Below are 72,089 nucleotides of genomic sequence, written 5' to 3'. Positions count from 1 at the left end.
CTTCAGACATTACATTTCACAAAGCCGCACAACAATTCAACCAAACCAACATCCATAGTCATTCGAATCAATCAAATAATACATAAGACAGATACAATCACTAAATACACAATATCTCGCACCAGTATCCATATGTAATAATTCCAATACATAAAGCATAGTTTTTGGAAAGCGCCCCTACCTCAAAACGCAATTCCATAATCCAAACGCGTCACAGGAACCTCCTCTCTTAAACCGAGATCACCAACAACGCAACCTTGGCTCCAAGCCACTCCCGCGGTAACCACAGCAACACTAATCGCGACACATAACAATAGAAACTCAGTCTCATAGCAATTGATGCCGCAAAGCCTTAGTGTATGAAGCCAGAATAGTAACTAGAGAGCTTTCAAATCGAAAACGCTTACCGAATGAAGAAGGAACAGCTGAACCGGAATAGTGGCGGTCTCTGAACCGGTTCAACGGCAGCCCGGCAGCCACCTAAGCGGCAGCGACGACAATTTCCGATCGCGCCAATTGAAACCAACACGCAGTGACTACGGTATTCTCGGAATTCAAAAAGGACAGAAACCTCAAATAAAAACCCTTACCGGAAGAGCGTTCTTCGGCGGCAGAGTCTCGGCCGCAGAGCCCATGGTTCAGCAGCAGCAATACTCTCCTAGTGGCCCCATTGCGCAGCAACTCTAAATCGACAGCAACAGCCCTAGCGGATAGAACGGCGCCAAGGATAACCATTAAACAGTGGCAAAATAAAGCAGAACGGAGCAAGAGCAGCAGCTGTTGCAGGTCCTTACCAGGCACAATGGCGCTAGTCCTAGCCTCATCCTCATTTTGCAGCAAGCTCCAACACGGCTCCAGAAGTTCTAACAGGGCACGCGGCGGCGCTTTCCTTCCGACGCAGCTTGACGGCGGCAAGAATGGTGGCGGTAGAAGTGCAACAGCAACGGAGGTCAAGCGCGGCGGCGGCTCCACACGCGACGGTGACAGCAGCGGCTTCACTTTCCTGCGCGCTCTTTCTTCTCCGTTGGTGGCTGTGGGTCGCGCTCCCTTCATTCCACAGTTCTGTCTCCGACGCGGCGCAAGGATGATCAGGGACGACGGCCAGATCTCCAACGACGGCACGAGGATGCACAGCGGTGGCTTCTGCAGCAGCTCCTCGCAAGCGCTCTCCCCCTTCTCCTCCATCGATGGTGACAATGGCGGCACTGGCGGCGAGGCGCGGCGGGGCACGCTCTCTTCTCTCTTCATTCGGTGCGCCATGGCGGCGGCAAGGCGGCATCTGGACGAGGCGACGGCGGCCGACGGCGACGCCCCTCCTTCCCCTCTTCTTTGACGTTGGTGGCGAACGGCGAGCAGCTCGGTGGTGACGGCGAGGCCCACCGGTGCTAGCTCGCTCCTCCCTCTTCTCCGTTTCCTGCTTCTGCTTCTTTCGTTTCATGGAAAAGGAAAAAGGAAACCGTGTGTGCTATACTGCTTTGGGGGGAGAAAGGAAATTTTGGCTGCAGCTGGGTGAGAGGGAAAAGGGAACCGGGTCGAGTAACGGGTTGCTGGGTTAGGGTTTCATTTTCAAAAGTTAGGGTTAGGGGCATTATGGTAATTTCTGGTAAAATTGTGGACAATATAGTAATTGAAACCCACATTAAATCCAACACTAATTGCATATAGAAAATACTATTTGCTCACCAATTTTACAAATTATTTTCCATAAAATGCCCAAATCAAAATAATTAGAAATAATATAATTAAACCCTTTATTTTCCAAAGTAGCAGTATTAATATTTAAAATATTAATTATTTAATCTAAATTATATAGAAATCCTTATTATTTCACAACTACCAACTTTATAATTTGAATATAGAAAATAATTCAATAATTATAAAACTGGATAATAATCATAACTCATCTCAAATTCAATAAATCAAAACTTGCCTTAATTATCTTTAATAAAATAATCTCTGAAATTAAGGCTATAAATAATTATATGATTTGAGACTTGATCATAATAAGACTTTTCAAAGTTCTGGGTCTTACATTCTACCCACCTTATAAAAATTTTCGTCCTCGAAAATTGATACAAAACGAAAGAAATTTCATAACAGTTCACCTTTGAACACATTTAAGAAAGAAGCAAAAATATCTCAACATATAAACATATATACGATTTTCAAATACTTGGATGGTTGTATGCATAAAGATACAAAGGCAGGAGTGTGATTGTAAAGCAAACGTTATAAGATAGGCTCAATGTACAAGGTCATATGACCTCAATGTCTCACAAAACTTGAGGTGCCAAAATAGGGTGCCAAATAAGATAGGCGTTCACAAAGCAAAGATGACATGGTTCAAACATGTGATAGTAAAGCAAGGCATCGAAGGCTATAAAACATGATGGGGTTAAAACGACGTGCTCAACATCCGCACACTAATCTCATATCAACCTCAAGGCTTCAACTTTCCAACTCCGTCAAGCACTTTTCAACCTCATAGCCAAACATAAGCCTAACACCCGCAAGCTCGTTTGCAAGGGATAAAACATCCACAACTCATAACATGGTACACCTACCGTTTCACCTTCCATATACACATATCACGTCTTAAGGAACTAACGCATCGTTACTATGTCTACAAATCGCACGTGATATCAAAACAGTTCTCGAGTCTACTCAGAAGGATACAAGATTTAAAAAGGAGAGTCAAATGTCAAGGATAATACTCAAAGATTTGGGAGAATGTATCTAGGTCCAGATAAACAAGGACTCTCAAGCAATGAAGTTTGCTAGACTCAACTCAATTGGCAACTTCAAAGATGATCCTTGTATCGAAGAAGTTCAATAGGATCAATAAGAAGAAAATCATTGCATCAGTTTGAACAAATTCAAGCTGAGTCGAAGAAGTATGAGGTTCACAAAAGAGAATATCTCAAATCCAAGGCAAAGCTCACAGAACTCGAGCACGATTAAAGGTACTTCCGAATACATTGTTCATAAAGGAACCAAAACTTGCGGAAAAACCACTTCGCAGTCTAAAAGAAAGGTTAAGTAACAACATCCTTCAAGAGAGTAACAAAAGCATAATCGTGGCTTTACCTCAATACAATTTCATGTTGAAGTAAATCATGTAGAGTTTTAAAAACAAAATGCACACAAGTTTCGCTAAGAGCTAAAATATTCCCTCAAATATTTTAGAAAGATAATTAGGTGCACAACTTAACCAAAAGTAATTAATAAAACTCGGAAGAGAAATCAAATGCTTGTTCAAAAATTCCCAAAATTCATATTCAAACAAGCGTGTATAACATTTATAGCAAGGACGAAAGAGGAAGTTAAACTCTTTTTAGAAAAGAAATTCTGAGGTAAAAATTTACTTACAATCTGGTAAGGAAATAAGTGGTGCATTACAAACAAACCGGTTTCCACTAAACAAGGAAGCTTTTCAAAACTTCATTTAAAATAGCGCATGCCAACTTTAAATTAATTTCGTCAAAATCGAACAATGATTTCAATCTCAATCAAGCAACAGAAAATAAATTCCGTTTAGAATTTCTTCAAAGAGAATTCAAAACTTCTTTAAAAGTTTAAAACAAGACTCCAAAAGTATACTTGAAATCACCATTTCAAAAGGATATTCAAGAATATTAGGATGTACTTAAGAAGGAGTCAAGCCATACAAGAAAGAGTCTTAAACCAAAGTAGTTCAAACAAGATTCACTAGGCATGAGTCATCAAACAAGCCTTCAATTGATTCAAAAGAATACAAAAGTCATAGGAAAAGACAACTCAATCATTATTAACTTCTCAAGGATAAATCTTTGACTAAAAACTCTGGTAGAGGCAATGAGAAGATAAACAATGCACGAAATTGAAACAAATCAAGCTGACTCGCATAAGAGTGAGATTCACAAGAGAGGAAAACCAAGATCAATGATAATGTTCACAAGATGTAAAAGATCAGTTAAAAACAAGGTCAAGCATGACATTCATGGAGATGGAAGGCTTAAGGAAGACTTTAGTCCGTTTGTAAGAAGAAAGCTGAGTCCAACATTTTCAAAAGAACAACAATGGCATAAACCATGTAGTATGCTAAATCAAACTCAATTCAAAATAAGTTAAGTAAAGCTTATCAAACAAAACTCAACCGAGACAAAAGTGGTAAATCCTTTCTTTTCAAAATTTTGAAAAATATTCCAAATACATAATCAAATGAAGATGTGCATTGGAACTATAGTAAAATTACTAGAAAGTCAATTTGTATTTAAAGAAAGTGCAGTTCCACAAATCAGTAAAGGTACAAGCGAGGTATTAGAAATAAATAGTTGTTAAACGGTTTAAGTAATCTCGAAGTTTCATATATAGATAAGAATATACCTAATCAACAGCAATTTATAAAATCTCAAAAATTGGCTGTGATCACTATCAAGTAAGAGAAAAACTGAATCAACAATTTCTCAAAGAATGGACTCAGAACCCAGAGTTAAAAGACTCAGCGCGTTAAGACAAGTTCAAAGCTATATCAAAGAATACTTGAATCAGGAAGAACTCTAATAGAGAAAGACAGATGTAACAAGGATTCCAAACAAGCATATGCAATTAAGATCAAACAAGAATGCATATGAATAGAGGAATAGAGTTGAAAAATCAAACTACTTTTCAAAAGGATTAGCAAACAAGAACTTCAAATTAGGATATGAAAGAACAGGTCGACTTGAACAGAAATCAAGACAGACAACTGAATAGCCTCGAGAAATAGTTTCCAACGTTCCACCAAAACCCGCGATTCACTTTACTCAAAACTCGTATTTCATCTATGACAACCCATCGGTGCTTCCATATACATAATTCACTAGTATTAAGCCGGCCAAACTTAATATCAGGAATTATGCAATGCAAGACTAACAGCGTTAATCAATAGACCGTCATGTGCATAAAGCTCTAATTCTCGTCATTTGACAAGACCTAATACATGACAAACGCTCAGAGCATGCAATTGAAGCATAGTCAGTCCATTCCTCAGGCTCTACAGGAAGAACTGCTCTGATACCATAATGTAACACCCTAACTACCAAAGCTCACACTTCCGGCTGCGCGACTCTGATAGTTCGGACATTACGACGACTTTATATTATTTAATACTAAAATATGAGCCTGTTTAAAACTTTAAACCGCAATACCGCTCCCAAAGATACTTTCGTTCGATAACGTACATCCATAAATACCATTCAACTTACAACAACTCATAAAGAGTACATCCATATATATATACATAAATATATATAAATAATATTACAAACATAATCCAATACAATTCCTATCCCTCTTACAGAATATATCAAGATAAAGGCGAGGGTACAGTAAACCATAACTAAAACAATACAGAGCATCACAACAACAATTAAATAAGCTCTTCGTAGCTTCTGCGCCCATATCCTGAAAGGGGAAAAATGTAGGGGGGTGAGAACATCATCCTCGAAAGGGTTCTCAGTAGAGGGTTTTTAGGAATTACTGTAATAGGATACATGAAGATAATCGCACCAGCGATTCATAACCGTCTTATGCCTCTTTTCAAAAACAACGGTTTACAATGAAAGTAAAGTCGGAAATCTTTCAGAAAGAAGAACCGTTCAATTTTCAAAAACTCAAAAGCCTTTCAAAACGGTTTATCTAAGCGAAACCAAAATAGCCTTTCATATTTTATTCCAAACCATAAACACAAGACCGAAATCAACCATCAGTTCATCTCATTCCAACCACGGCCCTAGGCCCAAGCAATCCAACCAACAACCAATCACCACAATCCAACAGAGTCCCAGATGCAAACACAGATAGGAAGTTCAAGCACAAACAAACAGTTATTACAAGTAGAACAGTTAGCAATTAATCACATAGGCAAACCAAGTATAATATGCACACCCAACCAATGTCACACAAATGCATATGATGCATGCCTGTCCCTAGTGGCTGATGATATCATCTGTCGGTTATAGAGCCAACCCGACAAGTCCTGGTAGCTAACCATTGGACTGTCCCTCTGTCGTGCATCCCCAACTCGAGTTATACTCATCATAAACTTGATCATAATCATGATCCATATCCATCACCCTCACTGGTGAATATTTATCCATCACCATCACTGGTGAATATTTATCCATCACCATCACTGGTGAATATTTATGGGGGCGAGCTCATCCGGGCCTTTCACAGTGCCCGGCCACACTTACGACATTGGGTTAACAGAGCTTCGAGTCTCAACCTGGAGCACATGGTGGCTAGCCATTGCTACTACCTAGGGAAACCCTCATCTCCAATAGTGGAAGTGCCAAAAATCACAATTATCAATAATTCAGCATATACATGCATTCATTCTCATCCATGGATCAACATCCATCTTAGCCATCCGGCTTACGATTCAGTCCAGAACAAGCCAATATTCATAATCATACATAGCCATTCCGGCTCATAATAAAACAGCACTTCCACATTCAAAATAATCAAATTCATGAAATCGGCATTTAAGCCATAAATCATTTTCTCAATTCATTTCACTTTGAAATCGAGTTTCAACTCTTTTCAGCCTTGGCTTTAAAGACCTCATTTCTCAAATTATCTCAGGCTCATAAGCCAGTTTTACTCAAAGTAAATTCCCTTTTTAAAACAAAGCCGCTCTCGGCATCCTCTTTCCAAGACTTCCAAAACCATGGAAAGTTAAAGATTCAATTTGGGAACAATCAGAATCGCCCATTCCACAATGGGATTTTATAACAAAGTTTCTCGGCAGAGTCCCAAGTCTTTAGGGAAGGCCATCTTACCTCAATTCTTTAAAATTCATTGAAACTCTTAAAATCATAGATTCTCGGTTCAAGTAAATAAAACTGAATTTATTATGAAACCGACCATACAAAATCACAAGTTCCAACCCGGTCCAAAAATCAACTCATTTGAAATGGAACCGGTTCATTTGAATCAAACCGTTTTCAGTTTTCTTTTTGGAACCCATTTTTCCAACTCTTCCAAAATGCCTCAAACTTGATTAATCAATCAAAAGTCTAGGTTCCTTTAAAAATCACTAAAAACTCCTTTTTATATTGAAATCAATATTAGAGCATCATTATTTCCTTCAGTGATTCAAACGGTAAAAATAGTTCAGTTCTAAATAAGCCGAACTCAACGTATAAGGTTCATCAAATAAATTAAGCTGGAAAGCATAAATACCCTCTTAATAAATCGAATAATACAATTTCTCAAATCCAAACCTTTTAAATAACCTTTCAAATAAGACTAAGATTTTATAGAAATTTCGGCAGCACCTCCCCTAAAACTTGGACTTTTGCCACCCGGTTCGGGTCCCAACTAAACCGTTCCTCATTCCTTTTCAACAACACAAAATCAGAAATCAATTCAAATCAAGCTAAATCCAACAATCGCCTCAGTGGCGTATCTCAAGGATACTATTTCAAAATCAACTCAATATCAATCGATTTAACTCATTTCCAAAGCTTTAAAGAATCGATTCAGCAATAAATCATTTGTCCGAAACCAAGTCAATTAAAGTAAACCAGGCTGAACTCAAAAGTGTTCTATCTTTCACATCATCCAAATAATTGAATCGGTTCAAACCAATCCTCAACGGATTAAACTCATATCTCAAATCTTTAAAGAATCAACTTCAGACATTACATTTCACAAAGCCGCACAACAATTCAATCAAACCAACATCCATAGTCATTCGAATCAATCAAATAATACATAAGACAGATACAATCACTAAATACACAATATCTCGCACCAGTATCCATATGTAATAATTCCAATACATAAAGCATAGTTTTTGGAAAGCGCCCCTACCTCAAAACGCAATTCCATAATCCAAACGCGTCACAGGAACCTCCTCTCTTAAACCGAGATCACCAACAACGCAACCTTGGCTCCAAGCCACTCCCGCGGTAACCACAGCAACACTAATCGCGACACATAACAATAGAAACTCAGTCTCATAGCAATTGATGCCGCAAAGCCTTAGTGTATGAAGCCAGAATAGTAACTAGAGAGCTTTCAAATCGAAAACGCTTACCGAATGAAGAAGGAACAGCTGAACCGGAATAGTGGCGGTCTCTGAACCGGTTCAACGGCAGCCCGGCAGCCACCTAAGCGGCAGCGACGACAATTTCCGATCGCGCCAATTGAAACCAACACGCAGTGACTACGGTATTCTCGGAATTCAAAAAGGACAGAAACCTCAAATAAAAACCCTTACCGGAAGAGCGTTCTTCGGCGGCAGAGTCTCGGCCACAGAGCCCATGGTTCAGCAGCAGCAATACTCTCCTAGTGGCCCCATTGCGCAGCAACTCTAAATCGACAGCAACAGCCCTAGCGGACAGAACGGCGCCAAGGATAACCATTAAACAGTGGCAAAATAAAGCAGAACGGAGCAAGAGCAGCAGCTGTTGCAGGTCCTTACCAGGCACAATGGCGCTAGTCCTAGCCTCATCCTCATTTTGCAGCAAGCTCCAACACGGCTCCAGAAATTCTAACAGGGCACGCGGCGGCGCTTTCCTTCTGACACAGCTTGACGGCGGCAAGAATGGTGGCGGTCAAAGTGCAACAGCAACGGAGGTCAAGCGCGGCGGCGGCTCCACACGTGACGGTGACAGCAGCGGCTTCACTTTCCTGCGCACTCTTTCTTCTCCGTTGGTGGCTGTGGGTCGCGCTCCCTTCATTCCACAGTTCTGTCTCCGACGCGGCGCAAGGATGATCAGGGACGACGGCCAGATCTCCAGCGACGGCACGAGGATGCACAGCGGTGGCTTCTGCAGCAGCTCCTCGCAAGCGCTCTCCCCCTTCTCCTCCATCGATGGTGACAATGGCGGCACTGGCGGCGAGGCGCGGCGGGGCACGCTCTCTTCTCTCTTCATTCGGTGCGCCATGGCGGCGGCAAGGCGGCATCTGGACGAGGCGACGGCGGCCGACGGCGACGCCCCTCCTTCCCCTCTTCTTTGACGTTGGTGGCGAACGGCGAGCAGCTCGGTGGTGACGGCGAGGCCCACCGGTGCTAGCTCGCTCCTCCCTCTTCTCCGTTTCCTGCTTCTGCTTCTTTCGTTTCATGGAAAAGGAAAAAGGAAACCGTGTGTGCTATACTGCTTTGGGGGGAGAAAGGAAATTTTGGCTGCAGCTGGGTGAGGGGGAAAAGGGAACCGGGTCGAGTAACGGGTTGCTGGGTTAGGGTTTCATTTTCAAAAGTTAGGGTTAGGGGCATTATGGTAATTTCTGGTAAAATTGTGGACAATATAGTACTTGAAACCCACATTAAATCCAACACTAATTGCATATAGAAAATACTATTTGCTCACCAATTTTACAAATTATTTTCCATAAAATGCCCAAATCAAAATAATTAGAAATAATATAATTAAACCCTTTATTTTCCAAAGTAGCAGTATTAATATTTAAAATATTAATTATTTAATCTAAATTATATAGAAATCCTTATTATTTCACAACTACCAACTTTATAATTTGAATATAGAAAATAATTCAATAATTATAAAACTGGATAATAATCATAACTCATCTCAAATTCAATAAATCAAAACTTGCCTTAATTATCTTTAATAAAATAATCTCTGAAATTAAGGCTATAAATAATTATATGATTTGAGACTTGATCATAATAAGACTTTTCAAAGTTCTGGGTCTTACAGTATGAGATATGAATAATAATGATGATAATGATGAATTGTGATGGTATGAGATACGAATAAGGGTGATGATGATATTAATGAATTATGATTGAAAGATCCATACGGCATACGAGTTTTCTTGGGTAGATGCAGTGGTTTGCCCCCACTTGATCCAGGTTGAGACTCGATACTCTATTAACCTTCCGTGGCAAGGTGTGACCAGGAACTTTAACTCTTCGGAATCCCCCAATGAGATGATAAATGAATGATTATATATATGCATAGACTCTTGGGGATGCATGCACACAGGGATTGTCCAGGGTTCGCTACCAGACATGTCAGGTTTGGATGTATAACTAACAGATGAGTGATGTAAGGATTAATACCGGTCTAGAATTTCTCAATAAAAGAATTTCATTGCAAGCATAGTCTAAACCGACGAGTAACCATCAATCAAAGTTTAAAAGGTTGTCACAATACAAACCAAAATAACCGGGAGTAGAATCTCGGGTCGTTCTCTTTAGGAATTGCAATCAAGTGCTCAATTTATTGGCTATGAAAAATAGGAGTTTTGGATCACAATAAACAAGAAAATTGAATGACAAGAAAGTAAAGAAGCATGCAAGGAATTAAACTCAAAGCAAGTAATCAATGAAAGGGGAATTCAAATGGTTAAAAGGGACCTCTTGACAAGGGTTGAGATTCAAGGAGTCCTATCCTAGTCATTGACCATAAACATAGAAATTGCACTACAAGAAAAACACCCATTCAGATACACTTGAAAATTGTAGCCAAAAGTGAAAAAAAATGATACCTTAGGCTAAGGCTATGCTTTTCGGGCTACGGAGACACTTTAGTGGGAGATGCCTATTCGGCCGTTGCCTATTCTCAAAGGCTACGCTTTTCTACACCAAGGGTAGGCTTTTGGCATTTGGGAATAGGGTGGGATTTTCAGGTGATGCTGTCTAGGACCAAAGGCTACGCTTTTCAGCTTCCATTTTACTAAAATAGGCTACGCTTTTCAATGCTACTGTATCACTTTTGAAACGTAGCCACATTATATACCATAGCTACCGTTTATAAGTGTAGCCTTAGGTTCCTCTTTTTTTTTTTTGGTATTCTATAGCTACTGTATATAAGTGTAGCCTTAGGTCCTTTATTGTCTTTTTTATTTTCTGTATATATATATATATATATAATAATTACTATTCTAATAATTATTAATACAACATAATATTTAGTAATATGATTACATGTATAATAATTCTGTATTTTTAATTAAACTAGTGTATGTTCTTGTGTCCTGCACGGGATAATACATAAAATTATATAAATTTTTTTATTAAAATTTAAATAAAAAATATCTATAGTAATTATTATTATAAATATTTTATAACTTAAAAATATTAAAAATAATTAATATTTATTTTAATAAATTTAGATTGGTTGAATGGTCAACTCATTTGTCCGTTTAAGCAAGTATTTGGAGTTCAAATCTCGTCTTGTGTGTATAACAGTCCATTAGTTAGCGACAGACCCTTAATAAATAGAGTATCAATATGTGGTGGATTAGTCATCGACTAGTCGAGTTAGGAAATCCGTAGAAAAAAATTGTATTTGTCTTTAAAATAAATTAATTTTTCATTAATAGCAATACTCATGTACTTTTGTCTTTGTTGAAATTTACTTGGGACAATTTTATTTGTTGGTATCGTATTCATTCTTGAAAGTTGAATATGCAGGTAAAAAATATGCAGGTAAAAAATAAATTATAACTTGCAAAAATTATCTCTAGAATTTATTATAATAAATAATAAAACTGTAAAAATTATGTATATATATAAATTAAATTATATTAAATTATAAGATATCTAGATATTTAATCAACCTAATTAATTAGTTTGTAACTGATTTAATTTAATAATTTACAAAAATTGAATAAGCCTTTTTAGAAATATACCAGTCTAAATAATATACATTGAAGATAAGAAATAATATAACTTTCTATTCCTAAAAATTTATTTTATAGCAGATCTGATACCAAAATATTAATCATTATCTTTGGTATAATCTAATTTCACAATTATTTAAACGTTATTTTTATGAAAAAATCACATTATTTATTTTGAAAAAAATATTTACTACTAACTATTATAATTTAAATAGAATATAAAATAGATATTAAACCAATTTCTTTTAATAATTACTCAGTCACAAATATCCATCAAGGACATGAGATTTAAGAGCATACAAAGTAAATATAATATCTATAACTTTTACACTACTACGATAAAATGATTATCATAAGTCTTTTTAGTATAAATTAAACAGAACAACATATAATAATAAAGAAATGATCAAATCTAAAAAAGTTATAGAACACCTATCATACACTACGATTGTTAGTATTGAGAAAATTTTAACCATTTATTCTTTTATTAGCTGTCTTTTTATCTACTCTGCACTTTATCTACGAATATATTAAGAACTAAACCTATACTTCAATCTTTCAAAATCTCATATATTCTTGCCAAATACAATATTATTATGTCTTTTTTCTTTATAGAAACCATTGAATAAAAGAACCGTTAGTAAAAAGATAAGGTTCTCTTATAATATATATAACTTTTATGATAATAAAATAAAAATGAAAAGCATGAAATAATATTGTGTATATTTAAGTTAATTTTAATCTTTTTTAATAACCAGATTTGCCATAATGTAATTGATAAACAATGACAGTTAATACGGATTGGATATGTTTTGAGTATGCTATACATTTTATAATTTTGTATAAAACAATATTAGTTTTAATTTTTATATTTATTATTGGGTATTAAAAATAAAAAGTATTTGTATTGTTAGCATTTTTCAAACCTTCCTCAACTCTTACCGTGATTGGGCCTAAAAGATCACCTACCTCATTGGAAATAAATGTAATCCAATCAGTTTTCATCTGATAGTGCTATACACTCGCATAATCATAGGTGAATTAACTTTAGCTAAATAACAATATGGTATTTAGTTACTACATAAATATTTTTATATATAGAATTATCAATCAATTATGTATAGCTTCTCATGAAAATAATACAACATGGGTATTGTTTGTTAGGTAAAAGATAACAAATTGACAAAGAAAATTAATAACAATGGGTATATTCATTTTAAAAAATATTTTTCTATGTAATACTATAAAAAATATCATGGTCACCCTGAATTATTAGAGGTTCAACTTCCATCGACAGTAGTAGAATGCCTAAGTTGAGACATTTTCAAACTATAATATTTATCAAACAAATAATTAATGAAACACTCATCCATACCTTCTCATTTTGAGTACATTTATACATAAAAAAAAAGCTGAAATAGCAAAAGCGATAAAAATAATAATTTTTATAATTTTGTGTGGTTATCTATATATAGAAGACCAAAAGACCATGATTATCTAACAAAATTAATTTTATTTATTGCATTCAATTTGAATAATTAAAAAATTATCTTATTTTAATTTAGTCTTCAATTCACATGATTTAAATTTAGCTTAATAAATATGATTTGATTTAATTATTAGTGAAAAATATCTCGAGAATCTATTTTATTCATAGATTTATTATTTTAATAATTAATTAATTAATATAATCTAATTAATTAATATAGATAATTAGTATATTTAATTTTATTTAATAAATTAAAAAAATAAATTAAAAAAATAAATTAAAAAATACTAATAGAATATTAAAAGAAATAAATTAAAAAATACTACCAAATTAAATTGATATAAATTATAATAAATTATGTGATATTTAAATATCTAATCAAATTAATTAGTTGATATAGTTAATTTATCATAATAAATTATATTTAATGAGTTAACAGAAACAAATTGCTAAACACTCTCATAAACATGTCACGTCAACTCCATCATTAAGCGTAGAAACCTGATTTTCATATAATAGAATAGATAATAAATAGAATATATGAGAATAAGATATGTGACCTATTTTAATTATGAAATTGGTATTATCTAATAGATTTTTTCTGAATTCTTATTGCTTATTTGTTGCTAATTTTTACGTAATTACTTAATAATTTTCGCTTATGAAACTATCAACTACCTAATATTATGATTTAATTAATAAAAATGATGACATTAATATTTTTTCATAAGTCTTGTTATTATTTATAGTTAGAAAATAGCCATAAATAAATTTATTTCCTTAATAAATGTTAATTTTGTCATCAAATTCTATATTACCTTTAAAATTTTAGCGTAATTGAGTTTAATTTCTATATTTTGAAATGAATTTACACGGAAAAATTAATATGTAAATCACATTATTATTACAAAATTATTTTTTTAATATAATTAATGGTGCTTATTTGAACCATTAAATTTAGCTTCTAACGATATTAAAGTCAACCTATTTTATTATCTTGTGCCTTCAAAGAATTTACCCGACTGACATAAAAATATAACAATTGAAAAAAATTATTACAATGGGTATATTCATTTTAACAAATATTCTTCTATCTAATACTATTAAAAAAATACATTGGCCACTTTGAATTGCTACAGGTCAACTTCTATCTACAGTAGTAAAATGTCTAAATTGAGATATATTCATCAAAAAATAATCAATAAAATACTCATCCATACTTTCTCATTTTAGGTACATTTATATATAAAAGAAATTATATATAAAGAAAAAAAAAAGAAGAAAAGAAGAGTTGAAAACTTGAAATAGCAAGAGCGATAAAAATCACGATTCTTATAATTCTGTGTGGCCATATATATATAGTAGACCAGACAACTATCATTATCTAACAAAATTAATTTGTATTTATTGCACTCAACTTGAATAAGTAAGAAATTATATTATTTTAATTTAGTCATTAATTCACATAATTTGAATTTAGCTCAATATATATGATTTGATTTGATTTAATTATTAGTTGAAAATATCTCAATTGCCTATTTTATTCATAGATTTATTATTTTAATGACTAATAAATTAATCAAATTAATTAATTAGTACACACAATAAATTTAGTTTAATAAATTAAAAGAAATAAATTAAAAAATACTAACAGAATATTAAAATAAATAATTTAGGAAATATTACCAAATCAAATTGATATAAATTATAATAAATTATATATCTAATCAAATCAATTAGTTAATATAGTTAGTTTATCATAAAAACTTTTATTTAATGAGTTAAAAGAAATAAATCGGGAAATACTCTCAGAAGCATGCCACGTAAGCTCCATCCTTAAGTGTAGAAATTCGATTTTTATATAATAGAATAGATAGAATAGATGAGTTAAATATTATAAAATAAAAATAAATACATAATTATACTAAATAATTTCTTTAAATAATAAAAATTATCTCTAACCAAAATATATTTATAATAATGATCCAAAAGTATTAGAATAAAGTTAATTGTGAGTATTCATACATCTCACACTAAAGTGAGCATAGCCATATCAAAATAACTATGATACCACTTAGAATTTACTAGTAATACTCTACCAAAAACATATCCTACATAAGTATGTTCTAATAAAAGTCATTAGTAGTCAACCATACATGTATCCATTTCCAACACTACTCTATCTTAGCCAATAAACCACAATAATAATCAGCTTAATCTTCATTATCATCCTCAATATTATCCTGCATAATTGATGGGTGAAAATTGGATTTCCACACAAACTCACCGGTAAGTGTACCGGGTCGCATCAAGTAGTAATAACTCACTTAGAGTGAGGTCGATCTCACAGGGATTGATGGATCAAGCAACTTTAGTGGGTGACTAGTTTAGTCAAGCTAACAGTATTGAGTGAGAATTGATGCAGCCGAAAGTAAATTGTAGGAATTATAAATTGCAGAAAGTAAATTTGACAGAATCTTAAAGAGCAAGGAATGTAAACTGCTGAAGCTTAAATGACAAGAAAGGTAAAGTGCAGTAAATGTAAAGGAAATTAGGTACGGAAAATTTAAAAGAAGCAGTAGATCCAAACTCAGAGCAATTGCAGAAGCTTAAAATTGCATGAAAGTAAATTGAGAGCAATTGGAACAGAAAAGTAAAATTGACAGAAATGAAATTATAGTAGAGGATTGCAGAAATTGAAATTGCATAAACTGAATTCAATATAATAGAAAGTGCAGAAAAGAAAAGTGTATCAAGGAGAGCCTTCTATTCTATCCTACTCCTACTCCTACTGCTGCCTACTACTATTGCAGCCTAACCGAGCTCTCCTCTTTTTTGAAATACAACTGATGCTTTTATATAGGCTTTACAAAATGAAAATGAAATTGCAAACAAATTACAAATCAAATGAAATTCCTATTCTACCTATCTCTTGTGCCTTTGAGTGATGTTAATGGGCTCTGCTTGCTTTGGAGCTTCAATGGTCTTGGAATCAGCTAAAGTGAACCACAATTCTGCTCCCTGGAGAACGTTGCGTTCATTTAGAGAACGGAGCGTTCGGACACCCACGCGTATGCGTGCTGTACACTTGCGCGTCCCTGGTGTTTTGGCTCATCGACGCGTACGCGTCACTTGCGCGTACGCGTCCCTTACATCGTTCACAAAACGAATGTAGTGTTCATGCAACGAACGCTCCTCACGCGTATGCCCCCTTTGCGCGTGCGCGTGGATGATGAAACTTCACTTCTGCGCCTTGGCATCACGTACGCGTCTATGCCAATCTCCCATAATATCACATCGACGCGTGCGTGCCATGCACGCGTGCGCGTCGGTGACCAATCTCAAATTCAGTTTCTGAAAGTATCGCAAGCATTCACTCAGACTGAACGTAGCGTTCGTTGTATGTGAACACTGATCCTTGATACACGCGGGCGCGCCATGCGTTCATACACGTGGATCTCCAAAATTGCTTTTCCGTGCGGAGGCGTCTGGTACGCGTGCGCGTCCCTGTGAACGTAGCGTTTTTTATTTGAACGTAGCGTTACTCTGCACTGCTCCTCTTTTCTCTCCATTTTTTCACCTGAAATCAACCAAACATGAAATCAAAGCCTTGGCATAATCATTAAATCTTACATCATTCATATTATCAACTAAATCTTGCAAGAAATCTAATGAAAATGCATAAAATTAACAATATTTGATTGAATCAAGACAAACATGAAATTCTCACTCAAACACTTACTTATTGCCTAAAAATGCATGAAAACCAAGTAAAAACTAATGAAAAAGGCTTGTGACACTAGCCTAAGATGACTTGTTATCAATAATTATATAGAAAAGTAATTATTAGAAAAATATTCATAATGACATTCGCAATTATAAAAATTAAAAAATCAAACTCAAAACTATCAATGACTGATATCATTAATTCACTTCTGCCTTCTTTCTTTTTTACTAAATGCTGGCCACACTTGCAAAGATATATATGAACATGGTAATCAAATCACACAAGTCAGAATCCAAAATTGCACCATCCAAACTATCTATGCTAGCCAATGTTCTATATCCACTAATTTTTGGTTTTCCAAAATTTTAATAAATTTCGCTTTGGAGATATGAGAGTTAAGAGTTCACCTTCATAGGAGGGATTTATCAATGCTTTATATATTAAATTAACAATGTCAACCAAATGAATTCAGAAAAACTTGTACAAAAAGAAAGGAAAATAACTTAATTATGGCGCCTTTCTAAAATTAAGTCGCAACCAGGAACCAATCAATAACAGCTAGAAGATGTGGGACATACCATTGTTTCCAGAGCCTATAGGTCCATCAGCAAACATCTTGAAGAGAGGTATCATTTTAGCTGTAGAAGATTAAACACAGAAAAATATAATGAATTTTAGGAACCTTAGATTATATTTGATGTTGAATCATAAATTCAAGCAGTTACAGTATAATACCTAGTGCTCTACCATCTTTACCAAGAACAACACCAATGCGAATTAGAGCTACTCTAACATCCCCTTTTACTTTTGAGGCTGTTGATTCCCATTCTCGACATACTTGAAAAGATAAGACAACATCCGTCAATGTAACCTATAATGCAAGAGATGGTATATATCGCGAAATGCTCCATTAATTTGAATAACAACTGATGTGCTAATCAGTTAGTATTCAAGTTTAATAGTATTTCAGGTGAAAATGTAAATGACTGTATATCTTCATAAAACCTGCTGAGTAACACTCAGAATATTCTTTCGAGTTTCTATAATTTTAATATCTTGCATTCTCTGCAATAGTATCAACAAACATCTGTTCATACCTCGACCAAGTAATCATTTCCTGATGAACTTTGTTCATCAAACACTTGTGTTTCACTGGTGCCTGAACAGTGAAAAGAAGTGAAAGACATTTTATATTTAAAATCATGCATACTTCTCTATCAATTCAAGTGATTCTAAAGAGTGCACCAAAGGAGTTAACAACCAATAAGCAAGAAAATAATCGACCAGTAGAGAAGAAGATTTGGCATATGAACAAACCATAGTAACCAACAGCTATTGCACTAACGAAAACTTTAGGTCGAATATCCTTTGGCGCACTGTTAATCAATTCTACAACCTTTGCTATTAAATGGATAGGTCAGAGGAAAAATGATGAACGAATTTTTGCTAGTAAAGAATTCAAAAATAAATCCTCGTTGCAAGTATAGTTTCTAAACCAACAATAATCCTTTCATACAAAAACTTGTTTGTCACTTAAAACTAATAAAAATAAACCGAAGTATTTAAACCTTGGGTCATCTCTCAAGGAATTGCAGGGACGTGTATTTATTATTGGTTATGGAAGATTATCTTTTTGGGGTTTTTGAATAAGGAACAAGAAAAATAAATTGCAAAAAAGTAAATTAATAATTAAGAAAACTCATCGCAAGGTATGAGAATTAGACGTCCTATCCTAGTTATCCTTATCAATTGTGATGATAATTGTTCATTGCTCCCATTTAGTTAATCCTTACTAAATAAAGGAAAGTCAAGTGGACTAATCAATTTGATTCCTCAAGTCCTAGTCAATTCCTAAGAAAAGACTAGCTTTAAAGGGATCCAAACCAACCAGCAAATTCCAATCATCAATCAACAAAGGAGTTTGATAACTCAAGTATCTCCAATTACTCAACCAAAGCCAAAAAAAGAAAAATCTAAATTAAATTAAAAGCATCAACAACATAAATAAAAGAAAGCAATCATAAATCTGAAATACCTCAAATTGCATTAAATAAAGAAATCAAATCTAACATGGAGTTCATAAACCAAATTGGGGAAATAAATAAACTAGAATGCTAGAATAAATAAAAGTAGAAGAGAAACTGAATTAAAGGAACATTGAACCTGGAATTGAGAAGAAATAAACCTAAAACTAAGAGAAATCCTAAAACCTAAGAGAGAGGAGAGAACCCCTCTCTCTAGAAACTACATCTAAAACCTAAATTGTGAATAATGAAAAAAGTGTCTGAATGAATGATTGATTCTCCCAGTCTACAGCTTCTATTATGTGTTTTCTGGGCCGAAAACTGGGTCAAAAATAACCCAGAAATCACCCCCAGCGATTTCTGATACGTCCAGCACGTGGCTCTGTCACGCGTACGCGTGATCCACGCGTGTGCATCGCCTAACAGCAGGGCAACTATGGAAAATTATATATCATTTTGAACCTTAGATGTTAGCTTTCCAACGCAACTGGAACCGCCTCATTTGGACCTCTGTAGCTCAAGTTATGGTCGATTTAATACGAAGAGGTCAGGCGGGACAGCTCAGCAATTCCTTAAGTTTCTTGTATTCCTTCCACTTTTGCATGCTTCCTTTCCATCCTCTAAGCCATTCCTACTCTATGAACCCTGAAAGCACTTAACACACATATCAAGGCATCGAATGGTAATAAAAGAGGATTAAACATAGCAAAATTAAGGCCAAAGAAGCATGTTTTCAATCATAGCACAAAATTAGGAAGGAAAATGCAAAACATGTGAATTCTATGAATAAGTATGAGAATAGTGGATAAAATCCACTCAATTAAGCTCAAAATGTACCACGAAATAGTGGTGCATCAAATCTCCCCACAGTTAAACATTAGCATGTCCTCATGCTAAGCTCAAGAGAAACTATAAGAGTGAAGGCAAAATGGTGGAACTTATGCAATGCAACCTATCTATATGAATCCAACTACATGCAAAAATATTTCTACCTACTTGATTAAAAGTAAACAAGTTCTTCAAGACAAACATAAATCAGATTCCACTAATTCAAATCATACAATCAAAGACAAGTAAACTTGTATGAAGGTAGCTCATGAAAGCAGGGAACATAGAATCAAGCATTGAACCCTCATAGGAAGTGTACATACACTCTAATCTCTCAGGTGTCTAGGATGAATCACTCCACTCTTCTCTAATAATGATTTCTAAACTTTGTTCTTCATCTAACCAATCAACAAATATTTAGTATACCAATGTAAACATCATGAGGTCTTTTCAGGGTTGTAATGGGGCTAAGGTAAGGGAGGGGATATATACATGTATGGCTAAGTGAGCTATAAATTAAATCTTTGACTAACCTAAGCTTTCACCTAACACACACACACTTTATGTAATTCCAAAATCATGCCTAGCTACCCAAAATTCCCACTTTTGCATCACATACTCATGCATCAACTTTTCTTTGATTTTATCACATATGCATTGATCCTTTATTAAATTTAACATTGGGGTAATTTTATCTCCTATTTATTTATTTATTTATATTATATATATATATATATATATATATATATATTTTTTTTTTCTTTTTCTTTTTCTCTCTTTTTTTTTTCTTTTTGAATCATAAAAGCAAATATAACATATCAATGCACATGAATTTTTTTAATTTTTCTGGTCTTACATGAGTAGGTACCCAAATTCCTAATATTTTATCAATGAAACACTGTACACTTTCATCAACCCAAGTTCCACAGTTTCCCACACTTAATTGATACACAATCTCTAACTTAAGCTAACCAAAGATTCACTTGGGGTAATTAATTATTTTTCCGCTTAAGGCTAGTGATGTTGTAAAATATAGAACAAAAGGGGATTAAAAGGCTCGAGGTGGCAAACAAAGGTGATTGAAAGGGTAGGCTATTTGGGATAAGTGAGCTAGTAACAAATGATGGCCTCAATCATATGCAAGCATGTAAATATACTAAACAATGGATATATAGAATGGAACAAAATATAGATTATAATCATAGAGAAAGAAACACACAAGAATAAAATATTATGGTTAAATAATGTAACCGTGTAATTAAGCTCAAATTCTCACAGGTTGTGTGTTCTTAGCTATTAACCATGTTCCAGATTACAATCCACAAACAAGTTTAACACAAATTTTCAATTTAAATTAGTAAAATGCTAAAAAAATAGGGTCTTGAAAAGAAACTCATTACTTTAACCAAGCAGTGGTAAAATATGCACAAAATTAAGAAAACATGCAATCAAACATGCAAATGCAACAACTAACTACAAGAAAATTAAATAATGGTGTTGAAAAGAAGGTAACTAACCCACGAAAGTCAGTATCGACCTCCCCACACTTAAAGATTGCACCGTCCTCGGTGCATGCTAGATGTGCAAGTGGACGGGTTGCTCCAATTGTTGTGTTTCTCCTAAAGAATATGCGTATGGACGTGTCTGTTGCCCCATGTAAATGTCTTCCGGTTCTCTTCCCGGTGGCCATCCTGAAAGAAGAGAAAAGGGAAGAAAAGTAACCCAAAAATAAAGATAGGAAACAAATAAAATATGGTTGGGTTAATGCCAAATAATGAGGGTCTCAAGTACATGGTAGCTACAACATGAAATTGAGAAAATAGTGGAAGCAAATGGCATATCAATTTTGCAAAAATTTGCAACAAAGGAGAAGAGATAGTAGGTAATGAAAGACAGTATAAACTCAGGTCAATGCGAAAGTAATACAAGTATCATAAAAGATTACCATTGACTTAAATAATATTACCCAACAGTGTAAAACAAGTCACTAAGCACCAAAATAATACCAGAAAATATACAACAGTTGAATAAGAACATTTAACACCAATGGTAAAATAATAAACTTAGAAAAGAAAATAAATCATGCACAAGATGAAAATGCAATGAATGAGAGTATGCAAATGTAATAACAAAAATAGAATGAAAGAGAATAAGGATGAGAAGTTAAAGAGATGAAGAAGAAGAGAGTGAGAAAGGAGGAAGAAAAAAGGAGAAAAGAGATAAGAAAGGAGAAAGGAATGAAAAACGGGACGTGACGTGCGCGCGCAGGACACGCGTGCGCGTGAAAACTGTATTCACCATGCGATTCGTACGCATCGCCCACGCGTACACGTGGGTGGTCTGAAAGCAAAAGGACGTGCACGCATCAGGGACGTGTACGGTTGAGAACCCGCGCGGCTCCAGCACCATGGCATCATAACTCTTTGTTCAAGCACCTTTTTACGCCGATTTGCAATCCCACGCGTACGCGTCAGGGATGCTTACGCGTGGATTGGAAAAAACTCTGGTGACGCGTACGCGTGCAGTACGCGTACGCGTGGGTTGGTTTGTGCGCCAGGCACGCGTCGTTCTAGCAGGACTCTCTGCCTATTTGCGCATACACATACGACGTTTGCGCGTCGTGGACGCTTGCGCGTCGTGGACGCTTGCGCGTCGTGGACGCTTGCGCGTCGAGTGCCATTTTTTTATGCGAAATGCAGAATACAGAATGCAGATGCTGATGCAAACATGATGAATGAACACTAATAAAAATAGAATAAAGTAAAACTAAGAACAAAACAAAATTAAATAAAGCTAAGACTGAAAAAGAACGATCATACCATGGTGGGTTTTCTCCCACCTAGCACTTTTAGTTAAAGTCCTTAAGTTGGACATTTGGTGAGCTCCTTGTCATGGTGGCTTATGCTTGAACTCATCCAGGAATCTCCACCAATGTTTGCAATTCCAATAGCCTCCGAGATCCCAAACTAGGCGCATAAAGCCTTCAAGCAAGTCAAAGCAAGTGACAAGGCCCCAAGAGTGTTAACTGTTGGAATGAATTCCGGGGTCCCAAACTTTGCTTTTACACCCGTCTTCATGTTGATCATCATTTTTCCACTTGGGTGGTGAGCAATCGGAATTCTCACTGAGACATCCAAATAACTTCCGAGACCCATTCAATCGAGCTCTACACCAATCCTTGTACTTCAATACGGAGCGTGGAACCTTGTTGAACCTTGTAGGACAACTCCAACCACTAACCATCTCCCTCTTACTCTTAAAGCCACAAAGAGCTCTAAGTTGACCATCCGTTTCCAGTAAAGCATATTCAAGTGGGCTAATTAAGCTTAGAGATGAAAGATTTACCCACTTGAATGAAGGAATGGATGGTGATGGCTTTGGGGGAGAGGTTTCCAATAACTTTGGCAAGGTAATTTCCAGCTCCATTCCCTTGAGCTCTTCTTTGACAACTCCCGCCTCTTTGCAAGCCTCTTCAACTTCAACCGCTTCCTCTTGGTAGCTTTCTTCCAATTCAATCTCTTCTTCATTGCCTACCAAAGGCATGGGAGGATGTGCTTCTTCTTCTTTAATCTCCATCTCTTGATCAACCTCTGCAAAGTCTTCAACCATGATATGCCTTGGAGGTTGTACACCCTCCTCGACATCAACATCAAACACCTTGGAAGGAGGCTCTATGATTGGAATTTTCCATGGAGATTCTGCATCTCCCAAGTCTTCAACACTTCCTTTTCTTCGATCATTTCGGCTTTCTCCATTTGCTCTAATAAAAACTCGAACTCCTTCTTGATGTCGTCCTTCACCAATTCTTCAACTACTCCTTCATCTTCAAGAGTCTCTGCTACCTCCACCTTTTGAACCTCCGCTTGCTTCTTTTGAAGTATAGATGCATGAATCTGATCCATTAAGTCCCCTAGACGATCCCCTCTCTCTTGTTCTATGTCAATAGCATAATTGGGATCATGTTGCTCTTGGATTGATGGATATGGATGCTCTTCCATAGCGGGTGGTGGTGTACAAGAGCTTGTGGGTTGAGTATTCGAGGTAGAGAATTGATCCATGCGGGATATAAGAGCTTGGATAGTAGAGGTTATACCAGTGAAAGCAGAGGTAATTGTGGTTTGAAGCTCTATTTGCCTTTGGCAAATAACATTAAGGGTGTTGTCATCCAGTGGAGGTTCGGGTGGATAGGAGGATTCATTATTTTGGAGAAAGGGTTCATAATAGGAAGGTGGTTCATCTTGATAAGGATATGAAGATGGTTCATTTTCATAGGGATATTGAGGTGGTGATTCTTGGGAGTAATTGGGTTGGAATTGTGGTGGTTCTATGTATGGTTCATTTGGTTCATAAGGTGGTTGGTATGGTGGATATAGGTTAGGGTCATATGGAGGTGAATGGTGGAAAAGGGACTTGTGAGTATGGTGGTTCAGAGTTATGTTGAGGAGGTGGTTCATAAGCACATGGTGGGGCTTGTTGGTAACTACAAGGGTGTCCACCATGTTCATCATCTTGGTACGCACCGTGGAATGGCTCTTGACCATAGTAATTTGGTGGAGGTTGGTTGTCACGGAAAGGTCCACCATAACCATTGTCTTGGTATGCATCATAGAATGGTTGTTGGTTATAGCGCCTTGGAGGGGGTTGTTGCCAAGAGGGTTGATCAAATCCTTGTGGCTCCTCCCATCTTTGATTGTTCCAACCTTGATGCATGTTATCATTATAGCTTCCATTCCCTACAACATAATTAGAACCAAACTCATAGTGACAGGGGTGAGAATTCATAGTAGCTAAAAATAAAAACTAATAAAAATAAGCAGCTAAGTCCTAAAACTAACAAAGACTAACAAATAAGCAAAAAGCAAATATTTACAATAACCAATAATAAGGCACACGTTTGCAATTCTCCGGCAACAGCGCCATTTTGATGAACGGATTTTTGCTAGTAAAGAATTCACAAATAAATCCTCGTTGCATGTATAGTTTCTAAACCAACAATAATCCTTTCATACAAAAACTTGTTTGTCACTTAAAACTAATAAAAATAAACCGAAGTATTTAAACCTTGGGTCATCTCTCAAGGAATTGCAGGGAGGTGTATTTATTATTGGTTATGGAAGATTATCTTTTTGGGGTTTTTGAATAAAGAACAAGAAAAATAAATTTCAAGAAAGTAAATTAATAATTAAGAAAACTCTTGGCAAGGTATGAGAATTAGACATCCTATCCTAGTTATCCTTATCAATTGTGATGAGAATTGTTCATTGCTCCCACTTAGTTAACCCTTACTAAATAAAGGAAAGTCAAGTAGACTAATCAATTTGATTCCTGAAGTCCTAGTCAACTCCTAAGGAAAGACTAGCTTTAGAGGGATCCAAACCAACCAGCAAATTCCAATTATCAATCAACAAAGGAGTTTGATAACTTAAGTGTCTCCAATTACTCAATCAAAGCCAAAAGGAGAGAAATATAAATTAAATTAAAAGCATCAACAACATAAATAGAAGAAAGTAATCATAAATCTGAAAGACCTCAAATTGCATTAAATAAAGAAATCAAATCTAAAATGGAGTTCAAAAACCAAATTGGGAAAATAAATAAACTAGAATGCTAGAATAAATAAAAGTAGAAGAGAAACTGAATTAAAGGAACATTGAACCTGGAATTGAGAAGAAATAAACCTAAAACTAAGAGAAATCCTAAAACCTAAGAGAGAGGAGAGAGCCTTTCTCTCTAGAAACTACATCTAAAACCTAAATTATGAATAATAGAAAAAATGTCTGAATGAATGATTGATTCTCCCACTCTACAGCTTCTATTCTGTGTTTTCTAGGCCAAAAACTGGGTCAAAAATAGCCCAGAAATCGCCCCCAGCAATTTCTGATACGTCCAGCATGTGGCTCTGTCACGCGTACGCGTCGTGCACGCATATGCATGGATTGAACTTTCGCCAGGTCATGCGTACGTGTGATCCACACGTGCGCGTCGCCTAACAGCACGACTGGTACACAGAATTGTGATCGCATACTTCTCACACAACTCCATGCAGCTGACCAGCAAGTGCACTGGGTCGTCCAAGTAATACCTTACGGGAGTAAGGGTCGATCCCACGGAGATTGTCGGTTTGAAGCAAGCTATGGTCATCCTTGTAAATCTCAGTCAGGCAGATTCAAATGGTTATGAGATTTTGATAATTGAAATATAATTAAAACAGAAAATAAGATAGAAGCACTTATGTAATTCATTGGTGGGATTTTAGATAAGCGTATGAAGATGCTTTGTTCCTTCTGAACCTCTGCTTTCCTATTGCCTTCATCCAATCATTCATACTCCCTTCCATGGCAAGCTGTATGTTGGGGGATCACCGTTGTCAATGGCTACCGTCCGTCTTCTCAGTGAAAATGGTCCAAATGTGCTGTCACCGCACGGCTAATCATCTGTCGGTTCTCACTCATGTTGGAATAGGATCTATTGATCCTTTTGCATCTGTCATTACGCCCAACACTCGCAAGTTTGAAGCTCGTTACAGTCATCCCATCCCAGATCCTACTCGAAATACCACAGACAAGGTTTAGACTTTCCGGATCTCAAGAATGGCCGCCAATAATTCTAGCCTATACCACGAAGGTTCTAATCTTAGATTAGAAACCCAAGAGATATGCACTCAAGCTATTGTAGATAGAACGAAGGTGGTTGTCAGGCACGCGTTCATAGGTGAGAATGATGATGAGTGTCACGGATCTTTACATTCATCATGTTGAAGTACGAGTGAATATCTTGGAATAAGAATAAGCTTGAATTGAATAGAAAACAGTAGTACTTTGCATTAATTCATGAGGAACAGCAGAGCTCCACACCTTAATCTATGGGGTGTAAAAACTCCAACGTTGAAAATACATAAGTGAAAATAGGGTAGACATGGCCGAGTGGCCAGCCTTCCATGGAGGTCTCAGAACGTAAAAGTTACATAATGTGTTCCAGAGATGAAAATACAATAGTAAAAGGTCCTATTTATAATGAACTAGTAGCCTAGGGTTTACAGAAATGAGTAATTAATGCAGAAATCTACTTTCGGGCCCACTTGGTTTGTGCTTGGACTGAGTATTGAAGCTTTCACATGTAGAGACTTTTTTTGGAGTTAAACGCTAACTCTGGTGCCAGTTTGGGCGTTTAACTCCATCTTTTATGCCAGTTCTGGCGTTTAACGCCAGAATAGGGTAGAAAGTTAGCGTTTAAACGCCAGTTTGCGTTATCAAAACTTGGGCAAAGTATGGACTATTATATATTTCTGGAAAGCCCAGGATGTCTATTTTCCAACGCAATTGAGAGTGCACCAATTGGGCTTTAATAGCTCCAGAAAATCCATTTCGAGTGCAGGGAGGTCAGAATCCAACAACATCTGCAGTCCTTTTTTAGCCTCTGAATTAGATTTTTGCTTAGGTCCCTCAATTTCAGCCAGAAAATACCTGAAATCACAGAAAAATACACAAACTCATAGTAAAGTCTAGAAATGTGATTTTTATTTAAAAACTAATAAAAGTATAATAAAAAGTAACTAAAACATACTGAAAACTACCTAAAAATAATGCCAAAAAACGTATAAATTATCCGCTCATGACAACACCAAACTTAAATTGTTGCTTGTCCCCAAGAAACTAAAAACAAGGTAGGATAAAAAGAAGACAATATACAATGAATTCCGAAAACATCTATGAAGATTAGTTTTAATTAGATGAGCGGGACTCTTAGCTTTTTGCTTCTAAACAGTTTTGGCATCTCACTTTATCCTTTGAAGTTTAGAATGATTGGCATCTAAAGGAACTCAGAATTCAGATAGAGTTATTGATTCTCCTAGTTCAGTATGTTGATTCTTGAACACAGTTACTTTATGAGTCTTGGCCATGACCCTAAGCATTTTGTTTTCCAGTATTACCATCGGATACATAAATGCCACAGACACATAACTGGGTGAACCTTTTCAGATTGTGACTCAGCTTTGCTAGAGTCCCCAGTTAGAGGTGTCCAAAGCTCTTAAGCACACTCTTTTGCTTTGGACTATAACTTTAACCGCTCAGTCTCAAGCTTTTCACTTGACACCTTCACGCCATAAGCACATGGTTAGGGATAGCTTGGTTTAGCCACGTAGGCCAGGATTTTATTCCTGTGGGCCCTTCTGATGAGCGGATAATTTATACGCTTTTTGACATTGTTTTTAGTATGTTTTTAGTAGAATCTAGTTACTTTTAGGGATGTTTTCATTAGTTTTTATGTTAAATTCACATTTCTGGACTTTACTATGAGTTTGTGTGTTTTTCTGTGATTTCAGGTATTTTCTGGCTGAAATTGAGGGAGTTGAGCAAAAATAAGATTCAGAGGTTGAAGAAGGACTGCTGATGCTATTGGATTCTGACCTCCCTGCACTCAAAGTGGATTTTCTGGAGCTACAGAACTCGAAATGGCGCGCTTCCAATTGCGTTGGAAAGTAGACATCCAGGGCTTTCCAGCAATGTATAATAGTTCATACTTTGCCCGAGTTTAGACGACGCAAACTGGCGTTCAACGCCAGCTCTCTGCCCAATTCTGGCGTTCAGCGCCAGAAACAAGTTGCAAAGTGGAGTTCAATGCCCAAAATGGCACAAAAGCTGGCGTTCAACTCCAGAAAGAGCCTCTACACGTTTAACATTCAAGCTCAGCCCAAGCACACACCAAGTAGGCCTCGGAAGTGGATTTATGCATCAATTACTTACTTCTGTAAACCCTAGTGACTAGTTTATTATAAATAGAACTTTTTATCATTGTATTCGCAGTCTTGGTTACTCCGGTTCCCCTCTGGGGCCGAGACCAATGAACTCCATTATCACTTATGTATTTTCAACGGTAGAGTTTCTGCACTCCATAGATTAAGGTGTGGAGCTCTGCTGTTCCTCAAGGATTAATGCAAAGTACTACTGTTTTCTATTCAATTCAACTTATTCCGCTTCTAAGATATATTCATTCGCACTTCAACCTGAATGTGATGAACGTGACAATCATCATCATTCCCTATGAACGTGTGCCTGACAACCACTTCCGTTCTACATTAGACTGAATGAGTATCTCTTAGATTACTAATACAGGGGACCGAGTCCGAGATATTGGGATCTTCGTGGTATAAGCTAGATTGATGGCGGCATTCATGAGAATCCGGAAAGTCTAAACCTTGTTCGTGGTATTCTAAGTAGGATTCTGGGATTGAATGACTGTGACGAGCTTCAAACTCGCGAGTGCCGGGCGTAGTGACAGACGCAAAAGGATAGTAAATCCTATTCCAGTATGATCGAGAACCTCCAGATGATTAGCCATGCAGTGACAGCTCATCGGATCATTTTCACAAGGAGGAATAGTATGCAACCAACGACAAAGGTGATGCCTCCAGACGATTAGCCGTGCTGTGACAGAGCATTTGGATCATTTTCCCGAGAGAGATCGAAAGTAGCCATTGGCACCGGTGACATTCTTACATAAAGCTAGCCATAGAAAGGAGTAAGATTGATTGGATGAAGATAGTAGGAAAGCAGAGGTTCAGAGGAACAAAAGCATCTCTACACGCTTATCTGAAATTCTACCCAATGAATTACATAAGTATTTCTATCCTTATTTTAGTACTATTTTCGAAAACCCCATTACTATTTTATATCTGCCTGACTGAGATTTACAAGGTGACCATAGCTTGCTTCATACCAACAATCTCCGTGGGATTCGACCCTTACTCACGTAAGGTATTACTTAGACGACCCAGTGCACTTGCTGGTTAGTTGTGCGAAGTTGTGAACCATGGTATTGGCATCGTGTTTTTGGTGCCATTGCCAGGGAAAGAAAGAGCAATAAATTTTACATAATCAAAGTGTAATCACAATTTCTGCGCACCAAGTTTTTGGCGCCGTTGCCGGGGAAAGAAAGAGCAATAAATTTTACATAATCAAAGTGTAATCACAATTTCTGCGCACCAAGTTTTTGGCGCCGTTGCCGGGGATTGTTTGAGTTTGGACAACTGATGGTTCATCTTGTTGCTCAGATTAGGTAAATTTTCTTTTTGTTTTCTTTTCAAAAATTTTTTCAAAAATCTTTCAAAATTTTCTCCTTTGTTTTCGAAAAAATTTTTTTTTTTTAAAAATGTTTTCAAAAATAAATTATTCTATGACTTCAAAACTTTCAAGAATGAATTCTAGAGTTTCATGGTAACATGTTGAATCCTATCTGGCTGAAAAGCCATACCGAAACTCCTTTGGGATTGGTCTTCAACTAATCACCTCAATGGATGTAAATCCATTCTAAAGCTTGAATGGCTATTAAGCCATGTCTGACCCTTTGATTGGAGCTTTAGACTAAAGAGCACAAGATTCCTGGAATTCATATTAAAGATTTTGAAATCCTTCTTTTTGTTTTTCAAATAATTTTTGAAAAAATACAAAAAAAAAAAAATTAGAAAATCATAAAAATCAAAAATATTTTTTGTGTTCTTGTTTGAGTCTTGAGTCATGTTATAAGTTTGGTGTCAATTGCATGTGCATCTTGCATTTTTTTCGAAAATAATCATGCATTCATAGTGTTCTTCATGATCTTCAAGTTGTTCTTGGTAAGTCTTCTTGTTTGATCTTTGCATTTGCATGTTTTGTGTCTTTTCTTGTTTTTCATATGCATTCTTGAATTCTTAGTTTTTAAGTATTAAAGAATTCTAAGTTTGGTGTCTTGCATGTTTTCCTTGCATTAAAAATTTTTCAAAAATATGTTCTTGATGTTCATCTTGACATTCATAGTGTTCTTGGTGTTCATCTTGACATTCATAGCATTCTTGCATGCATCACATGTTTTGATCTAAAATTCTCATGCATTGCATAATTTTCATGTTTTTCTCTCTCATCATTAAAAAATTCAAAAAAAAAAAAAATCAAAAAATATCTTTCCCTCTTTTCTCTCATAATTTCGAAAATTAGATTTGACTTTTTCAAAACTTTTTAAAATCTAGTTGTTTTTATGAGTCAAATCAAATTTTCAATTTAAAAATCTCATCTTTTTCAAAATCTTTTTCAAAAATAAAATCTTTTTCAAATTTCTTAGTTATTTTCGAAAATTCCAAAAATATTTTTCAAAAATCTTTTTTCATTTTTTATATCAAATTTTCGAAAATAACAATAACAATTAATGTTTTGATTCAAAAATTTCAAGTTTGTTACTTACTTGTTAAGAAAGATTCAAACTTTAAGTTCTAGAATCATATCTTGTGATTTCTTGTGAATCAAGTCATTAATTGTGATTTTAAAAATCAAATCTTTTTCAAAACTAATTTCAATCATATCTTTTCAAAAATATCTTCTTATCTTATCCTTTTCAAAAATTTGATTTTCAAAATATCTTTTCTAACTTCCTATCTTCTTATCTTTTCAAAATTTGTTTCAACTAACTAACTAACTTTTTGTTTGTTTCTTATCTTTTTCAAAACCACCTAACTAACTCTCTCTCTCTAATTTTCGAAAATATCTCCCTCTTTTTCAAAAAAAAAAAAATATTTTTCGAAATTCTCCCTCTCTCATCTCATTCTAATTATTTATTCATCTACTAACATCTCCTCATCTCACATCTCTGCTCTCCTCACCCTTGTGTTTCTTCCACTTACATAAGGACCTCTATACTGTGGTATAAAGGATCCCTGTTATTATTATTATTTTTCTGTGCCTTCTTCTTTGTCATATGAGCAGGAGCAAGGATAAGAACATTCTTGTTGAAGCAGATCCAGAACCTGAAAGGACTCTGAAAAGGAAACTAAGAGAAGCTAAATTACAACAATCCAGAGATAACCTTTCAGAAATTTTCGAACAAGAAGAGGAGATGGCAGCCGAAAATAATAATAATGCAAGGAGAATGCTTGGTGACTTTACTGCACCTAATTCCAATTTACATGGAAGAAGCATCTCCATTCCTGCCATTGGAGCAAACAACTTTGAGCTGAAACCTCAGCTAGTTTCTCTAATGCAACAAAACTACAATTTTCATGGACTTCCATCTGAAGATCCTTTTCAGTTCTTAACTGAATTCTTGCAAATCTGTGATACTGTTAAGACTAATGGAGTAGATCCTGAAGTCTACAGGCTCATGCTTTTCCCATTTACTGTAAGAGACAGAGCTAGAATCTGGTTGGACTCTCAACCCAGAGACAGCCTGAACTCTTGGGATAAGCTGGTCACGGCTTTCTTAGCCAAGTTCTTTCCTCCTCAAAAGCTGAGCAAGCTTAGAGTGGATGTTCAAACCTTCAGATAGAAAGAAGGTGAATCCCTCTATGAAGCTTGGGAAAGATACAAGCAGCTGACCAAAAAGTGTCCTTCTGACATGCTTTCAGAATGGACCATCCTGGATATATTCTATGATGGTTTATCTGAGCTATCAAAGATGTCATTGGATACTTCTGCAGGTGGATCCATTCACCTAAAGAAAATGCCTGCAGAAGCTCAAGAACTCATTGACATGGTTGCAAATAACCAGTTCATGTACACTTCTGAAAGGAATCCTATGAGTAATGGGACGCCTATGAAGAAGGGAATTCTTGAAATTGATACTCTGAATGCCATATTGGCTCAGAATAAAATATTGACTCAGCAAGTCAATATGATTTCCCAGAGTCTGAATGGAATGCAAGCTGCATCCAATAGTACTCAAGAGGCATCTTCTGATGAAGAAGCTTATAATCCTGAAAACCCTGCAACAGCAGAGGTAAATTACATGGGTGAAACTTATGGAAACACCTATAACTCATCATGGAGAAATCATCCAAATTTCTCATGGAAGGATCAAAAGCCTCAACAAGGCTTTAATAATGGTGGAAGAAATAGGTTTAGCAATAGCAAGCCTTTTCCATCATCCACCTAGCAACAGACAGAGAACTCTGAACAAAATACTTTTAATTTAGCAAACTTAGTCTCTGATCTATCCAAGGCCACTGTAAGTTTCATGAATGAAACAAGGTCTTTCATTAGAAATTTGGAAGCACAAGTGGGCCAGCTGAGTAAAAGGATCACTGAAATCCCTCCTAGTACTCTCCCAAGCAATACAGAAGAGAATCCAAAAGGAGAGTGCAAGGCCATTGACATAAGCACCATGGCCGAACCTGTAAGGGAAGGAGAGGACGTGAATCCCAAGGAGGAAGACCTCCTGGGACGTCCAGTGATCAATAAGGAGCTTCCCTCTGAGGAACCAAAGGACTCTGAGGCTCATCTAGAGACCATAGAGATTCCATTGAACCTCCTTATGCCATTCATAAGCTCTGATGAGTATTCCTCTTCTGAAGAGAATGAGGATGTTACTGAAGAGCAAACTGCCAAGTTTCTTGGTGCAATCATGAAGCTGAATGCCAAATTATTTGGTATTGAAACTTGGGAAGATGAACCTCCCTTGTTCACCAATGAACTAAGTGATCTGGATCAACTGACATTGCCTCAGAAGAGACAGGATCCTGGAAAGTTCATAATACCTTGTACCATAGGCACCATGATCTTTAAGGCTCTGTGTGACCTTGGTTCAGGGATAAACCTCATGCCCCTCTCTGTAATAGAGAAACTGGGAATCTATGGGGTGCAAGCTGCTAAAATCTCATTAGAGATGGCAGATAATTCTAGAAAACAGGCTTATGGACAAGTAGAGGACGTGTTAGTAAAGGTTGAAGGCCTTTACATCCCTGCTGATTTCATAGTCTTAGATACTGGGAAGGAAGAGGATGAATCCATCATCCTAGGAAGACCTTTCCTAGCCACAGCAGGAGTTATGATTGATGTGGACAGAGGAGAATTGATCCTTCAATTGAATAAGGACAACCTTGTGTTTACAACTCAAGGATCTCTCTCTGCATCCATGGAGAGGAAGCAGAAAAAGCTTCTCTCAAAGCAGAGTCAAACAAAGCCTCCACAGTCAAACTCTAAGTTTGGTGTTGGGAGGCCACAACCAAACTCTAAGTTTGGTGTTGAACTCCCATATCCAAACTCTAAGTTTGGTGTTGGGGAGTCTCAACAATGCTCTGAACATCTGTGAGGCTCCATGAGAGCCCACTGTCAAGCTACTGACATTAAAGAAGCGCTTGTTGGGAGGCAACCCAATTTTTATTTATCTAACTATATTTTTCTTGAGTTATATGTCTTTATAGGTTCATGATCATGTGGAGTCACAAAATAAATATAAAAATCGAAAACGGAATAAAAAACAGCAGAAGAAAAATCACACCCTGGAGGAAGCATCTGCTTGGCGTTTAACGCTAGAACAGAGCATGGTTCTGGCGCTGAATGCCCAAAATGGGCAGTATTTGGGCGCTGAACGCCCATAATGGGAATCATCTGGGCGCTGAATGCCAGAATTGCACCCTGGAGAGGAGCTGGCGCTGAACGCCCAGAACAAGCATGGTTCTGGCGTTCAACGCCAGAAATGGGCAACAAATGGGCGTTGAACGCCCAAAATGGGCACCAACCTGGCGCTGAACGGCCAGAGTTGTGTGCAAGGGCATTTTGCATGCCCAATTTGGTGCAAGGGTGTAAATCCTTGAACACCTCAGGATCTGTGGACCCCACAGGATCCCCACCTACCTCCACTCACTTCTTCTCACCCCTCTTTCACACAATCCCATAAACACTCTTCCCCAAAACCCTTCACCAATCACCTCAATCTCTCTTCCCCATCACCTTTTCACCACTCACATCCATCCACTCTTCCCCATAAACCTACCTCATAAACTCCACCTACCTTCAAAATTCAAAATCAATTTCCCATCCAAACCCACCCTAAATGGCCGAACCTCCACCCCCTCCCATCCCTATATATAACCCTCAATTCTTCCTCATTTTCACACAACACAACCATCTCTTCTCTTCTTGGCCGAAACACAACCCCTTCTCCCTCTCCTCCATTTCTTTTTCTTCTTCGTCTATTCTTTCTTCTCTTGCTTGAGGGCGAGCAAAATTCTAAGTTTGGTATGGTAAAAGCATAAGCTTTTTGTTTTTCCATTACCATTGATGGCACCTAAGACCGGAGAATCCTCTAGAAAAGGAAAAGGGAAGACAAAAGCTTCCACCTCCGAGTCATGGGAGATGGAAAGGTTCATCTCCAAAGCCCATCAAGACCACTTCTATGATGTTGTGGCCAAGAAGAATGTGATCCCCGAGGTCCCTTTCAAACTCAAAAGAAATGAGTATCCGGAGATCCGACATGAAATTCAAAGAAGAGGTTGGGAATTTCTAACAAATCCCATCCAACAAGTCGGCATCCTAATGGTTCAAGAGTTCTATGCCAATGCATGGATCACCAAGAACCATGATCAAAGTAAGAACCCGGATCCAAAGAACTATGTTACAATGGTTCGGGGGAAATACTTAGATTTTAGTCCGGAAAATGTGAGGTTGGCGTTCAACTTGCCAAACATGGAAGAGAACGCACGCCCCTACACAAGGAGAGTCAACTTTGATCAAAGGTTGGACCAAGTCCTTATGGACATATGTGTGGAAGGAGCTCAATGGAAGATTGACTCCAAAGGCAAGCTGGTTCAACTAAGAAGATTGGACCTCAAGCCTGTGGCTAGAGGATGGTTGGAATTCATCCAATGCTCCATCATCCCCACTAGCAACTGGTCTGAAGTTACTATAGACCGGGCCATCATGATCCATAGCATCATGATTAGAGAAGAGGTGGAAGTTCATGAGATTATACCTCAAGAACTCTACAAGGTGGCTAACAAGTCCTCCACTATGGCAAGGTTAGCCTTTCCTCACCTCATTTGCCACCTATGCAATTCGGCTGGGGTTGACATAGAGGGAGATATCCTCATTAAAGAAGACAAGCCCATCACTAAGAAAAAGATGGAGCAAGCAAGAGAGCCCATTCATGGAGCTCAAGAGGCGTATGAAGCTCATCACCATGAGATCCCGGAGATACCTCAAATGCATTTTCCTCCACAAAACTATTGGGAGCAAATCAACACCTCCCTAGGAGAATTGAGTTCCAATATGGGACAACTAAGGATGGAACATCAAGAGCACTCCATCATCCTTCATGAAATAAGAGAAGATCAAAAAGCAATGAGGGAGGAGCAACAAAGACAAGGAAGAGACATAGAAGAGCTCAAGGACATCATTGGTTCCTCAAGAAGGAAACGCTACCATCACTAAGGTGGATTCATTCCTTGTTCTTATTTCTTCTGTTTTTCGTTTTCTATATTAAGTGCTTATCTATGTTTGTGTCTTCATTACATGATCATTAGTAGTTAGTAACTATGTCTTAAAGTTATGAATGTCCTATGAATCCATCACCTCTCTTAAATGAAAAATGTTTTAATTCAAAAGAACAAGAAGTACATGAGTTTCGAATTTATCCTTGAACTTAGTTTAATTATATTGATGTGGTGACAATGCTTATTGTTTTCTGAATGTATGCTTAAACAGTGCATATGTCTTTTGAAGTTGTTGTTTAAGAATGTTAAATATGTTGGCTCTTGAAAGAATGATGACTAGGAAACATGTTATTTGATAATCTGAAAAATCATAAAAATGATTTTTGAAGCAAGAAAAAGCAGCAAAGAACAAAGCTTGCAGAAAAAAAATAGGCAAAAAAAAAAAAAGAAAGAAAAAGAAAAAGCAAGCAGAAAAAGCCAAGAGCTCTTAAAACCAAGAGGCAAGAGCAAAAAGCCAATAACCCTTAAAACCAAAAGGCAAGGGTAAATAAAAAGGATCCCAAGGCTTTGAGCATCAGTGGATAGGAGGGCCTAAAGGAATAAAATCCTGGCCTAAGCGGCTAAACCAAGCTGTCCCTAACCATGTGCTTGTGGCGTGAAGGTGTCAAGTGAAAACTTGAGACTGAGAGGTTAAAGTCAAGGTCCAAAGCAAAAAAAGAGTGTGCTTAAGAACCCTGGACACCTCTAATTGGGGACTTTAGCAAAGCTGAGTCACAATCTGAAAAGGTTCACCCAATTATGTGTCTGTGGCATTTATGTATCCGGTGGTAATACTGGAAAACAAAGTGCTTAGGGCCACGGCCAAGACTCATAAAATAGCTGTGTTCAAGAATCATCATACTGAACTAGGAGAATCAATAACACTATCTGAACTCTGAGTTCCTATAGATGCCAATCATTCTGAACCTCAATGGATAAAGTGAGATGCCAAAACTATTCAAGAGGCAAAAAGCTATAAGTCCCGCTCATATGATTGAAGCTATGGTTCATTGATAGTTTGGAATTTAGAGTATATTCTCTTCTTTTTATCCTATTTGATTTTCAGTTGCTTGGGGACAAGCAACAATTTAAGTTTGGTGTTGTGATGAGCGGATAATTTATACGCTTTTTGACATTGTTTTTAGTATGTTTTTAGTAGAATCTAGTTACTTTTAGGGATGTTTTCATTAGTTTTTATGTTAAATTCACATTTCTGGACTTTACTATGAGTTTGTGTGTTTTTCTGTGATTTCAGGTATTTTCTGGATGAAATTGAGGGACTTGAGCAAAAATCAGATTCAGAGGTTGAAGAAGGACTGCTGATGCTGTTGGATTCTGACCTCTCTGCACTCAAAGTGGATTTTCTGAAGCTACAGAACTCGAAATGGCGCGCTTCCAATTGCGTTTGAAAGTAGACATCCAGGGCTTTCCAGCAATGTATAATAGTCCATACGTTGTTCGAGTTTAGACGACGCAAACTGGCGTTCAACGGCAGCTCTTTGCCCAATTCTGGCGTTCAGCGCCAGAAACAAGTTGCAAAGTGGAGTTCAACGCCCAAAATGGCACAAAAGCTGGCGTTCAACTCCAGAAAGAGCCTCTGCACGTGTAACATTCAAGCTCAGCCCAAGCACACACCAAGTGGGCCCCGGAAGTGGATTTATGCATCAATTACTTACTTCTGTAAACCCTAGTGACTAGTTTATTATAAATAAAACTTTTTATCATTTTATTCGCAGTCTTGGTTACTCCGGTTCCCCTCTGGGGCCGAGACCAATGAACTCCATTATCACTTATGTATTTTCAACGGTAGAGTTTCTGCACTCCATAGATTAAGGTGTGGAGCTCTGCTGTTCCTCAAGGATTAATGCAAAGTACTACTGTTTTTTATTCAATTCAACTTATTCCGCTTCTAAGATATTCATTCACACTTCAACCTGAATGTGATGAACGTGACAATCATCATAATTCCCTATGAACGCGTGCCTGACAACCACTTCCATTCTACATTAGACTGAATGAGTATCTCTTAGATTACTAATACAGGGGACCGAGTCCGAGATATTGGGATCTTCGTGGTATAAGCTAGATTGATGGCGGCATTCATGAGAATCCGGAAAGTCTAAACCTTCTCCGTGGTATTCCGAGTAGGATTCTGGGATTGAATGACTGTGACGAGCTTCAAACTCGCGAGTGCTGGGCGTAGTGACAGACGCAAAAGGATAGTAAATCCTATTCCAGTATGATTGAGAACCTCCAGATGATTAGCCATGCAGTGACAGCGCATCGGACCATTTTCACAAGGAGGAATAGGATGCAACCAACGACAAAGGTGATGCCTCCAGACGATTAGCCATGCTGTGACAGAGCATTTGGATCATTTTCCCGAGAGAGATCGAAAGTAGCCATTGGCACCGGTGACATCCTTACATAAAGCTAGCCATAGAAAGGAGTAAGATTGATTGGATGAAGATAGCAGGAAAGCAGAGGTTCAGAGGAACGAAAGCATCTCTACACGCTTATCTGAAATTCTACCCACTGAATTACATAAGTATTTCTATCCTTATTTAGTACTATTTTCGAAAACCCCATTACTATTTTATATCTGCCTGACTGAGATTTACAAGGTGACCATAGCTTGCTTCATACCAACAATCTCCGTGGGATTCGACCCTTACTCACGTAAGGTATTACTTGGACGACCTAGTGCACTTGCTGGTTAGTTGTGCAAAGTTGTGAACCATGGTATTGGCATCGTATTTTTGGTGCCATTGCCAGGGAAAGAAAGAGCAATAAATTTTACATAATCAAAGTGTAATCACAATTTCTGCGCACCACCTTCTATCCACTGATGCTCAAAGCCTTGGATCCTTTTTAGTTTACCCTTGCCTTTTGGTTTAAAGGGCTATTGGCTTTTTCTGCTTGCTTGTTCTTTTTCTTTTATTTTTTTGCCATTTTTTTCTTTTTTTTTGCAAGCTTTTCACTGCTTTTTCTTGCTTCAAGAATCAATTTTATGATTTTTCAGATTATCAACTGACATTTCTCCTTTTTAATCATTCTTTCAAGAGCCAACAATTTTAACATTCATAAACAACAATATCAAAAATATGCACCGTTCAAGCATTCATTCAGAAAAACAAAAAGTATTGCCACCACATCAAATAATTAAACTATTTTAAAATTCGAAATTCATGTACTTCTTTTTCTTTTTCAATTAAAAACATTTTTTATTTAAGAAAAGTGATGGATTCATAGGACATTCATAGCTTTAAGGCATAGACACTAGACACTAATGATCACGTAATAAAGACAAAAACATAGATAGAACATAAAGCATAATTTTCGAAAAAAAAAATAAGAGCAAGGAGATTAAAGAATCGGTCCACCTTAGTGATGGCGGCTAGTTCTTCCTCTTGAAGATCCAATGGAACGCTTCAGCTCCTCTATGTCTCTTCCTTGCCTTTGTTGCTCCTCCCTCATTGCTCTTTGGTCTTCTCTAATTTCATGAAGGAGGATGGAATGCTCTTGGTGTTCCACCCTTAGTTGTCCCATGTTGGAACTTAATTCTCCTAGGGAGGTGTTAATTTGCTCTAAATAATTTTGTGGAGGGAGTGCATCCCTTGAGGCATCTCAGGGATTTCATGATGAGGAATTTCCTCATGCTCTTGTTGAGGTCCATGAGTGGGCTCTCTTGCTTGCTCCATCCTTTTCTTAGTGATGGGCTTGTCCTCATCAATGAGGATATCTTCCTCTATGTCAATTCCAGTTAAATTGCAGAGGTGACAAATTAGATGAGGGAAGGCTAACCTTGCCAAAGTAGAGGACTTGTCCACCACCTTGTAGAGTTCTAGGGGTATAACCTCATGAACTTCTACTTCCTCTCCATTCATGATGCTATGGATCATGATAGCCCGGTCTATAGTAACTTCAGACCAGTTGCTAGTGGGAATGATTGACCGTTGGATGAACTCCAACCATCCCCAGCCACTAGCTTGAGGTCAAGCCTTCTTAGTTGAACCGGCTTCCCTCTTGAATCTCTCTTCCATTGAGCGCCTTCCACACAAATGTCCATAAGGACTTGGTCCAAGCTTTGATCAAAGTTGACCCTTCTAGTGTAGGGGCGTGCATCTGCTTGCATCATTGGCAAGTTGAATGCCAATCTTACATTTTCCAGACTGAAATCTAAGTATTTCCCCCAGACCATTGTAAGCCAATTCTTTGGGTCCGGGTTCATACTTTGATCATGGTTTTTGGTGATCCATGCATTAGCATAGAACTCTTGAACCATTAAGATCCCGACTTGTTGAATGATGTTGGTGAGAATTTCCTAACCTCTTCTTCGAATCTCATGCCGGATCTCTGGATATTCATTCTTTTTGAGCTTAAAGGGAACCTCGGGGATCACCTTTTTCTTTGCCACAATTTCATAGAAGTGGTCTTGATGCACCTTTGAGATGAATCTCTCCATCTTCCATGACTCAGAGGTGGAAGCTTTTGCCTTTCCTTTCCTCATTCTAGAGGTTTCTCTGGCCTTAGGTGCCATAAATGGTTATGGAAAAATAAAAAGCGACACTTTTACCACACCAAACTTAAAAGGTTTGCTCATCCTCGAGCAAAAGAGGAAAGAAGTGAGTAGAAGAAGAAGAAAATGGAGGAGATGGAGGGTTGGTGTAGGTTCGGCCAAGTTGGAGAGAAGTGTGTGTGATGTGTGAAAATGAAGGTGGTGAGGGGGGTATTTATAGGGTAAGAGAGAAAGGGGGTTTTCGTGTATTAAGGGTTGGGTTTGGGAGGGAAAGTATTTGAATTTGAATTGTGAGGTTGGTGGGGTTTTTGGGGAAGAGTGGGTGGAGGTGATTGGTGAAGATGTGAGGGGTATTTGGAAAAGGGTGTTATGGAAAGGTGTGAAGAAGAGAGGGAGAGAGTTGAGGTAGGTGGAGATCTTGTGGGGTCCACAGATCTTGAGGTGTCAAAGATTTCTCATCCCTGCACCATGTTGGCGTGTAAACGCCCCTTAGAGTGCCAATCCTGGCGTTAAACACCAGGTTGCTGCCCATTTCTGGCATTTAACACCAGCTTTTCTTCCCTTTCTAGCGTTAAACGCCAGCTTGTTGCCCTTTTCTGGCGTTAAACGCTAGTCTAGTGCCCTTTTCTAGCATTAAACGCCCAGAATGGTGCCAGACTGGGCATTTAACGCCCATTCTGCTACCCGTACTGGCGTTTAAACGCCAGTAAGCTTCTCCTCCAGGGTGTGCTATTTTTAATGCTATTTTTCATTCTGTTTTTGCTTTTTCAGTTGTTTTTGTTACTTCACATGATCATCAACCTATGGAAAACATAAAATAACAATAGAAATTTAACATAGATTAGCAAAAATTGGGTTGCCTCCAAACAAGCGCTTCTTTAATGTCAATAGCTTGACAGTGGGCTCTCATGGAGCCTCACAGGTACTCAGAGCATGATGATGGCCTCCCAACACCAAACTTAGAGTTTGAATGTGGGGGCTCTATTTGACTCTGCTTTGAGAGAAGCTTTTCATGTTTCCTCTCCATGGTTACAGAGGGAGATCCTTGAGCCTTAAATACAAGGTAGTCCTCATTCACTTGAAGGACCAACTCTCCTCTGTCAACATCAATCACAGCTTTTGCTGTGGCTAGGAAAGGTCTGCCAAGGATGATGGATTCATCCATATTCTTCCCAGTTTCCAGGATTATGAAATCAGTAGGGATGTAAAGGCCTTCAACCTTCACCAAGACATCCTCTACAAGTCCATAAGCCTGTTTCCTTGAATTGTCTGCCATCTCTAGTGAGATTCTTGCAGCTTGCACCTCAAGGATCCCTAGTTTCTCCATTATAGAGAGGGGCATGAGGTTTATACTTGACCCCAGGTCACCCAGAGCCTTCTCAAAGGTCATGGTGCCTATGGTACAAGGTATTGAGAACTTTTCAGGGTCCGGTTTCTTCTGAGGTAATTTCTGCCTAACCAAGGTATTCTGTTCATTGATGAGCAATGGAGGTTCATTCTCCCAAGTCTCATTACCAAATAACTTGGCATTCAGCTTCATGATTGCTCCAAGATACTTAGCAACTTGCTCTTCAGCAATATCTTCATCCTCTTCAGAGGAAGAATACTCATCAGAGCTTATGAATGGCAGAAGTAGGTTTATTAGAATCTCTATGGTCTCTGTATGAGCATCAGATTCCATTGGTTCAAAATAAGGGAACTCCTTGGAGGCTAGTGAACGTCCATTGAGGTCTTCCTCAGTGGAAATCACTGCCTTTCCCTCCTCTACGCATTCGGCCATGTGGGACGTGTTTATGGCCTTGCACTCTCTCTTGGGATTCTCTTCTGTATTGCTTGGGGGTGTGCTAGGAGGAGTTTCAGTAATTCTTTTACTCAGCTGACCCACTTGTGCCTCCAAATTTCTAATGGAGGACCTTGCTTCAGTCATGAAACTAAGAGTGGTCGTAGATAGATCAGAGACTATAGTTGCTAAGTCAGAGTGGTTCTGCTTAGAATTCTCTGTCTGTTGTTGAGAAGATGATGGAAAAGGTTTGCTATTGCTAAACCTATTTCTTCAACCATTGTTGTTGTTGAAGCCTTGTTGAGGCTTCTGTTGGTCCTTCCATGAGAGATTTGGATGATTTCTCCATGAGGGATTATAGGCATTTCCATAGGGTTCTCCCATGTAATTCACCTCTGCCATTGTAGGATTCTTAGGGTCATAGGCTTCTTCTTTAGAGGAAGCCTCCTTAGTACTGCCTGATGCAGCTTGCATTTCAGACAGACTCTGAGAAATCATATTGACTTGCTGAGTCAATATTTTGTTCTGAGCCAATATGGCATTCAGAGTATCAATCTCAAGAACTCCTTTCTTCTGAGTTGTCCCATTATTCACAGGATTTCTTTCAGAAGTGTACATGAATTGGTTATTTGCAACCATTTCAATGAGTTCCTGGGCTTCTTCAGGCGTCTTCTTCAGATGAAGAGATCCACCAGCAGAGTTGTCCAATAACATCTTGGACAGTTCAGACAGACCATCATAGAATATGCATATGATGCTCCATTCTGAAAGCATGCCAAAAGGACTCCTTCTGGTCAATTGCTTGTATCTTTCCCAAGCTTCATAGAGGGATTTGCCTTCCTTATGTCTGAAGGTTTGGACTTGCACTCTAAGCTTACTCAATTTTTGAGGTGGAAAGAACTTTGCCAAGAAGGCATTGACCAGCTTTTTCCAAGAGTTCAGGCTTTCTTTAAGTTGTGAGTCCAACCATGTCCTAGCTTTGTTTCTTACTGCAAAGGGAAAAAGCATAAGTCTGTAGACCTCAGGGTCAACCCCATTGGTCTTGACAGTGTCACAGATTTGCAAGAATTCAGCTAGAAACTGATGAGGATCTTCCAATGGAAGTCCATGATACTTGCAATTCTGCTGCGTCAGAGAAACTAATTGAGGCTTAAGCTCAAAGTTGTTTGCTCCAATTGCAGGAATTGAGATGCTCCTTCCACAGAAGTCAGAAGAGGGTGCAGTGAAGTCACCAAGCATCTTCCTTGCATTGTTGGCATTGTTGTTATTTTCGGCTGCCATGTCTTCTTCCTTTTCAAAAATTTCTGTTAGGTCATCTCCAGAGAGTTGTGCTTTAGCTTTTCTTAGCTTCCTCTTCAAGGTCCTTTCAGGTTCAGGATCAGCTTCAACAAGAATACATTTGTCTTTGTTCCTGCTCATATGAAAGAGAAGAGAACAAGAAAGTATGGAATCCTCTATGTCACAGTATAGAGATTCCTTGAGGTGTTAGAAGAAAATAGGAACAAAGGGATGAGGTAGGTAAGTAAGAATTCGAACATATGAAGAAGGAGAGATAGTCCGAATTGCTAATTGAGGAGGAGTGTAGTCCTTAAATAGAAAAAAGTGAGGAGGGAGAAGAATTTTCGAAAACAAAATTAAAAATTTAAATTAATTAAAAGGAATTTTGAAAAAGTGGTTGATGATTTTCAAAAATTAAAAGTGAGAAAGTGGATAAGTGATTTTGAAAAAGATGTGATTGAGAAGGTATGATTAAAAAACAATTTGAAAAGATTTTAAATTAATGATATGATTGGAAATTAATTACTTGGCTAACAAGAAATTTAAAAGATATGATTCTAAAATTCAAATATTGAACCTTTCTTAATAAGCAAGTAACAACTTGAAATTTTTGAATCAAATCATTAATTGTAGCAAGGATTTTCGAAAATATTGAAAAATAATTTAAAAGATTTGATTTTGAAAAAGATATGATTGATAAGAGAGGATATGAAAAAGATAAGATTTTGAAAAATTAGTTTTAAAACTTTCAAAATTGAAAAAGATTTGAATTGAAAACAAAATTACCTCCTTGCTGCTATCCTGGCGTTAAACGCCCAAAATGCTACCCTTTTGGGCATTTAACGCCCAGCCAGTTACCTTGGCTGGCGTTTAAACGCCATTTTTCCTTCTTCACTGGGCGTTTTGAACGCCCATCTTTTTCTCTGTAATTTCTCTGCTGCATGTTCTGAATCTTTAATTCTCTGTGCTATTGACTTGAAAAGATATATTTTTGAATTTTTAATGATGAGAGAAAAAACAACAGAATGAAATTAAACATGAAAAACTAAGGTCAAATAAACAATGCATGCAAGAACACGTTTTTGAAAATTTTTCAGGAAAACAAAGACATGCAAGACACCAAACTTAGAAGTTTGTATACTACGGACAATAACAATTTGAAAATGCATATGAAAAACAACAAAAGACACAAAACAAGAGAATTTAAAGATCAGACCCAATAAAATCACCAAGAACGACTTGAAGATCATTGAAGAAACTAATGCATGTATTCGAAAAATACAGGAACATTAAAAAATAAAAAACATGCAAGACACCAAACTTAAAATGTGACACTAAACTCAAACAAGAAACATAAATTATTTTTTTTTTGTGATTTTATTAAAAATATTTTTTTTTGTATTTTTTGAAAATTATTTGGAAAAAGAAAGATAAGGATTTCAAAATTTTTAATACAAATTCTAGGAATCATGCAATGTTAGTCTAAAGCTCCGGTCTAGGAATTAGACATGGCTTACTAGCCAGCCAAGCTTTCAGTGAAAGCTTCGGTCCAAAACACTAGACATGGCCAATGGCCAGCCAAGCTTCAGCAAAACATTACATACAACAGCTAAATTGATGAGAAAGACAAAGAAGCTCTTCTAAGGATATGTGAAACCTCGGTCCAAAAAAATTAGACATGGCTTAATAGCCAGCCAGGATTCAACGTATCTCAAGAAACTCTAGAATTTATTCTTGAAAACTCTGAAGAACAAAATTATTTTTGAAATTTTTTCAAAAATAAAAATAATTAAAAACAAAAAGCTTAAAATTAAAATAAAATTACCTAATCTGAGCAGCAAGATGAACCGTCAGTTGTCCAAACTCGAACAATCCCTGGAAACGGCGCCAAAAACTTGGTACACGAAATCGTGATGGCACACTTTTCACACAACACTGTGCAGCTGACCAGCAAGTGCATTGGGTCGTCCAAGTAATACCTTACGGGAGTAAGGGTCGATCCCACAGAGATTGTCGGCTTGAAGTAAGCTATGGTCATCCTTGCAAATCTCAGTCAGGCAGATTCAAATGGTTATGGGATTTTGATAATTGAAATATAATTAAAACAGAAAATAAGATAGAAGCACTTATGTAATTCATTGGTGGGATTTCAGATACGCGTATGAAGATGCTTTGTTCCTTCTAAACTTCTGCTTTCCTATTGCCTTCATCCAATCATTCATACTCCTTTCCATGGCAAGCTGTATGTTGGGGATCACCGTTGTCAATGGCTACTGTCCGTCCTCTCAGTGAAAATGGTCCAAATGCACTGTCACCGCACGGCTAATCATCTGTCGGTTCTCACTCAAGTTGGAATAGGATCCATTGATCCTTTTGCGTCTGTCACTACGCCCAACACTCGCGAGTTTGAAGCTCGTCACAGTCATCCCATCCCAGATCCTACTGGGAATACCACAGACAAGGTTTAGACTTTTCGGATCTCAAGAATGGCCGCCAATAATTCTAGCCTATACCACGAAGGTTCTAATTTTAGATTAGAAACCCAAGAGATATGCACTCAAGCTATTGCAGATAGAACGGAGGTGGTTGTCAGGCACACGTTCATAGGTGAGAATGATGATGAGTGTCACGGATCATCACATTCATCATGTTGAAGTGCGAGTGAATATCTTGGAATAAGAATAAGCTTGAATTGAATAGAAAACAGTAGTACTTTGCATTAATTCATGAGGAACAGGAGAGCTCCACACCTTAATCTATGGGGTGTAGAAACTCCACCGTTAAAAATACATAAGTAAAAATAGGGTAGACATGGCCGAGTGGCCAGCCTCCCATGGAGGTCTCAGAATGTAAAAGTTACATAATGTGTTCCAGAGATGAAAATACAATAGTAAAAGGTCCTATTTATAATGAACTAGTAGCCTAGGGTTTACAAAAATGAGTAATTAATGCAGAAATCCACTTCCGGGCCCACATGGTGTGTGCTTGGGCTGAGTATTGAAGCTTTCATATGTAGAGACTTTTCTTGGAGTTAAACGCTAATTCTGGTGCCAGTTTGGGCGTTTAACTCCAGCTTTTATGCCAGTTCTGGCGTTTAACGCCAGAATAGGGTAGAAAGTTGGCGTTTAAACGCCAGTTTGCGTTATCAAAACTCGGGAAAATTATCAACTATTATATATTGCTGGAAAGCCCAGGATGTCTACTTTCCAACGCAATTGAGAGCGCGCCAATTGGGATTCTGTAGCTCCACAAATTCCATTTCGAGTGCAGGGAGGTCAGAATCCAACAGCATCTGCAGTCCTTTTTGAGCCTCTGAATCAGATTTTTGCTCAGGTCCCTCAATTTCAGCCAGAAAATACCTAAAATCACAGAAAAATACATAAACTCATAGTAAAGTCCGGAAATGTGATTTTTATTTAAAAACTAATAAAAATATAATAAAAAGTAACTAAAACATACTGAAAACTACCTAAAAATAATGCCAAAAAGCATATAAATTATCTGCTCATCAACAACAAATTTGGAAAATTATATATTATTTTGAAGCCCCCGGATGTTAGCTTTCCAACGCAACTGAAACTAACTCATTTAGACCTCTGTAGCTCAAGTTATGGTCGATTTAGTACGAAGAGGTCAGGCTGGATAGCTCAGCAATTCCTTCAGTGTCTTGTATTCCTTCCACTTTTGCATGCTTCCTTTCCATCTTGTAAGCCATTCCTGCCCTATGAACCCTGAAAGCACTTAACACACATATCAAGGCATAAAATGGTAATAAGAGAGGATTAAACATAGCAAAATTAAGGTCAAAGAAACATGTTTTTAATCATAGCACAAAATTAGGAAGGAAAATGCAAAACATGCGAATTCTATGAATAAGTGTGAGAATAGCGGATAAAATCCACTCAATTAAGCATAAAATGTACCACAAAATAGTGGTGCATCAAAGAATGAGCTATATCTTGTAAGTAAAACTTGCTTAACTTGATGCACATATATTTGTCAAGAAAAATATACATATAAAAAGGTTCATTTTCAATTTGTACCTTCAAGAATCATATGCTTACTTTTGATGTTACTCTAATCCTGCTCTGCTTGATTTCTATTTTTATCTGCAGAATTAAAATGAGCGTTGGGTAGATGTCTATTATCTCTTAATAACCAAAACTCTATGAATCTTTAGTTCAATACAATCCAATAATGACAGTGATAGGAACAAGGCAATAAGCTCCAAAGACCATCTGGTACTTACGGTCATTCCAGCCAAGTTAACCACCCCTATTGAGCCCTGAATGCTATTCTTCCATTCCGACCCCTCCGCAATCTTAATTCCTGGAAAGTTTTTCATTGGAAGGACAAGGCAAAGTTAACCAATGAATCCAAAGTGCATGATCTGTCTACCTTTTTTATTTATTTAAGAGGAAGATAAATGTAGACTTTCAATAGTGAAGGGATCTGAATTAGGTATGAATTTAAACAAAATGCAGCATAATAAGCTTAAGAATGATTATGATTTATGAAGTAGCACTTCACATGGTAGAGTTATATAACTTATATCTAATGAGAACTCAACCACAACCCTAACCCCAACTTGTTATGATACTATTAATCAAATATTAGTAAAGCTCAAATTACTGTCTGCATTCTCACATCAAAACATATGGAATTTATTTATCAAATCTAGTATAATCTTATCAATTATATAATCTTCTAAAATAACAAGCACGACAAAGATCTAAAACTCTTTGTGCTACCCTAACTTAGAATTTAGGAACATGAAGCTCAAATTAAAACACATGGAATTAATTAACAGATAGAGTGAAGAGGAGGTACTTGTCACAGATTTGAACCTGTTACATCATGGATGCCATTCTTTGCTGATTAGCTTCTGGAAGTGATTCTAAACTAGCTAACATGCTCTTAACCATGATTCAATTCAATTCAATTCAACCTAGTGTTCTTCATTCACATTAATCAAATATATCACACACCTCAAGCAATTATAGTACATTCACTTCAATCTTGTTAATTAAAATAAAATAGTAATAAAAGACCTGTGGAGACAGAATCTCTGGACCAAGAGAGAGGCACTGATGGTAACCAGGGAGTTTGGAGAAGAAACTCAAACCCCAGAAACAAAATTAAAACCAGTTAACTAACAATAATATAGGATGAAATAATCACAAACAGCACAATCTAATCACAATTAAGCCACAAAAGCACAAAGAACAGCAGGACAGCAGCATATTTACAATGAATAATCACAAACAGCAGTAAGAGATACTAAAAAATATATTAATCAATGAATAAAAAATTGAAAACACAAATCATTCAAGAATAATTCAAAGATCAATAACCCTTATGAACAGAGCAAAAAAAAAAAGCATAACAATGTCATTACACTATTACAGTGAGCCATGAACAAAGCATTGACCTTCAAAACCGGACAAGAGAGCAAACATTGGGGAACCAAGGGATCGAGGGTCCTCAAGAATGACGAACCATGAGGATTGTGAATGACCACGATGAACCTAATGGTGATCTTGAGCATGACGAGCGGCGACGGTGAGATTGATGGCGGCACGATGGAGGCTAGGGTTTTCACATCCTTTCAAGGAAGAGCTGTGAAGATGGATGGATGGCGGCAGAAGCGCGACTAAGGGTGACGAGCAGACAAGTGAGACGGAGACAGTGGTGCACGACAACGGAGGGCACAACGATGGGAGATTGGAGAAGCGGCTAGGGTTTTTTTATTTGGTGCTTTGGTAGGTGAGAAGGAATGACCGAATGAGAGAGTGCAAAGCTTCGATAATGAAAAGAAAACAAAATAAAATTTCACTAAGTGTCCTATGTGTATTTGGCATTTTTACATTAGGCAATGCTTTTAAAGCAAACCCAAATCATAACAAATATGTTACTCTTCAAAAGCACTCCCTTTGGTATGAAAAGTGTACCCATAGATATTAACGTAAAGCTACGCTTTATAAGTGAATTTTATTGTATCTAAGGCTACAATTTTTAAATGATGCCATAATTGTGTTTCTTATTCTCTTATGAAAGGGGAACACGGAGAAAAGCGTAGCCTATTCTAATAGGCTACGCTTTTCAAATGTAGCTTAAAAAAAGTGTGGCTGAATGGGTGTTTTTCTTGTAGTGATTGTGAAGAATTAATCCCATTTCGTCAACCCTACATCAAGGATAAGTCAAACAGGCATAATTGATCTCAATCCACAAGTCCTAGCTAACTCACTAATTAACTTAGCGAAAGACTAGCGTTAGTGGCAACCAAACCAACTAACAATCCTAGTCACAATCAAGAATAGACATCAATGACTCAAGATCATCTAAGTCCTCAATTCCAAGCCAAGAGTGTGAAAAATTACTCAAAAAACTAAGCCAATAATTTTATCAAACATTTGGTGTGCATAAAAAGAAAACAACATAAATTGCATGAATTAATAAAAGCTATAACTACCAAATTCAAGAAAGTACTAACAACAATTCAATTAAGCATTAATAACATGAAAAACATCAAATTTGCATTAAAGGAAACAAAATTCCAACAAGAGTTCATAAACTAAAGAGCATAAAATAAGAAACTAACAATAAAAGCTAAGTGAGTTAAGAGGATAAAACAAGAAAATATAAAGAAAACTAAACTAAAACAAGATTAGAACCTAAATCTAAAGAAAAAACTAAGCTAAAACCCTAGAATTCTAGAGAGAAGTTGGAGCTTCTCTCTCTAAAATCACCTAAAGCACGATAAAAATCTAAACTATGACTACTTGGTTCATCATCCTTTAACTCTTAGTTCAATAGCATCATAAATGAGTTAGATTGGGCCCTAAATGGGCTAGAAATCGCTAATCACGTGCTGCATTAAATGAGGCACATGCTCAAACGTGTGTGTACGCATAAAATGTCTGCTTACGCATACTCAACTCCATGCCACTATAAACATATGCATATCATTTTGAAGCCCCAGATATTAGCTTTCTAATGCCACTGAAATCGCCTCATTTGGATCTCTGTAACTCAAGTTATGATCAATTTAGTGTGAAGAGGTCAAGATTGATAGCTTTTCCAATTCTTCATTTCTTGAATTCTTCCACTTTGCATGCTTTCCTTCCACTTTTTCAAGCCATTCTTGACTTCAAAACCTAAAATCACTCAAACAAACATATCAAGGCATCGAATGGGAGAAAAGTGAATTAAGATTAGCAATTTTAAGCATAAAAAGCATGTTTTTCACAATTAAGCACAATTAGGAAAGAATTCACAAAAGCATGCTATTTCAAGGAATAAGTGCAAGTTTATATGATAAAATACACTCATTTCAAGTCAAAAGTTATCATCAAATATGGATTCATCAATGAGCTCATTAGCCATCGAGCAGACATGCATCATATGCACTTGTATATTTTGTTTGAGTGTGCATTTGTATTGGTTTGCTTACCTGTTTAATTGTGATTAGCTGCTACTTGATCTATTTTCTGTATCTGCTATCCATATCTGTATTTTTCTTATATGTGTTTATTTCTGAGAGATCCCTCATGCTGACGGAGGTGACGCTGAGGTTGTTCCACTTGGTGATTGGGAGGTTTGCAAAGAACGAAAAACAAAGAGTTAGACTAGAATCCTTAGATATAATTATCATAATTTGGGTTTAGTGAGAACTCTAGGATTTTGATATGGGTTCTTAGAGTTTAGGAGTGCCTCTGCCTTTCTGAAGCCTTATATCTTAACTATTTGGGCGCTGTTACCATACTGAGAACTCTCGGTTCTCATTCCCTACATATTCTGTTGTTCTTCAAATGAAGGACGTGAGGCACTTTGCTAAGCGTGCTGGAGACTCTTTGAAAGCGAAGATCTATGTTTTGGGGACTTCGTATTGTGCATCTAGTTTATATATATATATATATATATATATATATATATATATATATGTATATAAGTTCTCCACTTTTTGTATAAATTTGTATTTTTTCCCTCTTAGAGGTTGACTTGGAGAATCAGGATTTATACTTTGTCTTTTGGTATAGTTTTGGGTTGTATATATATACTCTGGCCGGCTGTTGCTTTGCAGGTTGAGTTTGGAACTTGCTATATGTATCTTTTTGGAACTCTATATTCGTTGTATATTATCCTTTCTGTGCACTGTTATCTATCTCTTCTACGCTTAAATATTTCGAGTGTGATACACCTTTCGAGTGCTGGTTTGCTCAACTTTTTCTTTGAGGCTCCTAGTTAAACTTCCTTTCAAATCTACCTATATATGTATTTTTATTTTAGAGGTCATAATACCTCGCCACCTATAATTTACGAATTAAATGTAAAGCATTATGTGGTAGGGTGTTACACTTGCCACCAAGAGATAAATGATTATGTAGTTAATAAACATACCCTAAAGGGAAATAGATGAAATATACTCCTTCGATGGGTATTGTCTCTTTCAATTTTCCATAAATCCTCTAATGAGATAGCTTTAGTGTTCAAGAGCTGAGTTTTTTTGAAATAATTAGGAGATGGAATAGCTTAAGCGTTTGCATTATTGAGATACCGCATTTAGGAGTTATAAATTATGACTAAATAACATTGTTCTCATCTTGTATAACCCTATCATCTGATCTAAGAGGTCATATTAACAAGTCAGAACCAGTTTGAAGGACGGCAAAAAGAGTTAAATTATTTAGATGCCTTATCTTTTTCTAACAAGTGGTAGAAAGTGTAGAAACAATGCTTCATTTACTCATAGGGAGCTTTTAGCTCATTAGGAAAAAGTAAACTAGAATGTGATGACTCACAACCACAGAGTCTATAGGATCCTAATGACTGATAAATCCCAATTTTATGCTTTATCTTCTGCTTATTTTGGGAGATTTTATCACCTTTTCTCACATTTATTCAATGAAATAGCATGGTTTTGTAATTCTCCCTTAATTTGTGCTTAAGTGTAAAAACATACTTTTTAGGCCCTTAAATTGGTGATTTTAATTCACCTTAATTCTATCCGATACCTTGATGTATTTGTTGAGTGATTTCAGGATCATAAAGCAAGTATTGGATGGAAGAAGTGAAGAGAAAAGCATGCAAAGTAGAGAATTCATGAAGAAATGAGCATTTGGAAAATTGAGGGCCACGCGCACGCGTCATGCACGCGTACGCGTGCATTGAAGATTTACAACTCATGCACACGCGTCACCTACGCGTACGCGTGAGTAGGAGTTTTGGCCAACGACGCGCACGCATCACCCACGCGTACGCGTGACACTTGGCATGTGACCCACCTAAAGTGAAATCGTTGGGGGCAATTTCTGAGCTGCCCAGGCCCAAATCCAACTCGTTTATGAGGGTATTTGATGCAGAATTGAGGATTGAGGAAATGGGGAGCACTTAGTTAGTCATGATGAGCCTTTAGTTAGTTTTCTAGAGAGAGAAGCTCCCTCTTCTCTCTAGAATTAGGTTAGGATTAGGTTAATTTCTCTCAGATCTAGATTTGATTACTCGATTTCATCTTGTTTCTCTACAATTTCTTGTTTCTATCTCTTGATTCTCTTAGTTTGTAGTGTTAATTTCCCTTTTATGCCTCTTTTATGTTCATGCACTCATGTTGGATTTGGATCTCTTTTAATGAAATTTGATGTTGATGTTCTTTTATTGTTGATTTGAGTTGTGATCTTACTTTTCTTGCAATTGGTAGTTGGTAGATTTATATTTCTTACACTTTTACTATGCCTTCCTTTTATGCCTTCCAAGTGTTTGACAAAATGTTTGGTTGGATGTTAGAGTAGATTTTGAGCATTCTTAGCTTGGAAAGAGTAATTAGGTAATCTTGAGTCATGAATACCCAACTCATGTTGGTGATCTAGAGTTGTTAGTTAATATGATTTCCATTGACTCAAATCTCTTGCTAATTTAATTAGTGAGTTGATTAGGACGTTTGGATTGAGATTAGCTAGTCTTGTTAGACTTTCTTCGAGTGTGAAGATAATATGTTACCTTCATCCATCGTCGGGGATGACGTAATAAGATAAATTCTTGTTAATCATTGTTATTAGTGGCTAGGATAGAAAGCCTATATTCTCAATCCTTGCCACGGATGTCTCTCTTTATTACTTGCTTTATTTAGTTACTTGATTTACTTTTCTTGTCATTTAATTTCTCGTCAATTTACCAAATCAAACCCCCTTGCATCTTCATAGCCAATAATCATTCACTTCATTGCAATTCCTTGTGAGACGACCTGAGGTTTAAATACTTCGGTTAATTCTTATTGGGGTTTGTACATTTGACAAAACCAATTTAAATTTGATGTGAGAGTTGTTTGTTGGTTTGGAGCTATGCTTATAACGAAGTAATTCTTTCTTATAAGAGAAAATCTAGACCGACAATAATTTTTCGTATCAAATTTATGGTGCCGTTGTCGGAGAATTGCAATGGTGCTATGTTATTGGCTATTGTAAATATCGTGAATATGTTTGCCTTTTTCTTCTTTGTTAGTTTTTGCTAGTTTTAGGAATTGATTTTCTTTGTTTCTTGTTAGAATTTGTTTTTGTTTTCTCTTATCACCATGAATTCTCATCACTTTGGCTATGAGTGTGGTTCAAACTATGTTGTAGGAAATGGAAGCTTTAATGAGGATTTGTATAAAGGATTTGGAGATCGAAGGTGGGAGGAACCCCAAGCTTATGGACAACCTTCGTGGCAACAACCTCCTTCCGAATCGAGTTTGAGAAGAGTGCTTGGGAACATGACTACTCTCCTCACGGAGATGCGCAAGGAACAAAAGGCATTTTGTTCCATCCAAGCTGTTCAAGCACCACCCCAACATGACTACTCTCCGGACTCTTATGGGTATAATCCCAATCCTAATGCATACCAATCTAATGTGTGTGATGACCCTTATTGTGATTGTCAACCACAACCACCACATGCATGTGATCCCTTCCCTCAACATAGCCCTCAACAACCATACACACAAGCCTCATACCACCATTCACCTCCATATGATCCTAACCTATACCCACCATACCAACCACCATATGAACCATACGTAGAGCCACCACCATTCTAATACCAATTCTCCCATGAACCACAATTTTGTCATACACCACCTCAAGACTTTCACTAATATGAACCACCTTCCAACTACAATACCTTTCCCTCAAACAATGAACCCTCTCTTCCACCACCGCCCTCCAATGAAGCCCTCATGCTAAAACAAGGATATCTTAGATCTTATATCCTAAGGCAACAAGAGGAGACGGAAAAGGAGTTTAAGGAGCTAGAAGCCAAGATGGTTATCATAGAGGAAGCCGTTAGCAACATGGTCTCATCCCGCCTATGCCTATGCGATCAAGGCACTCCCATTGTTGAATGTGGAGAAGCAATCAATGGGCTTAGTGAGGGAATGGACTTGAAGCTTCACGGGGAAGAAGAGGAATTAAAGCAAGAAGTACAACAAGAGGAGGAGGTAGAGATTATTGAACAAGAGAAAGTAGTGATTGGGTGTTTAGGATATGTTGAGCATATAGAGGAATCTCAAGTTGAAGAGCCTTCTTCCACAGAGTTTGGAAGGGATGCTAAAGAGGAGAGTGATGTTAAGGAAGTGGATAGAGAGTTAAGGGAAATTGATCAAGAAGTAGATTCCATCACTAGTGATTTTTTGTCCATATTGATCAATCCCCTTGATGATCTTGTTGAGCCTTCTTCCATTGGACTAGAAACCAATGTTGGGGAGGATGTGCAACCTCCAAGGCATATCGTGAGTGAATAATTGGGAGAAGTGTTCCAAGCAACAAGCCCTCCTATCTATGATGATTCCGTATCAGCATATAATCCTTTTGAGCATGATGAGTCCTTCCCCACTATGCTTGAAATTAATGATGAGGTGGACTTTACTAAACCTCCTATTTATGATTTGAGTGATGGGGAAGAGATAGAATAATTTGGTGAAGAAGAATGTGAACTTGAGGAAACTTGGCAAGAGGTAGAGCTTGAAGAACCTTGCCAAGTTGTGGACACCTCTAGAAGAGGATGGACGAGAGTGGAGCATGCTTTGTCAAGACCGTTGGGAACTCCTCCACCTAGGTTTCCATCTAATCCTTCATTTGAGTGGGTAAAACTTCTAACTCTTAGCTTTATTATCCCACTTGAATTTGGTTTGCTTGAAACGGATGACCAACTTAGGGCGCTTTGCGGAATTAAGCGTAAGAGGAGGATGTTTAGTGGTTGGAATTGTTGATCTAGGCTCATTATGGTTGGAAGCTCGAAATTGAGGAGCATGGATTGGTGTAGTGCTCAATTGAATGGGTCTATGAGGATCGTTTGGTGCTTTCATGAGAATTCGGCTTCTCTACCACCCAGAGAGGATTACCATGATCAACTTCAAGACGGGTGTGAAAACAAAGTGTGGGATCCCAGATTACAAGGGAAGGATCAACTTTGGGAGCCCATGGCTTATGAAGAACTCTATCAAGGCTTGGAGATATTAACCTTGAATGATGAAGCACAATAGAAGTCCAAGCATTGGTGGATGTTCAAGGATGGATTCAAGCACAAGCCACCTTGATAAAGAGCTCCCCATAAGTCCAACTTAAGGACAATAAACAAAAGTGCTAGGTGGGTGGTGCACGAAATTGTGATCTTCAATGGCACCAACAACATGGTACGCACGAATGTAATCTCAACTCTTTCTCACAACTCCGCACAACTAACCAGCAAGTGCACTGGGTCGTCCAAGTAATAAACCTTACGTGAGTAAGGGTCGATCCCATAGAGATTGTCGGCTTGAAGCAAGCTATGGTCATCTTGTAAATCTCAGTCAGGCAGATTCAAATGGTTATGAAGTTTAAGATAATTAAAAGATGAATAAAATATAAGATAAGATAGAGATACTTATGTAATTCATTGGTGAGAATTTCAGATAAGCGTATGAAGATGCTTTGTTCCTCCTAAGCTTCTGCTTTCCTATTGTCTTCATCCAAACATTCATACTCCTTTCCATGGCAAGCTGTATTTTGGGTATCACCGTTGTCAATCGCTACCTCCCGTCCTCTCAGTGAAAATGGTCCAAATGCGCTGTCACCGCACGGCTAATCAGCTGTTGGTTCTCGATCATGTTGGAATAGGATCCATTGATCCTTTTGTGTCTGTCACTACACCCAACACTCGCGAGTTTGAAACTCGTCACAGTCATTCCATCCCAGATCCTACTCAGAATACCACAGACAAGGTTTAGACTTTTCGGATCTCAAGAATGGCTGCCAATAATTCTAGCCTATACCACGAAGGTTTTAATCTTAGATTAGAAACCCAAGAGATACACATTCAAGCTTGTTTGCATGTAGAACGGAAGTGGTTGTCAGGCACGTGTTCATAGGTGAGAATGGTGATGAGTGTCACATAATCATCGCATTCATCAAGTTCTTGTGTGCGAATAAATATCTTAGAGAAGAAATAGGCTTGAGTTGAATAGAAATAGGCTTGAGTCTTGGCCGTGACCCTAAGCATTTTATTTTCCAGTATTACCACTGGATACATTAATGCCACAGACACATAACTGGGTGAACCTTTTCAAATTGTGACTCAGCTTTGCTAGAGTCCCCAATTAGAGATTTCCAGAGCTCTTAGGCACACTCTTTTTACTTTGGACCACGACTTTAACCGCTCAGTCTCAAGCTTTTCACTTGACACCTTCACGCCACAAGCACATGGTTAGGGACAGCTTGGTTTAGCCGCTTAGGCCAGGATTTTATTCCTGTGGGCCCTGCTATCCACTGATGCTCAAATCCTTGGATCCTTTTTATTTTACCCTTGCCTTTTGGTTTAAAGGGCTATTGGCTTTTTCTGCTTGCTTTTTCTTTTTCTTTTCACCATTTTTTTCTTTTTTTTCGCAAGGTTCTCCTTTTTCACTGCTTTTTTCAAGAGCCAACAATTTTAACATTCATAAACAACAATATCAAAAATATGCACTGTTCAAACATTCATTCAGAAAACAAAAGTATTGCAACCACATCAAAATAATTAAACTAGTTTCAAGGACGAATTCGAAATCATGTACTTCTTGTTCTTTTGTTTTTAGATCATTTTTCATTTTAAGAAAGGTGATGGATTCATAGGACATTCATAGCTTTAAGGCATAGACAGTTAGACACTATTGATCATGTAATAAGACACAAACACAAATAAAACATAAAGCATAATTTTTGAAAAACAGAAAAATAAGAACAAGGAAATTAAAGAACGGGTCCACCTTAGTGATGGCGGCTTGTTCTTCCTCTTGAAGATCTTATGGAGTATTTGAGCTCTTCAATGTGTCTTCCTTGCCTTTGTTGCTCCTCCCTCATGACTCTTTGGTCTTCTCTAATTTCATGGAGGAGGATGGAATGCTCTTGGTACTCCACCCTTAGTTGTCCCATATTGGAACTTAATTCTCCTAGGGAGGTGTTGATTTGCTCCCAATAGTTTTGTGGAGGAAAATGCATCCCTTGAGGCATCTTAGGGATTTAATGATGAGGAATTTCCTCATGATCTTGTCCATGAGTGGGCTCTCTTGTTTGCTCTATCATTTTCTTAGTGATGGGCTTGTCCTCATCAATGAGGGTGTCTTCCTCTATGTCAATTTCAGCTGAATTGCAGAGGTAACAAATGAGATGAGGGAAGGCTAACCTTGCCAAGGTAGAGGACTTGTCCGCCACCTTTTAATTCACCTTAATTCCATCCGATGCCATGATGTGTTTGTTGAGTGATTTCAGGATCATAAGGCAAGTATTGGATGGAAGAAGTGAAGAGAAAAGTATGCAAAGTGGAGAATTCATGAAGAAATGAGTATTTGGAAAATTGTGGGCCACGGACACGCGTCATGTATGCGTACGCGTGCATTGAAGATTTACAAGCCATGCGCACGCATCACCTACGCGTACGCGTGAGTAGGAGTTTTGGCCAGCGACGCGCACGCGTCACCGACGCGCACGCGTCACCGACGCGCACGCGTCACCGACGCGCACGCGTCACCGACGCGTACGCGTGACGCTTGGCATGTGACACACTTAAAGTTAGAGCGCTGGGGACAATTTCTGAGCTGCCCAGGCCCAAATCTAACTTGTTTCTGAGGGTATTTGATGCAGAAATGAGGATTGAGCAAAGGGGGAGCACATAGTTAGTCATGATGAGCCTTTAGTTAGTTTTCTAGAGAGAGAAGCTCCCTCTTCTCTCTAGAATTAGGTTAGGATTAGGTTAATTTCTCTTAGATCTAGATTTGATTACTCGATTTCATCTTGTTTCCTCTATAATTTCTTGTTTCTACATCTTGATTCTCTTAGTTTGTAGTGTTAATTTCCCTTTTTTGCCTCTTTTATGTTCATGCACTCATGTTGGATTTGGATCTCTTTTAATGAAATTTGACGTTGATGTTCTTTTATTGTTGATTTGAGTTGTGATCTTACTTTCTTTGCAATTGGTAGTTGGTAGATTTATATTTCTTGCACTTTTACTATGCCTTTCTTTTATACCTTCCAAGTGTTTGACAAAATGCTTGGTTGGATGTTAGAGTAGATTTTGTGCATTCTTGGCTTGGAAAGAGTAATTAGGTAATCTTGAGTCATGAATACCCAACTCATGTTGGTGATCTAGAGTTGTTTGTTCATATGATTTCTATTGACTCTAATCTATTGCTAATTTAATTAGTGAATTGATTAGGACGTTTGGATTGAGATTAGCTAGTCTTGATAGACTTTCTTCGAGTGTGAAGATAATATGTTACCTTTTTGGATCGTCGGAAATGACGTAATAAGATAAATTCTTGTTAATCATTGTTATTAGTGACTAGGATAGAAAGCCTATATTATCAATTCTTCCCACGAATGTCTCTCTTTATTACTTGCTTTATTTAGTTACTTGATTTACTTTTCTTGTCATTTAATTTCTCGTCAATTTACCAAATCAAAACCCCCTTGCATCTTCATAGCCAACAATCATTCACTTCATTGCAATTCCTTGTGAGACGACCCGATGTTTAAATACTTTGGTTAATTCTTATTGGAGTTTGTACTTGTGACAAAACCAATTTAAATTTAATGTGAGAGTTATTTGTTGGCTTGGAGCTATGCTTACAACGAAATAATTCTTTCCTATAAGAGAAAATCTAGACCGACAATAATTTTTCGTATCAATGACGTGTTTATAGCTAAGGTTCAAAAAAGAAAAAATCCATAATTTGAAAAATAAATAAGCCTGTCCATTGGTAATTCTTTTCTTATCCCTAATAAAGTCTGTGATCTAGTCTACGCTGAGATATAACTGAGTCAAAAATAGTTTTACTATACAAAACTTCATACATCTGCTAATATAATGGCCAACGAAAGAAAAATATCTTTAATCTGAATGCTCCGAGCACAGAAAATAATGTCACTCAACCAATAGAGAAAGAATACTATGTGTTAATTATTCGAAATTGAGTCCTTATCTTTACCTCTATTGTTTCAAATAAAGCTTGTAGAAACATTTTTAAAATTTTAAGAAAATTAACTAAATTAATCTAATCCTAAAATCCTAATTAATACCAAATTAGCTAAATTTACCTAAATTTAACTCTAAATTACTATAACTTTAAGTTTAAACTAAACCCTAACTAATTTATCCAACTAATTACCCTAATATATCTAACCTAACCTAATTAATTAACCAACTTGACCTAATCTAATCTAAATCCTAATTACTTTAAACAAAGCTAACTTACCATATATCACAAATTCACAACAAATGACTTATAAATAAGAATTAAAGTTCTATGTCTTAGTTAGAAATAAAAATTACATAATTACTCTAAACTAATTACTCTAAATTTAACCTATATCACAATTTTATAATAAAAAAGATAGAATAAAAAATTTAACTAGTGTAGATTAGAACTTTCGAAAATTAGATAAATAAAAAATAACATAAATATGAAAAAGAAAAGTGGAAAAAAAATAACACACCTGAAAATACTGGCGGTGCGGAGGACTTTTTTGGCGTGGTGGCAACTGGGAGGGCGCGGTGGCGGTAGGATGTCTGGTAGGGCTGCTCTAGCAAAGAAGGTTTAAGGTTTTTTTGTAAGACCTGGAAAAAGTTCACTAGTCGATTATATATTTGAAAATTGTGTTAAAAGTGTTTAAACCGTCTGGTCTGGGTTAAAAATTTTAAAGTTCTTAATTTTGAAATTTGTAGATAAGATTTGAACCCAGAAAATTATTCGAAGTGCAAAAATATAATTTTTTTGGAAAATGTGTACTGGTGACATAATTAACTATACAAGCTTATAACTATTGGCACTGTGTATGAGAAAAATATAAATATAAAAATGACCATAAAAATATTTTGAATACAAATCATAATATATATCTTTAAAATTTTGGCCCTAGGTAGGCCTAATAGGCGAAAGGACAAAAAATGCTCTTTCACCATTTTGGCCAAACATGTGACTGTTTCTCTCTCCCTTTCCAATCCATTTATTTCACACCCTCCAGGAGAAGGGAGCTCGAGAATTAAAAGAGAAAAAAGGAAACCTTGTGACACTATTCACTCATCCCTTTAAATCCAATTTTCTCACGAACCAGAGCTCTAATTGAAGGTCCCTTTGTGGATACACATATCTCTCATCTCCCTCTATGTTTTTATGTAACTCTTGCAATGAATAATTGCGAGAACTCTACTCTATTTTTCTTTTTCCCACTATTTTTGCATTTTCGAATAGTAAAGTACTGAGTTTGTGATTTTGATGCTTTAGGAGAAGCTAAACTCAAATTCTAGCGGAGTTTTAACCCATGTTCATGTGGAATAAGGTAAGAAAACTTTTTTCCTCTATTTTTTCCTAATTTATGTAAAGCCCTAGCATGAACGTTGTATAAATTGAATAAAATTATATTGGATACAGAGAAAAGCCCAAGAGGTTGGGACCATCGTCAACTAAGGTACGGTTTTGGCTTTGGATAATCATTATGTAATGCTATGTGAAATCCTAGGCTAGTTGACATTAAGATATTGTTGAATAGACATTGTTGATAATGGTGGTATAGTATGACTATGTGATTTCGGATGATATTGAATGTTAAATGAAAATGGCCGGAGGCCTTGATTGATTGACTTCCTATTACTTGGGATATCTTGATGTGTTGTGGTCTAATTGTTGAAATTGAAATTTTTATGATAGTATGTTAAACTGGATTTGGGATGAATATTGTTGATTGTTTTTAGGAAAAATTCATAAGGAACAAGATTAAGGATGAGATGAGATTGTGATTTGGATGAGCTATGTAGCGAGGAGCTAGGTGGAAATAAGAGTGAAATTGGTGAGTGGTGACCTAAGCTTGGAATTGGCGAGGTTGGTATATAATGGATGCCAATTTGGTATAAAATTCGGAATTTCCTAAGTGGTCGGCACTGGTAGATTTTAGCCCAAATTAAGGCTAGTTTTAAAACCTAAGAACTACGAGAATAAGTTTTCAAGCTTAATTCAATTAATGAACTTTCCTAGGAAATTAAAAGAATTAAGTCAAAGATGAATTGTTTCCCAACAAATTTAAATCCTTTAGATTAAGAATGAAAACTTTTCCTCAAGAAAACATCAAAGCATTAATCAAAGGTAGACAAGCTAGAATATTAGTCTATAGGAATCAACAGATCTCCTAATCTTAACCAAGGAGATTAGTTGCTCATGCCTTCAGAGAAAACCTAAAACTATCAAAAGTAAAACGTGCCAAAGAAGAAAAAGTCGTCAGTGACTTCTCTCCTTAAATAATAACCTAAAAGAAATTCAAATCTTCAAAACTTACACTAAAACAAATTAAACAAATCAAATCTAATTAATGTTTTTCTCCTACTAAGCTTTGGATCTTTTCTCCTTGTAATCCTCAATCAATGCTATGATTCATGGGCTTAAGTTGAGCCTTGGGTTAATCACTTAAGTCTTGAATAATTTGAGGACTTAGTGGATGAATTAAGGTCCCTGGGAGGTGGCCCATAATCCCACGTCGCACGTGAGTCCCTTCACATTGTACGTGAAGTCCATTCTTGGCCAAAATGCTTTCTGTCTTGATTACGTTGGACGTGGAAAATTTCACGTCGAACGTGGGTTTATTTTCCTTCACTTTTTGTAACACCCTACCACACAAAACTTTATGCTATAGTCATAAATCAAAGGTAGTGAGGCGCTACGACCTCTAAAAAAAATACGTATGCATATATAACTGAAGGATTACATATCTAGCTGCCTTAAACAAGATAGACAAAAGAATGAGAAACGAGAATCGTGTAACGCTCGAAAAATAGTTCGGTACAAAATGTAAATCCGGGAGCAAGAGAGATAAATAAATATATACGTAAGATTGCAAAAAGTATAAGTATCAAGTCACCAATCGCAACCTGATTAGCGGATATTTTATACGCTTTTTGGCATCATTTTCATATAGTTTTCATTATGTTTTATTTAAGTTTTATTAAGTTTTCATGGGTTTTAGTTGAAAATTCACATTTTTGGATTCTAATTTGAGTTTGTGTGTTTTATGGCGATTTCAGATATTTTCTGGCTGAAATTAAGGAGCTCGAGCAAAAGTCTGATTCAGAGACAAAGAAAGAAATGCAGATGCTGTCAGGATCTGACCTCCGTACACTCGAAGGAGCTTTTTTGGATCTACAGAAAATCCAAATGGTGCGCTCTTAACGGCTATAGAAAGCTAACATCCAGGGCTTTCTAGAAATATATAATAGTTTATACTTTACCTTAGAAATGAAGGCCCAAAAATGGCATTCAACGCCAGCCACCAACCCCATTCCTGGCATCCAGTGCCCACAAGGGAGCAGCTGGCGTCCAACGCCCAAAAGGGAGTCCAAAGCCAGTGTTCAACACCCATAAGGAGTATTAGCTCGTGGGAAACACTGAAGCTCAGCCTAAACACTCACCAAGTGAGCTCCAGAAGTGGATTTTCGCACTACAAGACTAGTTTATCTTGTTTCTGTAATTCTTAGTTAGCAGATTAGTATATAAATACAAGAGTTCACCCTTGTTAGGGGACTCTTGCCCACTTTTACATTTTCCATTGTACTTTCGAACAGCATGAGTCACTAACCTCCTAAGGTTAAGGTTAGAAGCTCTGCTGAGTTTTATGGATTAATAATATTACCGTTCTAGTTCAATATGTCTGATTCTATTCTCTTATGCATTCTCGTTCTTCATCTTATGAATTGAGGGTGATCCGTGACAATCACCCTTGTTCTACATGAGTTCCATGCGAGTCCTGACCCGGACAGTGTTGAATCAAAGCTAGAGATTACATTACGGATTCCAATAGAGTACCTGGGCAACTTTGGATACGTGACATAAAATCCCGTTGACCGTGGGTAAGTGAGGTCTATGTGGCGTTAAGGCTAGAGTCAGAGAAGCAGCACTTTTTGATCCGGAAGATCTACCTTGTCTATGGCATTGGTGCACGAAATTGTGATCTCTGGTAATGGCTCCAAAAACTTGGTGCTTTCGTCCCTCGGAACCTCTGCTTTCCTGCTGTCTTCATCCAATCAGTCTTACTCCTTTCTATGGCTGGCTTTATGTAAGGGCATCACTGTTGTCAATGGCTACATCCCATCCTCTTGTGAAAATGGTCCAAATGCTCTGTCACAGCACGGATAATCATCTGAGGTTCTCGATCATACTGGAATAGGATTCACCATCCTTTTGCGTCTGTCACTACGCCCAGCAATCGCAAGTTTGAAGTTCGTCACAGTCATTCAATCCCAGAGTCCTACTCAGAATACTACAGACAAGGTTTAGACTTTCCGGACTCTCATGAATGCCGCCATCAATCTAGCTTACACCACGAAGATTCTGATTAAGAGATCTAAGAGATACTCATTCAATCTAAGGTAGAACGGAAGTGGTTGTCAGGCATGCGTTCATAGGGAATGATGATGATTGTCACGTTCATCACATTCAGGTTGAAGTGCGAATGAATATCTTAGAAGCGGAACAAGTTGAATTGAATAGAAAAATAGTAGTACTTTGCATTGATCTTTGAGGAACAGCAGAGCTCCACACCTTAATCTATGGAGTGTAGAAACTCTACCGTGGAAAATACATAAGTGATAATGGAGTTCATCAGCAGTCCTTCTTCAACCTCTGAATCTGATTTTTACTCAAGTCCCTCAATTTCAGCCAGAAAATACCTGAAATCACAGAAAAACACACAAACTCATAGTAAAGTCTAGAAATGTGAATTTAACATAAAAACTAATAAAAACATCCATAAAAGTAGCTAGATTCTACTAAAAACATACTAAAAACAATGCCAAAAAGCGTATAAATTATCCGCTCATCACAACACCAAACTTAAATTGTTGCTTGTCCCTAAGCAACTGAAAATCAAATAGGATAAAAAGAAGAGAATATACTATAAATTCCAAACTATCAATGAAACATAGCTCCAATTAAATTAGCGGGACTTGTAGCTTTTTGCCTCTTGAATAGTTTTGGCATCTCACTTTATCCATTGAAGTTCAGAATAATTGGCATCTATAGGAACTCAGGGTTCAGATAGTGTTATTGATTCTCCTAGTTCAGTATGATGATTCTTGAACACAGCTACTTTATGAGTCTTGGCCGTGGCCCTAAGCACTTTGTTTTCCATTATTACCACCGGATACATAAATGCCACAGACACATAATTGGGTGAACCTTTTCAGATTGTGACTCAGCTTTGCTAAAGTCCCCAATTAGAGGTGTCCAGGGTTCTTAAGCACACTCTTCTTTTGCTTTGGACCTTGACTTTAACCGCTCAGTCTCAAGTTTTCACTTGACACCTACACGCCACAAGCACATGGTTAGGGACATCTTGGTTTAGCCGCTTAGGCCAGGATTTTATTCCTTTAGGCCCTCCTATCCACTGATGCTCAAAGCCTTGGGATGCCTTTTTTTTTGTCCTTGCCTTTTGGTTTTAAGGGTTATTGGCTTTTTGCTCTTGCCTCTTGGTTTTAAGAGCTTTTGGCTTTTTCTGCTTGCTTTTTCTTTTTTTCTTTCTATTTTTTTTCGCCTATTTTTTTTCTGCAAGCTTTGTTCTTTGCTGCTTTTTCTTGCTTCAAGAATCATTTTTATGATTTTTCAGATTATCAAATAACATGTCTCCTTATCATCATTCTTTCAAGAGCTAACATATTTAACATTCTTAAACAACAACTTCAAAAGACATATGCACTGTTCAAGCATTCATTCAGAAAACAAGAAGCATTGTCACCACATCAATATAATTAAACTAAGTTCAAGGATAAATTCGAAACTCATGTACTTCTTGTTCTTTTGAATTAAAACATTTTTCATTTTAAGAGAGGTGATGGATTCATAGGACATTCATAACTTTAAGACAAAGTTACTAACTACTAATGATCATGTAATGAAGACACAAACATAGATAAGCACTTAACATAGAGAAAATGAAAAACAGAAAGTGAGAACAAGGAATGAGTCCACCTTAGTGATGGTGGCGTTTTCTTCTTGAGGAACCAATGATGTCCTTGAGCTCTTCTATGTCTGTTCTTTGTCTTTGTTGCTCCTCCCTCATTGCTTTTTGATCTTCTCTGATTTCATGAAGGATGATGGAGTGCTCTTGATGTTCCACCCTTAGTTGTCCCATGTTGGAACTTAATTCTCCTAGGGAGGTGTTGATTTGCTCCCAAAAATTCTGTGGAGGAAAGTGCATCCCTTGAGGTATCTCAGGGGTTTCTTGATGATGAGCTTTTTCATGTGACTGTTGAGATCCATGAATGTGCTCTCTTATTTGCTCCATCCTTTTCTTAGTGATGGGCTTGTGAGATGAATCTTTCCATCTCGCATAGCTCAGAGGTGGAAGCAATTGTCTTCCCTTTCCTCTTCTTGAGGTTTCTCTCGCCTTAGGTGCCATTAATGGTAATGGAAAAACAAAAAGCTTATGCTTTTACCACACCAAACTTAGAATATTGCTCGCCCTCAAGCAAAAGAAGAAAGAATAGAAGAAGAGGAAGAAGAAGAAGATATGGAGGAGATGGAGGGATGTGTGTATTTGGCCATATGGGTGGGATTGGGTGGGGAAGAGATGTTGAATTTTGAAGGTAGGTGGGTGTATGGATGTGAGTGGTAAATGGAAAACAGAAGGGTTGGCCATGAATGGAGAGAGAGAGAGGGTGAGGTAGGTGGGGATCCTGTGGGGTCCACCGATGCTGAGTTGATCCTGTGGGGTCCACAGATCCTGAGGTGTCAAGGATTTGCATCCCTGTACCCATTAGGCATGCAAAATTCCCTTGCACACAACGCTGGGTGTTCAGCGCCAGATTGGTGCTTGTTCTGGGCGTTGAACGCCCATTTGTTGCCCTTTTTTGGCGTTGAACGCCAGAACCATGCTTGTTCTAGGCGTTCAGTGCCAGCTCTTCTCCAGGGTGCATTTCTGGCGTTCAAACGCCCAGATGCTGCCCATTTCTGGCGTTCAGCGCCAGAACCATGCTCTGTTCTGGCGTTGAACGCCCAAAACATGCTTCCTACTGGCGTTTAAACGCCAGTAAGGTCTTCCTCCAGGGTGTGATTTTTCTTCTGCTGTTTTTGATTCCGTTTTCAATTTTTATATTTATTTTGTGACTCCACATGATCATGAACCTAAAAAAAAACAATGAAAATTAGATAAATAAACATTGGGTTGCCTCCCAACAAGCGCATCTTTAATGTCAATAGCTTGACAGTGGGCTCTCATGGAGCCTCACAGATGTGCAGAGCTTTGTTGAGACCTCCCAACACCAAACTTAGAGTTTGGATATAGGGGTTTGACACCAAACTTAGAGTTTGGTTGTGGCCTCCCAACACCAAACTTAGAGTTTGACTGTGGGGGCTTTGTTTGACTCTGCTTTGAGAGAAGCTCTTTATGCTTCCTCTCCATGGATGTAGAGAGAGATCCTTGAGTTGTAAACACAAGGTTGTCCTCATTTAGTTGAAGGATCAATTCTCCTCTGTCCACATCAATCACAGCTCTTGCTGTGGCTAGGAAGGGTCTTCCAAGGATAATGAATTCATCCTCATCCTTCCCAGTATCTAGGACTATGAAATCAGCAGGGATGTAAAGGCCTTCAACCTTTACTAACACGTCCTCTACTTGTCCATAAGCCTGTTTTCTTGAATTGTCTGCCATCTCTAATGAGATTTTAGTGGCTTGCACCCCAAAGATTCCCAGTTTCTCTATTACAGAGAGGGGCATGAGGTTTATTCCTGAACCAAGGTCACACAGAGCCTTAAAGATCATGGTGCCTATGGTACAAGGTGTTACGAACTTTCCAGGATCCTGTTTCTTCTGAGGTAATGTTAGTTGATCCAGATCACTTAGATCATTGGTGAACAAGGGAGGTTCATCTTCCCAAGTTTTAATGCCAAATAATTTGGCATTCAGCTTCATGATTGCACCAAGGTACTTGGTGACTTGCTCCTCAGTGACATCCTCATTCTCTTCAGAAGAGGAATACTCATCAGAGCTCATGAATGGCATAAGGAGGTTTAATGGAATCTCTATGGTCTCTAGTTGAGCCTCAGATTCTTTTGGTTCCTCAGAGGGAAACTCCTTATTGATCACTGGACGTCCCAGGAGGTCTTCCTCACTGGGATTCACGTCCTCTCCTTCCTTTACAGGTTTGGCCATGGTGATCAATTCAATGGCCTTGCACTCTCCTTTTGGATTTTCTTCTGTATTGCTTGGGAGAGTACTAGGAGGGATTTCAGTGATCCTTTTACTCAGCTGGCCCACTTGTGCTTCCAAATTTCTAATGGAAGATCTTGTTTCATTCATGAAACTTACAGTGGCCTTGGATAGATCAGAGACTAAGTTTGCTAGATTAGAAGTATTTTGTTCAGAGTTCTCTGTCAGTTGCTGAGTGGATGATGGAAAAGCTTTACTATTGTTAAACCTGTATCTTCCACCATTATTAAAGCCTTGTTGAGGCTTTTGATCCTTCCATGAGAAATTTGGATGATTTCTCCATGATGGGTTATAGGTGTTTCCATAAGGTTCACCTAAGTAATTCACCGCTGCTATTGCAGGGTTCTCAGGATCATAAGCTTCTTCTTCAGAAGATGCCTCTTGAGTACTGTTGGATGCAGCTTGCATTCCATTCAGACTCTGAGAAATCATATTGACTTGCTGAGTCAATATTTTGTTCTGAGCCAATATGGCATTCAGAGTATCAATTTCAAGAACTCCCTTCTTCATAGGCGTCCCATTATTCACAGGATTCCTCTCAGAAGTGTACATGAACTGGTTATTAGCAACCATGTCAATGAGTTCTTTAGCTTCTGCAGGCATTTTCTTTAGGTGAATGGATCCACCTGCAGAAGTATCCAATGACATTTTAGCCAATTCAGATAGACCATCATAGAATATATCCAGGATGGTCCATTCTGAAAGCATGTCAGAAGGACACTTTTTAGTCAGTCCTTTGTATCTCTCCCAAGCTTCATAGAGGGATTCACCTTCTTTCTGTCTGAAGGTCTGAACATCCACTCTAAGCTTACTCAGCTTTTGAGGAGGAAAGAACTTGGCTAAGAAAGCCTTGACCAGCTTATCCCAAGAGTTCAGGCTATCCTTAGGTTGAGAGTCCAACCATACTCTAGCTCTGTCTCTTACAGCAAAAGGAAAAAGCATGAGCCTGTAGACTTCAGGATCTACTCCATTAGTCTTAACAGTATCACATATCTGCAAGAATTCAGTTAAGAACTGAAAAGGATCTTCAGAATGAAGTCCATGAAACTTGCAGTTCTGCTGCATCAGAGAAACTAATTGAGGTTTAAGCTCAAAATTGTTTGCTCCAATGGCAGAAATGGAGATGCTTCTTCCATGTAAATTGGAATTAGGTGCAGTAAAGTCACCAAGCATTCTCCTTGCATTATTGTTATTTTCGGCTGCCATCTCCTCTTCCTGTTCGAAAATTTCTGAAAGGTTATCTCTGGATTGTTGTAATTTAGCTTCTCTTAGTTTCCTCTTCAGAGTCCTTTCAGGTTCTGGATCTGCTTCAACAAGAATATTCTTGTCCTTGCTTCAGCTCATATGACAAAGAAGAGGGCACAGAAAAAATAAGAAACAAACACAAAGTTAGTTAGTTAGTTGAAACAAATTTGAAAATCAATTTTGAAAAGATAAGAAGATAAGAAGTTAGAAAAGATATTTTAAAATCAAATTTTGAAAAAGATAAGATAAGAAGATATTTTTGAAAAGATATGATTGAAATTAGTTTTGAAAAAGATTTGATTTTAAAAAATCACAATTAATGACTTGATTCACAAGAAATCACAAGATATGATTCTAGAACTCAAAGTTTGAATCTTTCTTAACAAGTAAGTAACAAACTTGAAATTTTTGAATCAAAACATTAATTGATGATGTTATTTTCGAAAATTAAGATATAAAATTAAGAAAAATGAAAAAGATTTGATTTTTGAAAAAGATTTTGAAAAAGATAAGATTTTTGAATTGAAAATTTGATTTGACTCATAAAAACAACCAGATTTTAAAAATTTTTGAAAAAATCCAATCTAATTTTCGAAATTTTAAGAGAGAAAAAGGGAAAGATATTTTTTTGATTTTTTAATTTTTAATGATGAGAGAGAAAAAACATGAAAAAGACTCAATGCATGAAAATTTTGGATCAAAGTATGTGATGAATGCAAGAACACTATGAATGTCAAGATGAACACCAAGAACACTTTGAATGTCAAGATGAACATCAAGAACATGTTTTAGAAAAATTTTTAATGCAAAGAAAACATGCAAGACACCAAACTTAGAAATCTTTCATGTTTAGACACTATGGATGCAAAAATGCACATGTAAAACAAGAAAAGATGCAAAACAAGAAAACATCAAGATCAAACAAGAAGACTTACCAAGAACAACTCGAAGATCATGAAGAACACCATGAATGCATGAATTTTCGAAAAATGCAAAATGAATATGCAATTGACACCAAACTTATAACATGACACATGACTCAAACAAGAAACATGAAAAATATTTTTGATTTTTATGATTTTATGAAATTTTTTGTATTTTCTTTTAATTTTTTCGAAATTCATTTTGAAAAAGAAAAATAAGGATTCCAAAATTTTTAATATGAATTCCAGGAATCTTATGCTCTTTAGTCTAAAGCTCCAATCAAAGGGTCAGGCATGGTTTAATAGCCAGCCAAGCTTTAGTATGTAACTCAGACATGACACGCCTAACATGCCCTACAGCCAGCCAGGCTTCAACATGCTTCATGAAACACTAGAATTCATTCTTAAAAATTATGAAAATTTTTATTTTAAAATTTTTTTTCTCGAAAACAAAGGAGAAATTTTTGAAAGATTTTTGAAAAATTTTTGAAAATAAAACAAAAAGAAAATTACCTAATCTGAGCAACAAGATGAACCGTCAGTTGTCCAATCTCGAACAATCCCCGGCAACGGCGCCAAAAACTTAGTGCACGAAATTGTGATCTCTGGTAATGGCTCCAAAAACTTGGTGCTCTAATCTTAATTCATAATTTGTCACAACTTCGATACAACTAACCAGCAAGTGCACTCGGTCGTCCAAGTAATAAACCTTACGTGAGTAAGGGTCGATCCCACGGAGATTGTCGGCTTGAAGCAAGCTATGGTCATCTTGTAAATCTCAGTCAGGCGGATATAAAATAGTTATGGAGTTTTTGAAAATAAATAATAAAAGAAGTATAGAAATAATTATGTAAATCATTGGTGAGAATTTCAGATAAGCGCATAGAGATGCTTTCGTCCCTCTGAACCTCTGCTTTCCTGTTGTCTTCATCCAATCAGTCTTACTCCTTTCTATGACTGGCTTTATGTAAGGGCATCACCGTTGTCAATGGTTACATCCCATCCTCTTGTGAAAATGGTCCAAATGCTCTGTCACAGCACGGCTAATCATCTGAGGTTCTCGATCATACTGGAATAGGATTCACCCTCCTTTTGCGTCTGTCACTACGCCCAGTAATCGTGAGTTTGAAGTTCGTCACAGTCATTCAATCCCAGAGTCCTACTCAGAATACCACAGACAAGGTTTAGACTTTCTGGACTCTCATGAATGCCGCCATCAATCTAGCTTACACCACGAAGATTCTGATTAAGAGATCTAAGAGATACTCATTCAATCTAAGGTAGAACGGAAGTGGTTGTCAGGCACGCGTTCATAGGGAATGATGATGATTGTCACGTTCATCACATTCAGGTTGAAGTGCGAATGAATATCTTAGAAGCGGAACAAGTTGAATTGAATAGAAAAATAGTAGTACTTTGCATTGATCTTTGAGGAACAGCAGAGCTCCACACCTTAATCTATGGAGTGTAGAAACTCTACCGTTGAAAATACATAAGTGATAATGGAGTTCATTGGTCTCGGCCCCAGAGGGGAACCGGAGTAACCAAGACTTGATCACAGGATCAAAAATACAATCCAGGATGTCTAATACAATAGTAAAAAGTCCTATTTATACTAAACTAGTTACTAGGGTTTACAGAAGTAAGTAATTGATGTATAAATCCACTTCTGGGGCCCACTTGGTGTGTGCTTGGGCTGAGCTTGAATGTTAC

At 37.2% G+C, this 72,089-nt stretch overlaps 1 non-coding gene and 1 pseudogene across 1 annotated transcript; one reads left to right on the top strand and one right to left on the bottom strand.

Annotated features, from left to right (window-relative positions):
* Positions 1 to 16,488: 16,488 nt before the first annotated feature.
* LOC112778501 (epimerase family protein SDR39U1 homolog, chloroplastic-like) lies at positions 16,489 to 47,837 on the bottom strand (annotated as a pseudogene).
* A 21,073-nt stretch (positions 47,838 to 68,910) lies between these two features.
* LOC112780163 (small nucleolar RNA R71) lies at positions 68,911 to 69,018 on the top strand. Its single transcript, XR_003191018.1, has one exon. It is a non-coding gene; the product is annotated as a small nucleolar RNA R71 (small nucleolar RNA).
* Positions 69,019 to 72,089: the final 3,071 nt, after the last annotated feature.

The sequence above is a fragment of the Arachis hypogaea genome, chromosome 19 (genome assembly GCF_003086295.3).
Source record: "Arachis hypogaea cultivar Tifrunner chromosome 19, arahy.Tifrunner.gnm2.J5K5, whole genome shotgun sequence".
Lineage (NCBI taxonomy): Eukaryota > Viridiplantae > Streptophyta > Magnoliopsida > Fabales > Fabaceae > Arachis > Arachis hypogaea.
This window is presented reverse-complemented; position numbering and strand designations above follow the sequence as displayed.